The sequence below is a fragment of the Anolis carolinensis genome, unplaced genomic scaffold (genome assembly GCF_035594765.1).
Source record: "Anolis carolinensis isolate JA03-04 unplaced genomic scaffold, rAnoCar3.1.pri scaffold_14, whole genome shotgun sequence".
NCBI lineage: Eukaryota > Metazoa > Chordata > Lepidosauria > Squamata > Dactyloidae > Anolis > Anolis carolinensis.
This window is the reverse complement of record NW_026943825.1, coordinates 3261802-3333890: the sequence shown is the minus strand read 5'-3', so window position 1 is coordinate 3333890 and position 72089 is coordinate 3261802. Positions and strand designations below refer to the sequence as shown.

At 38.6% G+C, this 72089-nt stretch overlaps 4 protein-coding genes across 4 annotated transcripts in view; 3 read left to right on the top strand and 1 right to left on the bottom strand.

Moving 5' to 3' along the window:
- taf6l (TATA-box binding protein associated factor 6 like) overlaps positions 1–16137 on the bottom strand; it is an 18840-nt gene extending 2703 nt beyond the window's left edge. The window contains exons 1-11 of the mRNA XM_003229706.4: positions 16082–16137; positions 14521–14698; positions 12825–12911; positions 12598–12748; positions 12442–12492; positions 10902–10996; positions 10717–10791; positions 7554–7774; positions 3489–3621; positions 3245–3373; positions 1–1922 (exon numbers count right to left, since the gene is read on the bottom strand). The exon at positions 1–1922 is cut by the window's left edge and continues 2703 nt beyond it. Of these exons, the coding sequence (XP_003229754.2) occupies positions 1161–1922; positions 3245–3373; positions 3489–3621; positions 7554–7774; positions 10717–10791; positions 10902–10996; positions 12442–12492; positions 12598–12748; positions 12825–12911; positions 14521–14667 (1851 nt within the window). The 5' untranslated portion in view covers positions 14668–14698; positions 16082–16137 and the 3' untranslated portion in view covers positions 1–1160. The remainder of the gene's footprint in view (positions 1923–3244; positions 3374–3488; positions 3622–7553; positions 7775–10716; positions 10792–10901; positions 10997–12441; positions 12493–12597; positions 12749–12824; positions 12912–14520; positions 14699–16081) is intronic.
- A 348-nt stretch (positions 16138–16485) lies between these two features.
- Positions 16486–23686, top strand: banf1 (BAF nuclear assembly factor 1). The gene is made up of 3 exons (XM_062964901.1): positions 16486–16644; positions 20690–20828; positions 23198–23686. The coding sequence occupies exons 2-3, from the start codon at positions 20706–20708 to the stop codon at positions 23342–23344; spliced, it is 270 nt and encodes an 89-aa protein (XP_062820971.1). The 5' UTR covers positions 16486–16644; positions 20690–20705; the 3' UTR covers positions 23345–23686.
- Positions 23687–26644: 2958 nt separating this feature from the next.
- Positions 26645–54549, top strand: ctsf (cathepsin F). Its single transcript, XM_062964900.1, has 14 exons — positions 26645–26871; positions 34132–34242; positions 37696–37771; positions 39552–39661; positions 42750–42825; positions 42906–43019; positions 44452–44597; positions 45876–45972; positions 46064–46144; positions 48787–48906; positions 49074–49138; positions 50802–50892; positions 51913–51971; positions 52890–54549. Exons 1-14 carry the CDS (start codon positions 26701–26703, stop codon positions 52962–52964), a joined length of 1392 nt encoding a protein of 463 aa, XP_062820970.1. The 5' UTR covers positions 26645–26700; the 3' UTR covers positions 52965–54549.
- Positions 54550–59257: 4708 nt separating this feature from the next.
- eif1ad (eukaryotic translation initiation factor 1A domain containing) overlaps positions 59258–72089 on the top strand; it is a 13938-nt gene continuing 1106 nt past the window's right edge. Inside the window, exons 1-6 of the mRNA XM_062965104.1 lie at positions 59258–59351; positions 63166–63257; positions 63465–63642; positions 66023–66131; positions 66221–66329; positions 68026–68079. Of these exons, the coding sequence (XP_062821174.1) occupies positions 63556–63642; positions 66023–66131; positions 66221–66329; positions 68026–68079 (359 nt within the window). The 5' untranslated portion in view covers positions 59258–59351; positions 63166–63257; positions 63465–63555. The remainder of the gene's footprint in view (positions 59352–63165; positions 63258–63464; positions 63643–66022; positions 66132–66220; positions 66330–68025; positions 68080–72089) is intronic.

The following is a 72089-nucleotide window of genomic DNA, read 5'->3' as shown; positions in this document are numbered from 1 at the left end:
ATTGGGTCAATGGGACTCTACATTTTGGCGCCTAAACAGGGACTCGAGAAAATTCTCTGTGTTTCCCATTAAAACTTCTTGTTTCTAACTGGGAAATAAAGAGACTAGAGATATTGGGTCACTGGGTCTCGACACTTTTGGCGCCTAAACAGGGACTCGAGAAAATTCTCTGTGTTTCCCATTAAAACCTCTTGTTTCCAACTGGGAAATAAAGAGACTAGAGATATTGGGTCAATGGGACTCTACATTTTGGCGCCTAAACAGGGACTCGAGAAAATTCTCTGTGTTTCCCATTAAAACCTCTTGTTTCCAACTGGGAAATAAAGAGACTAGAGATATTGGGTCAATGGGACTCTACATTTTGGCGCCTAAACAGGGACTCGAGAAAATTCTCTGTGTTTCCCATTAAAACCTCTTGTTTCTAACTGGGAAATAAAGAGACTAGAGATATTGGGTCACTGGGTCTCGACACTTTTGGCGCCTAAACAGGGACTCGAGAAAATTCTCCATGTTTCCCATTAAAACCTCTTGTTTCCGACTGGGAAATAAAGAGACTAGAGAAACTGGGTACCTGGGCCTCAACACTTTTGGTGCCTAAACAGGGACACGAAAAAATTATCTGTGTTTCCCTTTAAGACCTCTTGTTTTCAACTGGGAAATAAAGAGACTAGAGATATTGAGTCACTGGGTGTCGACACTTTTGGTGCCTAAACAGGGACTCGAGAAAATTCTCCGTGTTTCCCATTAAAACCTCTTGTTTCCAACTGGGAAATAAAGAGACTAGAGATATTGAATCACTGGGGCTCTATATTTTGGCGCCTAAACAGGGACTCGAGAAAATTCTATGTGTTTCCCTTTAAAATCTCTTGTTTTCAACTGGGAAATAAAGAGACTAGAGATATTGGGTCACTGGACTCTACACTTTTGGCGCCTAAACAGGGACTCGAGAAAATTCTTTGTGTTTCCCTTTAAGACTTCCTGTTTCCAACTGGGAAATAAAGAGATTAGAGATATTGGGTCAATGGGACTCTACATTTTGGCGCCTAAACAGGGACTCGAGAAAATTCTCGGTGATCCCCATGACAGTTGGCCAAAGATATCCGGGCACTGTGCACCAGACTTCGAAGGGGTTGAGTGATTTTTGGAGCGGTCCGCAGACATCAGAGGGGCAGGTAGAGGGAGTATTCAGAGTGGACCCCCTTCTTGACGGCGGTCTTGGCGGTGCGGCCAATCATGGGCAGCTTCTGTGCGTAGCGGGAGACGGGGCTGGGCCCGTGGTGCTGGACGAAGCGGGTCTGGAAGAGCCGGCCTTGGCACCGGCGCTCCACTTGCCGCCCGGCGATGACGAAGCTGAAACGCGGCGGGGCGGCGCTGGGGCTGAAGCGGCACTTCTGGAAGACCTCCCGCACCCCCGGGTGGCGCGCCGCACTCACGCCGCCACTGCTGCCACTCCGGACGCGGGCCAAGCTGGCTGGCCGGTGCAGCGTTGACCGCCCGCTCGAGACCACCTCCTCCTCCTCGCGGGGGCTGATGTTGGCAGTCAGCTGGGGCATCTTCCGCGCGGCCGTCATGTCAAAGGCTGGGAGTTCTTTCTTAGTATCCAACGGCTTTGGACCACCGCCGGTTGGCCGGTCCGGAGGGCACGGCCCGGAGCCCGTCCCGAAGCGGGTGGCCAAGCTGTCCCCGAAGAAGCAGTACAGCTCCTTGTAGATCTCATCCAACGGGACGTCTGGCGGGTTGGCCGGGATGGTGCCGGCACCGGATTGGAGGAGGTGGCTGGCGATGCCGAAGCCAAGCTCGACCTGGGGGTCCTGGAGGGGGCTGAGCCACGGGCAGCCTTCCTGGGCACGGACACCCGTCTCCGCCTGGGCCGCGGCCGGAAGCGACTGGGCCTTCATCTTGAGCAGGCGCTCCACCGCCACCTGCAGGGAAGAGCAGGGACCACACCGCGGGAAAGGTTAAAAGGTAAAGGTTTCCCCTGACGTTAAGTCCAGTCATGTCTGACTCTGGGGGTTGGTGCTCATCTCCATTTCTAAGCCGAAGAGCCGGCGTTGTCCGTAGACACCTCCAAGGTCATGTGGCCACTGGCATGACTGCATGGAGGGCAGTTACCTGAAGTGGTACCTATTGATCTACTCACATTTGCATGTTTTCGAACTGCTAGGTTGGCAGGAGCTGGGGCTAACAGCGGGCGCTCATTCCGCTCCCCGGATTTGAACCTGGCAACTTTTGGTCCGTAAGTTCAGCAGCTCAGCACTTTAACACACTGTGCCACCAGAGGCACCACAGGAAAGGTTAGTCTTGCTCAATTGTCTTTGTATATATTGACAGTCCCTAAGTTACAGACATCTGTAACTTGTTGGGTGAGAAGGCGGGATATAAATATTGTAATAAATAAATAATAATAAATCTGATTTACACATAACTCCTCGCTAAGAATGTAGGGGCAGAGACAATAGGAAGTGAGAAGAATCTTGTATATTATTATTATATATACTGTATATACTCGACTATAAGCCTAGTTTTTCAGCCCTTTTTTTAGGACTGAAAAAAAAAACTTCCTCAGCTTATACTCGGTGAGGGTCCTGGTTGGCTTATATTTGGGTCAGCTTATACTCGAGAATATATGGTACATTTATTATTGTTCTCTATTATTATTGGTATTATTACATTTATTCTTTTTCTCTATTATTGTTGCTACTACAGTAGAGTCTCACTTAGCCTCACTTATCCAAGTTTCTGGATTATCCAACGCATTTTTGTAGTCAATGTTTTCAATATATCATGATATTTTGGTGCTAAATTCATAAATACAGTAATTACAACATAACATTACTACGTATTGAACTTCTTTTTCTGTCAAATTTGTTGTCTAACATGATGTTTTGGTGCTTAATTTGTAAAATCATAACCTAATTTGATGTTTAATAGGCTTTTCCTTAATCCCTCCTTATTATCCAAGATATTCGCTTATCCAAGCTTCTGCCGGCCCGTTTAGCTTGGATAAGTGAGACTCTACTGTATATTTTTTCTTTAAAAATTTTTGTTCTCCACTATTATGTCTTTTTTTTCTCTTCCTCTCATTTTTCCTACTTTTCTATAATAAAAATATTGTTCTCCCACTTTCGGTGTATACTAAATTTTTCTTATTTTCTCTTATGGTATATGAAATTTCAATAAATACATATTTTAAAGAAAAAGAAGAAAAGTCCCAAACCCGCTAAGGTAGTCACGGAGGACTCACCAGAATGGCCCCGTAGACCTTGTGTCCGTCAGCCTTGACCTGAGCATTGGAGACGGAGTAGTCGTCCAGCACGGCCTGGAGGTTCGACCAGTAGGTGGACAAATGCGGATAGAGGACCCGTTCCACAGCCTGAGTGGAAGAGACATGGAAAAGCCAGTGGTCAACCAATGGGACAACTGGTCAGTCTTCTGGGTCTGTCTGACCAAGGGACAGCCCTGCCCGGCTGGGAGGGAAGAGGCCTCACCTTCCACCCCAAGGCGTGGAGACCCACCACGGCCCCGTAATGAGAGCAGAGCGGCCGGACCGGGTCGGACAGAACCTTCTGCAGCGAGAGCAGGATCTGCGGGAAGAGGCCGCCCACCAGGTCGCCGTGGGTCCTGCCGACCAGAAAGAAAGTTAACCAGAACTCTCAAGGAATTGTATTGGTGTCAGATTCATTTCATGACTGGTACAGATATAATAATAATAATAATAATAATAATAATAATAATAATAATAATAATTATTATTATTAACAACACACCAGACATCACAGTTGTGGAAAAGAAAAAGGTTTGGATCATTGATGTCGCCATCCCAGGTTCTTGGGATGTTCGAGAGTTCTTGGAGAACGGGAGAAGTCCCAGCAGATTGGAGGAGGGCGAATGTGGTCCCTATCTTCAAGAAGGGAAAAAAGAACGACCCAAACAATTACCGTCCGGTCAGCCTCACATCGATACCAGGCAAGATTCTGGAAAAGATCATCAAGGAAGTGGTCTGCGAACACTTAGAAACAAATGCGGTCATTGCTAATAGTCAACACGGATTTACCAAAAACAAGTCATGCCAGACTCATCTGATCTCTTTTTTCGATAGAGTTACGAGTTGGGTCGATACAGGGAGTGCTGTGGATGTAGCCTACCTGGATTTCAGTAAGGCCTTCGACAAAGTCCCCCACGACCTTCTGGCAAGGAAACTAGTAAAATGTGGGCTAGACAAAACTACGGTTAGGTGGATCTGTAATTGGCTAAGCGAACGAACCCAAAGGGTGATTCTCACCAATGCGTCGTCTTCATCATGGAAAGAAGTGACAAGTGGAGTGCCACAAGCAGGGCTCCGTCCTGGGCCCGGTTCTGTTCAGGATCTTTATTAACAACTTAGACGAAGGGTTAGAAGGCACGATCATCAAGTTTGCAGACGACACAAAACTGGGAGGGATAGCTAACACTCCAGAACACAGGAGCAGAATTCAAAACGATCTTGACAGACTAGAGAGATGGGCCGAAACTCACAAAATGAAGTTCAACAGGGACAAATGCAAGAGACTTCACTTCGGCAGAAAAAATGGAAATCAAAGATACAGAATGGGGGACGATGCCTGGCTTGACAGCAGTGTGTGCGAAAAAGACCTTGGAGTCCTCGTGGGGAGGAAGGTGAACATGAGCCAACAATGTGATGCGGCTGCTAAAAAAGCCAACGGGATTCTGGCCTCATCAATAGGGGAATAGCGTCTAGATCCAGGGAAGTCCTGCTCCCCCTTATTCTCTTCTGCCTTGGTCAGACCACACCTGGAATCACACTGTGTCCAATTCTGGGCACCACAGTTGAAGGGAGATGTTGACAAGCTGGAAAGCGTCCAGAGGAGGGCGACTAAAATGATGAAGGGTCTGGAGAACAAACCCTATGAGGAGCGGCTTAAAGAGCTGGGCATGTTTAGCCTGCAGAAGAGAAGGCTGAGAGGAGACATGATAGCCATGTACAAATACGTGAAGGGAAGTCCTAGGGAGGAGGGAGGGAGCTTGTTTTCTGCTGCCCTGCAGACTAGGACACAAGGGAACAATGGCTTCAAACTACAGGAAAGGAGATTCCACCTGAACATCAGGAAGAACTTCCTCACTGTGAGAAGGGCTGTTCGACAGTGGAACTCTCTCCCCCGGACTGTGGTGGAGGCTCCTTCCTTGGAGGCTTTTAAGCAGAGGCTGGATGGCCATCTGTCGGAGGTGCTCTGAATGCGATTTCCTGCTTCTTGGCAGGGGGTTGGACTGGATGGCCCATGAGGTCTCTTCCAACTCTATGATTCTATGATTCTATGATTCTAGGTGACAGTCGCATTGACGAAAAACAACAGGAAAAACTCAGCCGCTCTCAGGACCTCAAGATTGAACTTCAAAGACTCTGGCAGAAACCAGTGCAGGTGGTCCCGGTGGTGATGGGCACATTGGGTGCCGTGCCAAAAGATCTCAGCCGGCATTTGGAAACAATAGGCATTGACAAAATTACGATCTGCCAACTGCAAAAGGCCACCCAATTGGGATCTGCGTGCATCATCCGAAAATACATCACACAGTCGAAGTGTTTGACTTGGGATTTTGTGATATGAAATCCAGCATATCTATCATGTTTGCAGTGTCATACAATAAAATAATAGTAATAATAATAATAATAATAATAATAATAATAATAATACATCACACAGTCCTAGACACTTCGGAAGTGTTTGACTTGGGATTTTGTGATATGAAATCCAGCATATCTATCTTGTTTGCTGTGTCATAATATAATAATAATAATAATAATACCAGAGTTCTACCAGAGTCTGAACCAAACAACAGACACAGTAACCACAAAGCCAGAGAAAACTGCAACAACGAAGTTCTGGAAAGAGCTTTGGGATAATAATAAGAACTACAACAAAAACGCTGGGTGGATAAAGGAGTTTGAAGGAAAAATCTCACAGAACAAAATGGAACAGATGGAAATAACAACTGAAATGATCAGCAAACGAGTGCAAAAAGTCAAGAACTGGACATCGCCTGGTAGTGATCAACTTCATGGATTTTGGCTCAAACATCTGATTAGTTTACATGGAAAAATGGCCCAACAATTCAATGAGATGCTGCAGAAAGGAAGTATCAGTGAATGGCTAACAACTGGAAGAACATACCTGATACAAAAGGATCCAGCAAAAGGAGCAGCACCAGGAAACTACAGGCCAATAACGTGTCTGCCCACTATGTTTAAACTACTGACTGGCATCATAGCTGACAGAATTCAAGATGAACAGAAAGGCAACAAACAGAAAAGCAGGGGCACAAAAGACCAGTTATTGATTGACAAAATGATTCTGGAGAACTGTAAGAGCCGAAAAGCTAATCTTCACATGATGTGGATTGACTACCAAAAGGCTTTTGACTCACTCCCACACAGCTGGATCATCAAGTGCCTGGACGCCATCGGGATTAGTAAAAACGTTGGCACCTTCATTGGAAACATGATGGAGCACTGGAAAACTGAACTGTTTGTTTGAAATGAAAGCTATGGACTTGTCAACATCAGGAGAGGAATTTTCCAGGGAGAGTCATTGTCCCCTCTGCTTTTCATTATTGCCATGATCCCTCTGTCAACAATCTTACAAAAAACAAATCTCGGCTATCAAACATCTAAGAATTCTCACAAAATTTTGCATCTGATGTACATGGATGACCTGAAGCTGTATGGAAAAACAGAAACAGAAATCCAGTCTCTGACCAACACTGTCTGAATCTTTAGCACTGATATCAGCATGGAGTTTGGTTTGGACAAATGTTCGACAGTGGCATTGAAGAAGGGAAAAACCATTGAAAGTGAGGGCATAAATATGCCTAATGGCCAAACAATAAAGAGTCACCAGCCAGAGGCCTATAAATATCTGGGCATACTACAGCTGGACAACATCAAGCATGAACATGTGAAGACTGTGGTCAGTAAAGAATACACACAAAGGGTCAGAAAAATTCTCAAAAGCTAGCTCAATGGAGGCAACACCATCAAGGCCATAAACACCTGGGCCATACCTGTCATAAGATATACTGCTGGCATCATAAACTGGACACAGGTAGAACTGGACAATTTGGACAGAAAAACAAGAAAACTCATGACCATTCATCACTCACTGCACCCTCGCAATGATGTTGACCGGCTGTATCTGCCTAGGAGATCAGGGGGCAGAGGACTCTTACAAGTCAAACAAGCAGTCAAAGAAGAAGAACATGCCCTGGCAGAATATGGAAAGCAAAGTGAAGAACCTGCTTTGATTAAAGTCAAAAATCAGAAACTCCTCAAAGCACATCAGACAAAAAACCAGTACAAGAAAACCGCACTACAAACTAGAGCTGACAGCTGGCACAACAAAACATTGCATGGAAAGTTCCTTGACAAAATTGAAGGAAAGGCTGATAAAGAGAAGACCTGGCTCTGGCTCACGAATGGGACCCTGAAGAAGGAGACAGAAGGCCTGATCCTTGCAGCCCAGGAGCAAGACATCAGGACAAAGGCCATTCAGGCCACTGACCGGAAGATGTGTCCGAGGAGCATGGCGGCGTAGTCCCTGAGGGTCCAGTGGTCGTTGAGGGGGTTGATGGAGGCGGCCAGGGGCTCCAGGACGCAGTACATGACACTGGCGATGAGGCTCTTGACGTAGGAGCCCAGGTACAGGTAGGGGTTCTGGATCAGGCTCCGGGCCACGTGCAGAAGGCGGCTCAGCTGCTCCAGGTCATGGCTCACAGACTTCACCTGCCGGGAAGCAGGGAGAAAGGTATTACAGGCCACCCCTAGTTAAGAACGGGGTTGAGACAACAGGAAGTGCGGGAGATTTTATATTACAGTAGAATCTCGCTTATCCAACATTCGCTTATCCAACGTTCTGGATTATCCAACGCATTTTTGTAGTCAATGTTTTCAATACATCGTGACATTTTGGTGCCAAATTTGTAAATACAGTAATTACAACATAGCATTACTGCATATTGAACTACTTTTTCTGTCAAATTTGTTGTCTAACATGATGTTTTGGCGCTTAATTTGTAAAATCATAACATAATTTGATGTTTAATAGGCTTTTCCTTAATCTCTCCTTATTATCCAACATATTCGCTTATCCAACATTCTGCCGGCCCGTTTATGTTGGATAAGTGAGACTCTACTGTATTATTATTATTATTATTATTATTACAGTACCGTATATACTCGAGTATAAGCCAACCCGAAAATAAGTCGAGGCACTTAATTTTACCACAAAAACAACTGGGAAAACATTGACTCAAGTATAAGCTGAGAGTGGTAAATTTCAGAAATAAAAATAGATACCAATAAAATTACATTACCATATATACTCGAGTATAAGCCGACCCGAATATAAGCCGAGGCACCTAATTTTACTACAAAAAAACTGGGAAAACATTGACTCAAGTATAAGCCGAGAGTGGTACATTTCAGAAATAAAAATAGATACCAATAAAATTACATTAATTGAGGCATCAGTAGGTTAATTTTTTAAAAATATTTACACAAAACTGTAATTCAAGATAAGACAGTCCAACTCTGATTAAATCATTATTCTCATCTTCTTCAATGTAAATGTGCTTATGTATGCTTTTAATAATAATAATAGAGTAAAATAATACATGTAATAATAATAATAATAAATACAGGAAAATAATACATGTAATAATAAACAGCGTAGAATAATAAATGTAATAATAATAAGATCAGAGTGAAATAATAAATGTATTAATAATAATAATAATAATAATAAAAGTAGAGTCAAATAAATGTAATACGGTAGTAGCAACAATAATAGAGAAAAATAATAAATGTAATAATAATACAGTAAAATAATAAATGTAATAATACCAATAATAATAGAGAAAAATAATAAAGATACCATATATACTCGAGTATAAGCTGACCCAAATATAAGCCAACCAGAATCCTCACCCGAGTATAAGTCAAGGGGGGCTTTTTTAGTCCTAAAAAAAGGGCTGAAAAACTAGGCTTATACTCGAGTATATACAGTATTATTATTATTATTATTATTATTATTATTATTATTATTATTATTATTATTTACTAGCTTGGGTACCCAGCGATGCCCAGGTTATTCAAACAGGGCCTTGTTTGTTTTTGGATGTTAGGTAATATCAGTTTGGTCATAGGTTATGCTATTTCCTAGGGGGAAAAAAACTCAGTCTTTGCTTTTGTTTTTATGAATGCTCCCATTAGAAAATGCATAAGGATGTGGGTGAACTACCATTCCCAAAAATCTTAGGTCAATCCTCCCTAAACTCTGCCAGTATTCACATTTGGCCATGTTGGGTTTGTGTGCCAAATTTGGTCCAGATCCGTCACTTGCTGGGTTCAGTGTTAGTCAGTCAGCAATTTATTACGGTCTATGACCAGAATATATAGAAATGGGCACAGGTGCCCGAAAAGGGGAATCGCAGTTCCCATAAAAGTCAGATAAAAGAACAATTTAAAAACATGCTATAATAAAAACAAATTAAAAGCAGACTATTAGCAGGGTCAGCTAATAGTAAATATCGATCCACTAAGTGGCTTTGTAGGGTCAGCTAATTGTAAATCTCGATCCACTAAGTGGCTTTGCTGCTCTCGGACTCCTGTTCTGCAATAACCTATAGCGTCGCCAGGTTCTGTGCTGGGTTCAGTGTTCTCTGGATAAGGGTGAACTATTTTAAAGCTAATTGTATTGCTTTAATCTATTTCTGTAAACCACTCCGAGCCAAACTGGGAGTAGCGATATACAAGTCTAATTGTGCCGTCGCGCCTGGGGCTGTAAACTCTTAGTGAAAGAGGCATGGACGTGACATCTTTCCCCAGGGGATTGCTTCTTGCCCTCCTTTAGGGAAACTGGAACTCCCAAGGACGAAAACACTGTAGTTAACTCAAAAACTGGGTTTATTCTTCACAAAGGGGGTAAAAGAAAATATACATTACAGTCTTTGATTGTTTAAGTCCATGAAGCTTGTCCAGATCCCTCTTTCTCTGGCTGTGAATGCCGGAGCAAACTCAGCCTCAGTCCAATGACCTATATCTGAAGGCAAGAGTCTTCCTCTGTTGCCAAAGGACTGATGTGAAGGCGCTTGAGACTCCTCAACGTTGTTCAGGTTGGCCCTGAACATGAAGTGTGAGTCTCAAGGGTAAGAACCTCAGAATTGGTGCTGAGAGGTAACCTTTGAAGGGCTTTTTGAGCCAAGCCTCTCTTTCACGTCCATCCGATAGAGAACTTGCTGATGGAATGAAAAGGAGGAAACACAGTCCTACTCCAGGAAGAGGTGGAGCCAAACAGTTTTGCTGAGTGAGCAATGTAACAGGTACAAACAACATTGATTGACAGATATAAATAACCAATCCAACTACATTTACAGGGTAAGGGCAAAATCAGGCATGATACAACAATTCAAATCTTGAAACTTATAGTTTGACATATAGATGGCGCCACTCGCGCCGTCACACTAATAAATAAATGAATAAATAAATAAATAAAACTACAACTCCCAGATTCCCAGGGCAATCACCCCAAAACTGTCCACCAAAAGTTGGTCAAATAATGCCTTTTCTACTGGAGACACTTAACCGTCTGGGCCAGGCTGTTTACTGGGTTTGATAGTGGGAATAGTAGGTACATAATGGGGTGTGGACACAGACCCCAGACTCACCCCGCTCACGACGTACACAAAGTAAGGCAGGAGGGCCGCGATTTTCGGGTTGGTCTGCAAGTCCTGAAGGGCGACCTGAGAACGGGAGGAAGCAAAGGCCAATATTAATCCTAAATCCTCATGGTGACTTTGACTGGAGTCCCAAAAGGTCATCAAGGGCCCCTTCTTTTGGCCCTCGGACCCACCTTCATCAGCTGTGGGTCATCTCCCAGGACGGCCCGGGTGACGTGCTGGTAATATTTCAACAGGTCATCCGTCAAGGCGGAAACAGCGCTCGGAACTGGGGAGAAACAACGCCTTGATTGAGATTCTACTTTTCTCCCAAGAATAAGACTCAAGAATTAATCCTCTAAATCCGGCGGGCCTGAGTTCTGTACACTCATTGTAAAACAACGCTTAACTTTTTAAACTATAATAATAAAAAATTAAAAAGTAATAATAATATATAATTGAGTATAAGCCGACCCGAATATAAGCCGAGGCACCTAATTTTACCACAAAACAACTGGGAAAACATTGACTCCAGTATAAGCCGAGATACCAATAAAATTACATTAATTGAGGCCTCAGTAGTTTAAATATTGTTAAATACCTCAAACTGTAATTTAAGATATGACTGTCCAACTCTGATTAAATCATTATTTTCATCTTCTTCAATGTCAATGTGCTTATGTATCCTTTTAATAATAATAGAGTGAAATGATAAATGTAATAATAATAAATGCAGTAAAATAATAAATTTAATAATAAATAGAGTAAAATAATAAATGTATTAATAATAAGAATAGAGTAAAATAAATGTAAAAGTAACATCAATAATAGAGTAAAATAATAATAATAATAATAATAATAATAATAATAATTATTATTATTATTATTATTATTTGACTTGTGGTTTTGTGAAACGAAATCCAGCATGACTATCTTGTTTGCTGTGTCATACAACGTCGTTGTGCCAATAATAATAATAATAATAATAATAATAATAATTTTATTCTTATACCCCGCCCCATCTCCCTGAAGGGACTCGGGGCGGCTTACATGGGGCTGTGCCCGGACACAACAGCACAAAATCAAAACAAAAACAATAAACAAATCAGCCAACAATAAAACATCAACATGGATAAAAACAGTCATAAAAGGTCAATATACAAAATAATGTTAAAATCATGAGTTGGATCAAAAGATCTGGACCAAGGTGCAGAAAAAATGTTAAGTCATCAGGGAGGGGTATATAAATAATATATGTAATAATAATAATTAATAGAGTAAAAGAATAAATGTAACAATGCCAATAATAATAGAGCAAAATAATAAATATACCATATATATTTGAGTATAAGCCGACCTGAATATAAGCCCACCAGGACCCTCACCCAAGTATAAGCTGAGGAAGTTTTTTTTTCAATCCTAAGAAAGGGCTGAAAAACTAGGCTTATACTTGAGTATATACAGTAATTTATTTATTTTATTTATTTATTTGCGACATTTATATACCGCCCTTCTCACCCCGAAGGGGACTCAGGGCGGTTTACAAGTATATATACATACAATATATTATATTATACAACTATATTGCAATATTATTAGTAATATTGCATGTAATATAAATATACAATTATAACAGTGAATTATAAGTATTATTACATTGTATTACAACATAATATTATTATTAATATTAATATTATAATAAAAATATGTAATAAAAATATGAAGTGACCTTACCAGACCCTTGTGGCTCCAGGTTACCTTTTCCATCGAGGTAGGAGACATGAACTGGGAAAAAAGGAGATAGGATTATTATTATTATTATTATTACTATTACCACTACTACTACTACTACTACATCCTTCCCCCAAACTTCACCGCCATGATCCTCACCTCTCACGGCCGTCTCGGCACACCCCTTGGGGATGTTGGTGGCCAGGGCCAGCTCCACCAAGTTGATCTCGCGGTCCTCCTGGAAGTAGAGCTCCCCTTCCTTGAGGGTCCGGAAGGGGAGTGGGTCCTGGGAGCCGTAGCCGCAGACGGCCTGCGCAGGAGACACAAAAGTTGGACCCGGAAGCCCTTAACATTTTTTCAATTCCCCACAAACCCCCAAAACTCACCTCCACGTTGCTCCAGCGCAGAGCCCGGTTGAAGTCCTCCACCGTCAGCTTGCGCCGCTTGGTGTGCTTCATGAACTGGGAGCTGTTCTGGAAGCCAGAGGGAGACAAGGAGAAAACTATAAGTCATGCACGTACTCCGCCGCGGTTTTTCCAATAATAATAATAACATAATAACTTTATTTTTATACCCCGCCTCTATCTCCCCAAAGGGGACTCAGGGCGGCTTACATGGGGCCTGAATAAAAACAATAGCAATATAAAACACAACAATAGACAAGAGACATGCACAATTATAACAATGTAAACATTACCCAATAAAAAATGACAAAAACTAATAAAAACATGGATTAAAACGGCGAAGTTGTAAAAATAGACTGGGTAAAGTGCACCATATACTGTATATACTCGAATATAAGCCTAGTTTTTCAGCCCTTTTTTTAGGACTAAAAAAGCCCCCCTCAGCTTATACTCAGGTGAGGGTCCTGGTTGGCTTATATTTGGGTCAGTTTATACTGGAGAAAATATGGTACATTTATTATTTTTCTCTATTATTATTGGTATTATTACATTTATTATTGTACTCTATTATTGTACTCTATTCCCATCCCAATTTGCACTTCCAAGAATTTGCAGCACTTTATCAGTCACCTCGTGTTTACAATATTTATATGGTGCACCTTACTCAGTCTACTTTTACAACCTCTCCATTTTAATCCATGTTTTTATTAGCTCTTATCATTTGTTTTTACTGGATAATGTTTAAATTTTTATAATTGTGCATGTTTTTTGTCTATTGTTGTGTTTTATGTTGCTATTGTTTTTATTCAGGCTTGGCCCCATGTAAGCCTTTGGGGAGATAGAGGCGGGGTATAAAAATAAAGTTATTATTATTATTATTGTCAGTATTACATTTATTTTACTCTATTTTTATTATTATTATTAATACATTTAATATTTCACTCTGATATTATTATTACATTTATTATTCTACGCTATTTATTATTACATGTATTATTTTCCTGTATTTATTATTTTTATTACATGTATTCTTTTACTCTATTATTATTAAGCACATTTACATTGAAGAAGATGAGAATAATGATTTAATCAGAGTTGGACAGTCTTATCTTAAATTTGAGCTTGATGTAAATATTCAAAAACATTTCACCTACTGATGCCTCAATTAATGTAATTTTATTGGTATCTATTTTTATTTCTGAAATTTCCCACCCTCGGCTTATACTTGAGTCAATGATTTCCCAGTTTTTTGGTGGTAAAATTAGGTGCCTCGGCTTATATTCGGGTCGGCTTATACTCAAGTATATATGGTAAATATTGTAAACATGAGGTGACTGATAAAGTGCTGCAAATTCTTGGAAGTGCAAATTGGGATGGGAGTATAACCTGTGTCTATATCAAGTTGACAAAGGTAAAAAGTGCAAACAAAACTGGTCACGGATACAGGATTGTTATGGGGATGAGCAATCTTTATCCAAAGGCCTGAGTGAAGAGCCAGCTTTCCAACAGCTTGAAGAAGAAAAGAGGCCACAACAGGAGGTGTTGACAGAAGTCAGATCCGGATAAATGACACAGAAAAGAGGCTACAAAGGAGATCTCAGGGAACAGAACGTGGCCCATGTGGTCTCTAAGATTCTATGATTAGTATGGAGTACGAGGCCGGACTTGCCCGTCTCACCTGTGTGGCCTCGCGTAGGCGGTAGCAGACGTCCTCGGCCAGGAGGGCGGCCACTTCGTCGCTGAGCTCAACGCCGGCACTCTCCGCCATCAGCCGCACCGACTCCCGGGGAATCTCCGCAAAGCGGCGCTCCTCCCGCTCCGACATGGTGGACGATTGGAAAGGGAGAAACCCCTGCCTGCAAGAACACGGAGCAAGCAAAAGGTGAATGTGAGCACCATACAGGCATAATAATAATAATAATAATAATAATAATAATAATCAGCTGATGACCCAAAATGCAAAATGATCCTTGCAGCCCAGGAGCAAGACATCAGAACAAAGGCAATTCAGGCCAAGATCGAAAAATCAGCTGATGACCCAAAATGCAGACTGTGAAAGGAAACTGACGAAACCATGGATCATATCCTCAGCTGCTGTAAGAAAATCGCACAGACAGACTACAAACAGAGGCACAACTATGTGGCCCAAATGATCCATTGGAACGTATGCCTCAAGTCCCACCTCCCAGCAGCAAAGAACTGGTGGGATCACAAACCTGCAAAAGTATTGGAAAATGAGCATGCAAAGATACTATGGGACTTTCGAATCCAGACTGACAAAGTTCTGGAACACAACACACCAGACATCACAGTTGTGGAAAAGAAAAAGGTTTGGATCATTGATGTTCCCATCCCAGGTGACAGTCGCATTGACGAAAAACAACAAGAAAAACTCAGCTGCTATCAGGACCTCAAGATTGAACTGCAAAGACTCTGGCAGAAACCAGGGCAGGTGGTCCCGGTGGTGATGGGCACACTGGGTGCCGTGCCAAAAGAGCTCAGCCGGCATTTGGAAACAATAGACATTGACAAAATTACGATCTGTCAACTGCAAAAGGCCACGCAACTGGGATCTGCAGCATCATCCGAAAATACATCACACAGTCCTAGACACTTGGGAAGTGTCCGACTTGTGGTTTTGTGATACAAAATCCAGCATATCTATCTTGTTTGCTGTGTCATCATATAATAATAATAATAATAATAATACTTTATTTATACCCCGCCACCATCTCCCCACGGGGACTCGGGGCGGCTCACATTGTTACAAAAGTAACACCACAAATACATTAGCACAATATACACAGTTTAAGACACAATAAGGTATATTATTATTATTATTACAGTAGAGTCTCACTTATCCAACATAAACGGGCCAGCAAAACGTTGGATAAGCGAATATGTTGGATAATAAGGAGGGATTAAGGAAAAGCCTATTAAACATCAAATTAGGTCATGATTTTACAAATTAAGCACCAAAATATAATGTTTTACAAGAAATTGACAGAAAAAGCAGTTTAATACATGGTAACGTTATGTAATAATTACAGTAGAGTCTCACTTATCCAAGACTCACTTATCCAAGGTTCTGGACTATCCAAGGCATTTTTGTAGTCAATGTTTTCAATACATCGTGATATTTTGGTGCTAAATTCGTAAATACAGTAATTACAACATAACATTACTGCGAATTGAACTACTTTTTCTGTCAAATTTGTTTGTCAATAAATGACTCTTACCTGGCCCACTCTTCCTCAGGCTGTAACTCCTCCCTTTTCAGTCGGAGGCGGGGCCAGTGCCTATTGGGTGCCGGGAGCATACGTCATCAAGGGCGGACCCATCCCTCCTGTCAGTTGGCGGTTCTTGTTCTTAAAGGGCCCGGTTCCATTTACAAATCGCTACCTTTTAGATTTGGGATAATTCGCATGCGCACAACGACACCTCTTAGAGATGTGACCCAAGGCTAAAGAGGAAGTTAATTCTGTGAATTTTAAATAATAACCCTTCAGGGGAATAAAGGACTTTACTTCCCAGAACCCCTACTCATTGTCCAACGCGGGAGAGGCTTCTGGGAGTTGAAGTCGACAAAAACAAAATGGCCGATGACCGTTCGGTCTTCTTTGGCTGCCAACCATAGAAATCGCTGTGCCATCCTAGAGCGTCTCGACCTGTTTCGGCTTCTCAACCACAGAAAGCGGCCTGCTTTCCTAGAGCGTCGACGGAAAAGCATTGTTAAGTCCTCTTCTTGAGACGGAAGTGGAAGCCGGGCAGCGCGGGAGCGACGGTTGAGGCGAGAAAGGAGGTAAGACACGAGTTGGGGAGTCTTTTTCGGATTTGTTTTCAACGTGAGCCGCGTTTGGGGAAAGTGAGCCCTCCCTTTTCCGAGACTACATATCCCATAATCCGCTATTCCTTCAAGCTGACTATCAGGCCTCTGAGGGATTCTGGGAAGTGTAGTCCAGACAGGCCTTGGCCTACAATTCGAACTCAAGCCTGCCTTGGCGTGGCCAAAGGGAACTCTGAATCTTATTGTTGCGTTATTGTTGTAATATTGATTATTATATTATAGTATTACTCTTGTAATATTGATTATTATATTATAGTATTACTCTTGTAATATTGATTATTATATTATAGTACTACTTTTGTAATATATTTGTTGTCGTATTATTGTTTGTTATTATTTGTTGTATTATTATTCTTATATTTATTACTATATGTATTGCTGTATTATTAAAATAATTAATAGAATACATTACTTATGCTATATTTAGTATAGTTATTTATGATATTTTCTTATTTCACTTAAAATATATTTGTTATTATTATAGGTATGTATTATTAATATAATGCATCAATTATAATATGCTTGGTATTACTGCTATTTTAATTAAAATGTTATTTATAATATATTTTGTATTATCGGGTTTACCTACTTACATATACAAAATACCGTACATGAAACCAAGATTACATATATAGCAGTCATAGAATGTAAATAATAATACAGTAATAGAATACATTACTTATACTATATTTGGTATAGTTTTTATGATAATTTCTTATTTCACTTAAAATATATTTGTTGTTATTATAGCCATGTATTATTAATATAATGTATTAATTATAATATGCTTGGTATTACTGTTATTTTAATTAAAATATTAGGAGCCCCCAGATGGCGTAGTGGACTAAGTGACTTGAAGGTTGGGTTGCTGACCTGAAAGCTGCCAGGTTCGAATCCCACCTAGGGAGAGTGCGGATGAGCTCCCTCTATCAGCTCCAGCTCCATGCAGGGACATGAGAGAAGCCTCCTACAAGGATGGTAAAACATCAAAACATCCGGGCGTCCCCTGGGCATCGTCCTTGCAGACGGCCAATTCTCTCACTCCAGAAGCAACTCAAGTTGCTCCTGACACGAAAAAAAAATTAAAATATTATTTATAATATATTTTGTATTATCAAGTTGCTGGAGCCTCTGGTCTTTACATTTACCTACATACATATACATATTAAAATACCGTACATGAAACCAAGATTACATATATAGCAGTCATAGAATGTAAATATAATAATAACAACTTCTTATACCTCGCCACCATCTCCCAAACAGGACTCGGGGTGGCTCACATATGGGACAAAATGCCCATAGACACAAATACAAACAATCCATCAAAGCAAAAAACAAAGTTAAAATAAAAACATCGTTAAAAAGTAACAAAACAGTTAAAAACACAAATTCAATAAAACATAAGAAGTTAAACATTGACTGGATCTATACCTATATAGTTTTAAATTACTAAAAAATCAAACATAATATACTACACATTTAAAATATTACGCAGGTTGGGTGTGGAGGGTGCGTCCCTTTGGGATTAATGCCAGGACAGAATAAGAATTTATGTTGTAAGCTCAGTCACGGGAAGAAAGGCAAAGGGAAATCTCCTGTCTGAACATGTCAAAGCCTTCAGTTTCTATCTGTCATCAAATCGACTTCACTATGAGATAATCTCAGAGACGGGGCTCACGTCTAAACACACCTATAAACAAATATGAAATGTCAGGAGATTCTGAACGTTAGGAAGGACTTCCTGGCTGTTCAACAGGGGAACTCTCTTCTTCAGGGTCTCTTCTTTGGAGGCTTTTCAACAGAGGCTTTGATTGTGTCTTCTTCAGTGGCAGGGGGTGTGGACTGGATGGGTGCCTCTTCTGACTCTAGGATTCTATTATTGCTGCTGCTATTACCGTGTTTCCCCGAAAATAAGACAGTGTCTTATATTATTTTTTACTCCCAAAGATGCACTAGGTCTTACTTTCAGGGGATGTCTTATTTTTCCATGAAGAAGAATTCATATTCATTGTTGAACAAAAAAAAAATGAACATTTATTCTATACTGTACAGTAGTTGTCATCACAAACCAACATAACTAAACCAGACAAACTGTGACTTCTGTCAAGAATTTCTTGTTACTACCAATATTTACATATACAACTGGTATGTAAGCCGCCCCAAGTCCCTCTGGGGAGATGGAGGCGGGGTATAAAAATAAAATAATAATAATAATTATTATTATTATTATGTACATTTACCAATCCTGCATGCTCTGGTGTTCTGTTCATTGGGCATGCTTCCAAACAAAAACTTTGCTAGGTCTTACTTTCAGGGGAGGCCTTATATTGAGCAATTCAGCAAAACCTCTACTAGGTCTTATTTTCTGGGGATGTCTTACTTTCAGAGAAACAGGGTATGATTATGCAGGGGCTGGATGGTCATCTGGCGGGAGTGCTTTGGTTGTGTCTTTCCTGCCAGGCAAAAGGGGGTCGGGCTGGATGGCCCTTGGGGTCCCTTCCAATTTTAGGATTCTATTATTATTATTATTATTATTATTATTTGGAGGCTGGATTGCCTTTGGGACATCTTCCAACGCTACAATTCTATTATTGTTATTATGCAGGGGCTGGATGGCCATCTGTCGGGAGGGATTAAGTAGTGTCTACCTCAATGGCAGAAAGGGGTTGGATTGGAGGGCTTTTGGGATCTCTTCCAATTCCAGGATTATATGGTTCTATGATGATGACGATTATTATTATTACTATTATTATTACAATGTGGAGGCAGGGTGGCCATCTGTCGGGAGGGATCAAGTAGTGTCTACCTCAATGGCAGAAAGGGGTTGGATTGGAGGGCTTTTGGGATCTCTTCCAATTCCAGGATTATATGGTTCTATGATGATGATGATGATTACAATGTGGAGGCTGGATGGCCATCTGTCGGGAGGGTTGGACGGGAAAGCCCTTGGGTGCCCTTTCCAACTCTAGAATTCTATTATTGCTATTATTATTATTATTATTATTATTATTATGGCTGGATGGCCATCTATTAGAAATGGTTGGACTGGATGGCCTTTGGGTGCCTCTTCCAGCTGTAGGATTATATTATTGCTATTATTATTATTAATAATAATAATACTATTATGTGGAAGCTGAATGGCCATCTGTCAGGAGGGCTTGGATGGTGTCTTCCTTTATGGCAGAAAGGGTTGGACTGAAGGGCCTTTGGAATACCTTCAGACTCTAGGATTCTATGGTTCTGTTATTATTATTACTCTGTAAAGGCTGGATGGCTATCTGTCAGGAGGGCTTTGATTGTGCCTTTCCTGCTTGGTATAAAGGGATTGGGCTGGATGACCCCTTGGAGTCCCAATTCAAGGATAATATAATAAATATATGAATTATAATGTAACTAGCTGTGCCCGGCCACGCGTTGCTGTGGCGAAGTATGGTGGTATGGGAAATAAAGTATTGAGGAATTGGTGGTAGTTAAGGTAAAGGGTAAGGGTGTGGAGTCCAGATAATCCAGTTAAAGCAGATAATATAAGATGATATGGGTTATATAGCTTTGTGGAAGCCTTGAGTCTACACTTCCATCTAATCCTGTTAAAATCTGATAATCTGTATTTTATAGGCAGTGTGGAAGAGGCCTAAGTGAGGCCTAACTGCCTGTCCCCCTGGGTGAGTGGGTTGCTAGGAGACCAAGTTGGCAGAGCTTAGTCTTCTAACTGGCAGCAATTGGATAAAAACAATTATTCCTCTCCCTCTAATTAGGACTTCATTTTTCTTTTCTTTTTGTTGTATCAACCTAGAGGCGTGGATGATGGGTTGTGTTGTCAATTTTTGAGGTTGTGGGGTGTTTAGTTTTGTTGTTTTGGCGGTCGCCAGGATTCCATCACTCTTTTATATATATAGATATAATAATAAATAATATAATATGATAAATATAATAATAATAATAACAATAGCTGGGGTTGGTGACTCTTTCTGACTCGTCTCTCCCTTTCTTCCTGAAGCCTGTCCGCAGCCACAATGACCACCAGCCAGAAGCACCGGGACTTTGTGGCTGAACCCATGGGGGAGAAGCCCGTCGGGACGCTGGCCGGCATCGGAGAGGTCCTGGGCAAGAAGTTAGAGGACAAAGGCTTCGACAAGGTACTGTATTGAAACCTATTCCTATAAAATACATATTAAAATGCACAGGGAAGCGATGAAAACAGAGGGCACAGGTTGAAAATACATGCTTAAAATGGTTTGGGGAAGTTCCAGTTCTCTGGTTTGGAAATGGTTGGGGTTTTAGCGGCTGCCCACCAGGCTTCCTCTTTTGCAAAGTGCGGTTTGACAGAGAGATAATAAGAGATTAGCTGCCTTGATTTATATGTATTTCTGTCTCGCTCCTACATAAGCTTTCAGCAGTGTCCTGGGTTAGTTTTCCCTCCTAGAAGGGAGGCTAGTTATAACAACAACAACAACAACAGTATAATACTTATTACTAAAATTATGTTATACTAATAATATAATATATTTTATATACTATAATATTGATAATAATATTATAATGTAATACAATATAATAATCATACACTATTATTACTTTATATATTACATGTAATATTATTAATGTTGCAATATCGTTATATAGTGCAATATAATAATACGGTATATAATGCTTATATAGTGCTTATATTGTGCTATACTAATAATATACTACCGTATATACTCGAGTATAAGCTGGCCCGAATATAAGCCGAGGCACCTAATTTTAGCACAGAAACACTGGGAAAACACTGACTCCAGTATAAGCCGAGATACCAATAAAATTACATTAATTGAGGCCTCAGTAGTTTAAATGTTTTTGAATCTTTACATCAAACTGTAATTTGAGATATGGCTGTTCAATTCTGATTAAATCATTATTTTCATCGTCTTCAATGTAAATGTGCTTATGTATCCTTTTAATAATAATAGACTGAAATAATAAATTATTAATAATAAATGTAATAATAAATAGAGTAACATAATAAATGTATTAATAATAATAAAAATAGAGTAAAATAAATGTAAAAGCAACAACAATAATAGAATAAAATAATAAATGTAAAAATAATAATTAATAGAGTAAAATAATAAATGTAACAATACCAATAATAATAGAGAAAAATAATAAATATACCATATATACTTGAGTGTGGAGCCCCGGTGGCGAAGTGCGTTAAAGCACTGAGCTGGAGGCTGAAAGGTCCCAGGTTCAAACCCCGGGAGCTGCGTGAGCGGCCGCTGTTAGCTCCAGCTCCTGCCAACCTAGCAGTTCGAAAACATGCCAATGTGAGTAGATCAATAGGTACCGCTCTGGCGGGAAGGTAACTGCACTCCATGCAGTCATGCCGGCCACATGACCTTGGAGGTGTCTATGGACAATGCCAGCTCTTGGGCTTAGAAATGGAGATGAGCACCAACCCCCAGAGTATGAGTAGATCAATAGGTACTGCTCCGGCAGGAAGGTGACGGCTCTCCATGCAGTCATACCAGTGGCCACTTGACCTTGGAGGTGTCTGTGGACAATGCTGGCTCTTTGGCTTAGAAATGGAGATGAGCACCAACCCCCAGAGTCAGATACGGCTGGACTTAACGTCAGGGGAAACAATTACCTTTACTACCATAATAATCTATATATATAAAAGGGTAATGAAATTTCGGCCTAGGACAAAACAACAAATCTACACATCCCAGAAACACTAAACTTGGCAGCACAACCCTTCATCCATGTCTCTACGTTCATACAACAAAAAGAAAAAAATAAAGTCCTAATTAGAGGGAGAGGAATAATTGTTTTTATGTAATTGCTGCCAGTTAGAAGGGTACGCTCCGCCCACTTGGTCTCCTAGCAACCCACTCAGCCCAGGGGACAGGCAGAGTTAGGCCTCACTTAGGCCTCTTTCCCACTGTCTATGAAATACAGATTATCTGATTTTAACTGGATTATATGGCAGTGAAGACTCAAGGCCCTTCCACACAGCTATATAACCCATTTATAATCTTATATTATCTGCTTTGAACTGAATTATCTTGACTCCACACTGCCATATAATCCACTTCAGTGTGCAGTGGGACACAACTGGACTTAATGTCAGGAGAAAACCTTTACCCTTGACCTTAACTACCACCAATTCCTCAATAGTTTATTTCCCAGACCACCAGACTTCGCCACAGCAACGCGTGGCCGGGCACAGCTAGTGTAAAATAATATATTATCAAAGGCTGACATTATCTCTCTATATCTATCTGTCTTTTGATTGATTTATTTTTCTTTCTATCATTCTTACTATCTTTCTATCTTTTATCTTTCTCTATATGTCTATCTGTATGTCTATATCTCCTTCTATTTATCTATTTATCTATTTTTATTGTATCGGGGGCATCATCCCCAGACTTCCCCTGGATGTTTTGTGGGTCTGTAATGGCCAGGCTTTCTTTTGCCAGGCTTTGAGCCCGACATCTCACCCTTTTTGCCCCCTTTTCTCCAGGCGTATGTGGTGCTGGGCCAGTTCTTGGTGCTGAAGAAGGACGAGGACCTCTTCCGCGAGTGGCTGAAGGACACCTGCGGGGCCAACGCCAAGCAATCCCGGGACTGTTACGGCTGCCTGCGGGAATGGTGCGACGCCTTCTTGTGAGCCCTTCCCTCGTCAGGCAAATACCACCAGCTTCCTTTTTTGGGTAGTCACTAGAGATAGGAAATCCTCCTTTGCCCTCTTTCCCATCCACATGAAAGAAGCCCGCTCGCATCGCTGCCTTTTTAAGCCTCTCTTTCCCCTCTTTTTGGAGCTCCGTTCGCTTCCGGTTTTGAGAAATGTCTTTGTAACGTTTCTGGATTGTTTCCCCCCCCCCCCCCCCGTTCTCCCCACACCGACTTTTATAAACCCCCCTGCTTTAAAAAAAAAATGTCAGGGGCCACCAGAAATCATTGTCGTGTTTTTAAAACAATAAAAATCAGCTGTGTGTTGTTTTTTGCTCAGCGTGGTGGCTCTGAGAGTGAATATTGACGCCGTTCCGGGGGGGGGGGGGGGGGGGGAGTGGGTTATTTATTATCATTATTTATTTATTTATTTATTTGCTACATTTATATCCCGCCCTTCTCACCCCGAAGGGGACTCAGAGCGGCTTACAAATTAAATTTACATGCAAATTATATTAGCATAGTACAATACTGGTAATAAATTACTATATTGTACTGTATCATTATATTTTATTCCTAGCTGTGCCCGGCCACGCTTTGCTGTGGTGTTGTCTGGTGGTGTTGGTGAGAAATTGTTGAGGTAGTGGTGGTATTGAATGTCTGTTGTATGGTTGTCTTTATGTTTAGTATGCACACTGAAGTGGATTACAGTAGAGTCTCACTTATCCAAGCTAAACGGGCTGGCAGAACGTTGGATAAGCGAAAATGTTGGATAATAAGGAGAGATTAAGGGAAAGCCTATTAAACATTAAATTAGGTTATGATTTTACAAATTAAGCACCAAAACATCATGTTATACAACAAATTTGACAGAAAACTTAGTTCAATACACAATAATGCTATGTAGTACTTACTGTATTTACGAATTTAGCACCAAAATATCATGATATATTGAAAACATTGACTACAAAAATGCGTTGGATAATCCAGAACGTTGGATAAGCGAGTGTTGGATAAGTGAGACTCTACTGTATTTATTTATTTGCTACATTTATATCCCGCCCTTCTCACCCCGAAGGGGACTCAGAGCGGCTTACAAATTAAATTTACATGCAAATTATATTAGCATAGTATAATACTGGTAATAAATAATTATATTGTACTGTATCATTATATTTTAATATTATTAGTAATATTACCTGTAAAAATAATATATAATTAATCTATATATATAAAAGAGTGATGGCATCACGGCGATCCACAAAACAACAAAACTACAACCTCGAAATTTGACAACACAACCCATCATCCATGCCTCTAGGTTGATACAACAAGAAGAAAAGAAAAATAAAGTCCTAATTAGAGAGAGAGGAATAATTGCTTTTATCCAATTGCTGCCAGTTAGAAGGCTAAGCTCCTCCAACTTGGTCTCCTAGCAACCCAATAAAAAACAATCAAAAACACTAAAAATTAATACAATAAAATACTATAATAACAGAAAATAACTAAAAATAATACAAGAAAATAATAAAATATTATAAATAAAAATATAACTTACAATAAAATTAATAAAAAATTGCAAATAACGTCAAATAAAAATTACACAACAATATTTAACCAATACCACCACCACTTTGCCACAGCAACGCGTGGCCGGGCACAGCTAGTATTATTATATTGTATTATTAGTATTATATCGTATTACAATATAATATTATTATCATGTTTATTTATACCCCACTTTCTCTCCACCAGGAGATGCAAAGCAGCTATGTATTTATAACCTAATTTGATGTTTAATAGGCTTTTCCTTAACCCCTCCTTATTATCCGAGATATTCGCTTATCCAAGCTTTTGCCGGCCCGTTTGTTATTAATAACAATAATAACCCTAACTGCAAAAGGCCACCCTACTGGGATCTGCACGCATCACTGAAAATACATCACATAGTCCTAGACTCTTGGGAAGTGTTTGACTTGTGATTTTGTGATACGAAATCCAGCATGTCTATCTTGTTTGCTGTGTCATAATAATAATAATACAAAATATATCACACAGGCCTAGACACTTGGGAAGTGTTCGACTTGTGATTTTGTGATATGAAATCCAGCATATCTATCTTGTTTTCTGTGTCATAATAATAATAATAATACATCACACAGTCCTAGACACTTGGGAAGTGTTCGACTTGTGGTTTTGTGATACGAAATCCAGCATATCTATCTTGTTTGCTGTGTCATAATAATAATAATAATAATAATAATACATCACACAGGCCTAGACACTTGGGAAGTGTTCGACTTGTGATTTTGTGATACGAAATCCAGCATATCTATCTTGTTTGCTGTGTCATAATAATAATAATAATAATACATCACACAGTCCTAGACACTTGGGAAGAGTCCGACTTGTGGTTTTGTGATACGAAATCCAGCATATCTATCTTGTTTGCTGTGTCATAATAATAATAATAATAATAATAATAATACATCACACAGTCCTAGACACTTGGGAAGAGTCCGACTTGTGGTTTTGTGATACGAAATCCAGCATATCTATCTTGTTTGCTGTGTCATAATAATAATAATAATAATAATAATACATCACACAGTCCTAGACACTTGGGAAGTGTTCGACTTGTGGTTTTGTGATACGAAATCCAGCATATCTATCTTGTTTGCTGTGTCATAATAATAATAATAATAATAATAATACATCACACAGTCCTAGACACTTGGGAAGTGTTTGACTTGTGGTTTTGTGATACGAAATCCAGCATATCTATCTTGTTTGCTGTGTCATAATAATAATAATAATAATAATAATACATCACACAGTCCTAGACACTTGGGAAGTGTTCGACTTGTGGTTTTGTGATACGAAATCCAGCATATCTATCTTGTTTGCTGTGTCATAATAAAGTAAAGTAATAATAATATAATAGTAATACTAATAGTGGGATTTGGACTTCCATGGATTTTGGTAACCCCATGGGTATGATAATATTATTCTATTAATAATAATAGAGAAATAAATATAATTAGAAACTAATAATAGAATAGAAGCAAATGTAATACATTGGTGGGGAGTGTGGTCCAAAATAAATCCAAAATAAATGGGAGATAGAAGATGCTTGTTTTGGTTTGAGCGCGATGACGTCAGCTGCTTCAAGCCCCGCCCCTGTCCCCACGACCTAAAGTGGCTCCGCCCTCAATCCCGACCTCCCGCCCTTTTGACTCAGATGGGCCAATCTCTCCAGCGGATACCCCGTGAAGGCCCCGCCCCCTGATAGCGCCCCGCCCCTTTCTGGGTGGGGCCAGCTGCCAGAGCGGATTCTCCTCATTCGAGGTGAGGATGGCGAAGGCGACGCATCTTCTCTGCGGGATTTTGCTCTTGTCAGCCGCTGAGGCGCTGAAGGAAAGCCCGAGCGGCCAGGCGAAGGACGCTGCTCGCTTCGCCTTGGCCCAGGCCGGTCTCCAAGGGAAGGACGGAAGCTTTTGGGCGCTGCGGTCCGCCAAGAGCCAGGTCTGTTATTATTATTATTATCATCACTATTCTTACTCTTTTCTCCTATGGATTAATTCCATTCAGGCTTCTAACAACAACCCTGCGAGGTAGGCCAGGTTCAGAGCCAAGTTGGATTTATTTTCTAATGATACTTATCATCATAAAGTACAATAGCTATTTTCTAATACAGTAAAGTCTCACTTATCCAACATAAACGGGGCGGCAGAATGTTGGATAAGCGAATATGTTGGATAATAAGGAGGGATTAAGGAAAAGCCTATTAAACATCAAATTAGCCAACCTGAATATAAACCGAGGCACCTAATTTTACCACAAAAAATCTGGGAAAACATTGACACCAGTATAAGCCAAGGGTGGTAAATTTCAGAAATAAAAATAGATACCAATAAAATTACATTAATTGAGGCATCTGTAGGTTAAATGTTTTTGAATATTTACATAAAGCTCAAATTTAAGATTGTCCAACTCTGATCAAATCATCATTCTCATCTTCTTCAATGTCAATGTGCTTATGTATCCTTTTAATAATAATAGAGTAAAATAATACATGTAATAATAATAATAAATACAATACATGTACAGTAGAGTCTCACTTATCCAACGTTCTGGATTATCCAACGCATTTTTGTAGTCAATGTTTTCAAAACATCGTGATATTTTGGTGCTAAATTCGTAAATACAGTAATTACTACATAGCATTACTGTGTATTGAACTATTTTTTCTGTCAAATTTATTGTTAAGCATGATGTTTTGGTTCTTAATTTGTAAAATCATAAACTAATTTGATGTTTAATAGGCTTTTCCTTAATCCCTCCTTATTATCCAACATATTCGCTTATCCAACATTCTGCCAGCCTGTTTATGTTGGATAAGTGAGACTCTACTGTACCAATAAAATTACATTAATTGAGGCATCAGTAGGTTCAATGTTTTTGAATATTTACATAAAACTCTAATTTAAGATAAGATTGTCCAACTCTGATCAAATCATTATTCTCATCTTCTTCAATGTCAATGTCCTTATGTATCCTTTTAATAATAATAGAGTAAAATAATACAGTAGAGTCTCATCCAAGCTAAACGGGCCGGCAGAAGCTTGGATAAGCGAATATCTTGGATAATAAGGAGGGATTAAGGAAAAGCCTATTAAACATCAAATTAGGTTATGATTTTACAAATTAAGCACCAAAACATTATATTATACAACAAATTAGACAGAAAAAGTAGTTTAATACGTAGTAATGTTATGTTGTAATTACTGTATTTACGAATTTAGCACCAAAATATCACGATACAGTAGAGTCTCACTTATCCAAGCTAAACGGGCCGGCAGAAGCTTGGATAAGCGAATATCTTGGATAATAAGGAGGGATTAAGGAAAAGACTATTAAACATCAAATTAGGTTATGATTTTACATATTAAGCATCCAAACATCATGTTATACAACAAATTTGACAGAAAAAGTAGTTCAATACGTAGTAATGTTATGTTGTAATTACTGTATTTACGAATTTAGCACCAAAATATCACGATATATTGGAAACATTGACTACAAAAATGGCTTGGATTATCCAGAAGCTTGGATAAGCGAGGCTTGGATTAGTGAGACTCTACTGTACATGTAATAATAATAATAATAATAATAATAATAATAATAATAATAATAATAATAGATACAATACATGTAATAATAGAGTAAAATAATAAATGCAATAATAATAATAAAAATAGAGTAAAATAAATGTAATAGTAGCAACAATAATAGAGAAAAATAATCAATGTAATAATACCAATAATAATAGAGAAAAATAATAAATGTACCATATATTCTTGAGTATGAGCTGACCCAAATATAAGCCAAACAGGACCCTCACCCGAGTATAAGCCGAGGGGGGCTTTTTCAGTCTTAAAAAAGGGCTGAAAAACTAGGCTTATGTTCGAGTATATACAGTATGTTGAATTTCTGTGCCAAGTTTGGTCCAGATCCGTCACCAGATGGGTCCAGTGTTCTCTAAATACAGGTGAACTATAACTCCTGGAGGTCAAGGTCAGTCACACCCAAACCCCACCAGTATGCAAAGTTGGCAGTTTTGGGTCTGTGTGCCAAGTTAGTTCCAGGTCTATTGTTGGTGGTGTTCAGAGTGCTCTTAGATTGCAGGTGAACTATACATCCCAGTCCCTACAACTCCTATAAATCATAGCGAATTCTCCCCAAACTTCTCTCTCTAGTACAGGGGTCCTCAAACTTTTTAAGCCGAGGGCCGGTCCACAATCCTTCTGACTGTTGAGGGGCCGGATTATCATTTGAAAAAAAAAATACAATCAAATTCCGATGCACACTGGATATGTCTTATTTGTAGTGCAAAAACAACAACAACAACAACAACGAAAGAACAATACAATATTTAAAAATAAAAACAATTTTATCAACATACATTTATCAGGATTTCAATGGGAAGTGTGGTCCTGCTTCTGGCCAATGAGATAGTCAAGTTAATTAGGGTTGTTGTTGTTGTTGTTGTTGTTGTTGTTGTGTGCCTTCAAGTCATTTCAGACTTTGGGCGAGCCTAAGTCTAAAATCTATTTATTTATTTATTTAATATTTACTGCATTTATTTACTACATTTGTATCACACCCTTCTCACCCCAAAGGGGACTCAGAGTGGCTTACAAATTATGTGTACATACAATATATTATATTATTAGCATAGCACAGTATTAGCATTATATATTACTATATTGAACTATACCACTATACTGTAATATTATTAATAATATTATATGTAATATAGAATATATAATTAATATTATTATATGGTATTATTATTAGTGTTATATTGTATTACATTATAATATTATTATCAATATTATATGTACATACAATATATTATATTACAGTAGAGTCTCTCTTATCCAACACTCGCTTATCCAACGTTCTGGATTATCCAACGCATTTTTATAGTCTATGTTTTCAATACATCGTGATATTTTGGTGCTAAATTAGTAAATACAGTAATTACTACATAGCATTACTGTGTATTGAACTACTTTTTCTGTCAAATTTGTTGTGTAACATGATGTTTTGGTGCCTAATTTGTAAAATCATAACCTAATTTGATCTTTAATAGGCTTCTCCTTAAGCTCTCCTTATTATCCAACATATCCGCTTATCCAACGTTGTGCCGGCCCGTTTATGTTGGATAAGTGAGACTCTACTGTATTAGCATAGCACAGTATTAGCATTATATATTACTATATTGAACTATACCACTATACTGTAATATTATTAATAATATTATATGTAATATAGAATATATAATTAATATTATTATATGGTATTATTATTAGTGTTATATTGTATTACATTATAATTATCAATATTATATGTACATACAATATATTATTAGCATAGCACAGTATTAGTATTATATATTACTATATTGAACTATACCACTATACTGTAATATTATTAATAATATTATATGTAATATAGAATATATAATTAATATTATTATATGGTATTATTAGTGTTATATTGTATTACATTATAATATTATTATCAATATTATATGTACATACAATATATTATTAGCATAGCACAGTATTAGCATTATATATTACTATATTGAACTATACCACTATACTGTAATATTATCAATAATATTATATGTAATATAGAATATATAATTAATATTATTATATGGTATTATTATTAGTGTTATATTGTATTACATTATAATATTATTATCAATATTATATGTATATACAATATATTATATTATAAAACTGAGGGCGGGGGCCAGGTAAATGACCTTGGAGGGCCGCATCCGGCCCCCGGGCCTTAGTTTGGGGACCCCTGTTCTAGTAGGTTCAGTTGCTTTGTGCCGTAGAAAAGAATAGGAAGGGTTACTTACATACTTACTTACTTAGGAAAGGATTAAGAGAGAGGCAGTGGGCGGGGTCATGCAAATTCCACACCAATGGAGAAAGGAACCCTGGGATGTGGCACTCACTGTGACCTACAATGTCAGTGTAGGGAGGGGGTTAAACCTCGAAGACTTTCATGGCCGGAATCACAGGGTGGTGCTGAGTTTTCTGGGCTGTCTGGCCATGTTTCAGAAGCATTCTCTCCTGACGTTTCGCCCACATCACCCTCATCTATTATTACTGTTATTATTGTTGTATTAACTCTTGTTTTATTGCCTTATTGTGTTTTATCTTTTGCATATTGTGTAATGTATTTTACGCTGTTGTTTTTGTAAACTTTGCTGATTGTGCTTTGCCCCATGTGAGCCGCCCCGAGTCCCTGCGGGGAGATGGTGGCGGGATATAAATAAAGATTAATTATTATTATTATTATTATTATTATTATTATTATTATTATTATTATTATTATGTGGAGGCTGGATTACCCTTGGGACATGTATAAATAAAGTTTTATTATTATTATTATTATTATTATTATTATTATTATGTTTTATTTTATTATGAGACAGCAAACAAGATAGATATGCTGGATTTCGTATCACAAAATCACAAGTCGAACACTTCCAAATGTCTAGGACTGTGATGTATTTTCGGATGATGCGTGCAGATTCCAGTAGGGTGGCCTTTTGCAGTTGGCAGATCATAATTTTGTCAATGTCTATTGTTTCCAAATGCCGGCTGAGATCTTTTGGCACGGCACCCAGTGTTGTTGTTGTTGTTGTTGTTGTTGTTGTTGTTGTTATTATTATTATTATGATTATGTGGAGGCTGGATTACCCTTGGGACATCTATAAATAAAGTATTATTATTATTATTATTATTATTATTATTATTATTATTATTATTATGTGGAGGCTGGATTACCCTTGGGACATCTATAAATAAAGTTTTATTATTATTATTATTATTATTATTATTATTAATATTATGTGGAGGCTGGATTACCTTGGGACATCTATAAATAAAGTATTGTTATTATTGTTATGTGGAGGCTGGATTACCCTTGGGACATCTATAAATAAAGTATTGTTATTATTATTATTATTATTGTTGTTATGTGGAGGCTGGATTACCTTGGGACATCTATAAATAAAGTATTATTGTTATTATTGTTATATGGAGGCTGGATTACCCTTGTGACATCTATAAATAAAGTATTATTATTATTATTATTATTGTTATGTGGAGGCTGGATTACCTTGGGACATCTATAAATAAAGTATTATTGTTATTATTGTTATGTGGAGGCTGGATTACCTTGGGACATCTATAAATAAAGTATTATTGTTATTATTGTTATGTGGAGGCTGGATTACCTTGGGACATCTATAAATAAAGTATTATTGTTATTATTGTTATGTGGAGGCTGGATTACCCTTGGAACATCTATAAATAAAGTTGTTATTATTATTATTATTATTATTATTATTATTTATGGGCTGTCTGTGTAAGTGGACACCTGTGCCACATACGCATTTGCACTTTTATTATGTGTATAGATAAAAGATAGATAGATAGACGACCCTCTTCCTACGGATTTGCTATTATTGATATTTATTTTCCTGCCTGTTGGGTTGTCACAACGTCCCTGCCGGGTAGGCGGTGTCGAGAGGCTGTTTCTGCTGATCTGGGCTCCGGGGTTTCATGCCTCTGCGGCTCATGATCCTCTCCTTATTGGATTGGCAATCCGCTTGCCTTGAAGTAATTACTGTGGACGGATTTCTCCTCGGTGAGCGGCTTCTGGGGCGCCTACGTGTGGGAATCTGCCGCTCTCTAATTAACGGGCTCGTTAGCCACCCCGCGCTGCCATTGACCTTCATCTGTATTGATCCTGATTGGGCCCGACGAGCGGCAAAGAGATTGGCACAGGTGTTTATGCGCTCCGGGGGATCCACAAGTAGGTCAGGGCCTGGCCGTGGGCGGACAGGAGACACGTGCCCCACAGTTTCCAATAATAATAATAATAATAATAATAATAATAATAATAATAATAACTTTATTTTTGTACCCCGCCTCCATCTCCCTAATAATAATAATAATAATAATAATAATAATAATAATAACTTTATTTTTTACCCCGCTTCCATCTCTCTAATAATATTATTATTATTATTATAGTGATATTATATATATTATATATATAATTATATTATAATAATATTATATGGTGATGGGCACACTGGGTGCCGTGCCAAAAGATCTCAGCCGGCATTTGGAAACAATAGACATTGACAAAATCACGATCTGCCAACTGCAAAAGGCCACCCGACTGGGATCTGTGCGCATCATCCGAAAATACATCACACAGTCCTAGACACTTGGGAAGTGTTCGACTTGTGATTTTGTGATACGAAATCCAGCATATCTATCTTGTTTGCTGTGTCATACAATAACAACAACAACAACAACAATAATACATCACACAGTCCTAGACATTTGGGAAGTGTTCGACTTGGTGATTTTGTGAAACAAAATCCAGCATATCTATCTTGTTTGCTGTGTCATAATAAAATAATAATAATAACTTTATTTTTGTATCCCACCTCCATCTCCCTAATAATAATAACTTTATTTTTGTACCCTGCCTCCATCTCCCTAATAATAATAATAATAACTTTATTTTTGTATCCCGCCTCCATCTCCCTAATAATAATAACTTTATTTTTGTACCCCGCCTCCATCTCCCTAATAATAATAATAATAACTTTATTTTTATACCCCGCTTCCATCTCCCTAATAATAATAATAATAATAATAACTTTATTTTTGTACCCTGCCTCCATCTCCCTAATAATAATAATAATAATAATAATAATAATAATAACTTTATTTTCGTATCCCGCCTCCATCTCCCCGAAGGAACTCGGGACGGCTCACATGGCGACAAGCCCTATCCACGTGGATTAAAACACAATCAGCAAAATTTAAACATTATAGCTATATAAAACAACATCAATTTGGAACCTGAATAGTAATAATTACTGGACATTTGTGCATAGAACTCTAGAACAAATAGTGCGCACAACACTACCGTTCACTAGGGAAGCAGGGTCAGAAGCAGAGATGAGCTCAGAGGAGGAGACTCCAGGTGTACAGTCTAATGAGCAGTTAGATAGGAGATTTATGTTTACTCAACACAGGGCTGCTCAACAGTTTGCGAAGGTCAGGACACTTGTTAGCAATACATTTCTCTGCCTCCTGCCTGGACACAATTTCTCCACCGTTCCTGTTCAAAATCCTTCTTTAAAATGTGCTTTTTTGCTTCCAGGTGGTCAACGGGATCAAGTATTACCTGGACGTTGCCTTATTGAAGACTGAATGCGGACTGAGCGAGTCTGAGGCCGGTGGTTGCCTCTCTGTCACAGAGCCAGAGCACATGGTAGGAACTGGTTTCCTTCTTCGAAACCATTGCCATTAAAAAGACCTTTCTAAAATCTGTATATTTATTTTTCCCCAGCAATAGAAGTGTCATAATAATAATAATAATAATAATAATAATAGTAGTAGTAGTAGTAAAACACACATTACATTTTTAATATATAGATTAATATTAGTGAACAAAACTGTGCCCATTTTCCTTTGGTTCTTTATAAAGGGTTTCCGTCCTTGACATTTCTGTGCATTTCTTTGTTGTATGACTATGTCTTTTTGTGGCCAAATTTGGTGTGATTGGGTCCAGTGGTTTTGTTGTTTACTCCTTAGTAAAACACACATTACATTTTTTTATATATAGATTAATATTAGTGAACAAAACTGTGCCCATCTTCCTTTGGTTCTTTATAAAGGGTTTCTGTCCTTGACATTTCTGTGCATTTGTTTGTTGTATGACTATGTCTTTTGTGGCCAAATTTGGTGTGATTGGGTCCAGTGGTTTTGTTGTTTACTCCTTAGTAAAACACACATTACATTTTTAATATATAGATGAATATTACTGAACAAAACTGTGCCCGTCTTCCTTTGGTTCTTTATAAAGGGTTTCTGTCCTTGACATTTCTGCGCATTTGTTTGTTGTATGACTATGTCTTTTGTGGCCAACTTTGGTGTGGTTGTTGTGTGTCTTTCGGGCTGTGTGGCCATGTTCCAGAAGCATTCTCTCCTGACGTTTCGCCCACATCTATGGCAGGCATCCTCAGAGGTTGTGAGGTATGGAGAAAACTAAGCAACTTAGTTTTCTCCATACCTCACAACCTCTGAGGATGCCTGCCATAGATGTGGGCGAAACGTCAGGAGAGAATGCTTCTGGAACATGGCCACACAGCCCGAAAGACACACAACAACCCTGTGATCCTGGCCATGAAAGCCTTCGACAACACAACTTTGGTGTGATTTGGTTCAGTGGTTTTGTTGTTTACTCCATAGTAAAACGTCACATTACACACACACACACACACACACACACACACACATATATTATATATACACACTAGCTGTGCCCGGCCATGCGTTGCTGTGGCAAAGTGGTGGTGGTATTGGTTAAAAATTGTTGTGTAATTTTTATTTGACGTTATTTGTATTTTTTAATTAATTTTATTGTACGTTATCTTTTTATGTATTATATTTCATTATTTTCTTGTATTATTTTTAGTTATTTTCTGTTATTATAGTATTTTAGTGTATTAATTTTTAGTGTTTTTAATTATTTTTTAGTGTTTTTTATTATTTTTTATTGGGTTGCTATGAGACCAAGTTGGAGGAGCTTAGCCTTCTAACTGGCAGCAATTGGATAAAAGGAATTATTCCTCTCTCTCTCTAATTAGGACTTTATTTTTCTTTTCTTTTTGTTGTATCAACCTAGAGGCGTGGATGATGGGTTGTGTTGTCAAATTTCAAGGTTGGGGGGCCTGTAGTTTTGTTGTTTTGTGAGTCGCCGTGATGCCATCACTCATTTATATATATAGATATGAAATCCTAGAGTTGGAGGAGACCCCCATATTCATTCTGGGCGGGATGGCAGCACTCTGTGCATGCTCAGAGAGGCCCTGCGGCCTGGAGGCCTCTCCTTCTGCTTTGTGAAAGGGAGGGAATGGGGTGCCCGCTCGCTCTTTCCGCTCACATGCCACCTTGTGACCCGGGCTCAGCTGAATCCCTTTTGGCCGCACTTCCTCTCCAAACAAGGGCAGCTCAGTGGGACGGTCAGCTGACCGAGGATAATCCCAATAGAAGGAAAGGAGGTAAAAGAAACCCCCAATCCCGGCCATTGCCAAATCACCGTCCCCAACTTCCCTAAGTTTAACCTTGGGTCTCCAATTCACACAAAACAGCTTTTTTGTCTTTTGCGACCCTCTATTCTGATTCTAAAGTGTTGTGAAAAAAAATCTGTACGGGGTTCGTGTTGGATCTATTATGGAATTACAAAATTTTTGTGACTTTATTTGCCCCCCAAGTTTCAGAACGTTTCGCTCCTCCGCTGATGGTCAGAAAAGTTTTGAAGTTTTTACAAACAACATTTTTCTAAAAACTACACAAGCTATCCCCTCGAATTTCATCCAGCCTTTGTTATAATAATATTATTAATAATAGTAGTAATAATATTACTGGTGCACCTTACCCAACCTCCCTGTTTTAATCCATGTTTTTATTAGTTCTTGTCATTTGTTTTTATTGGCTAATGTTTAAATTTTTATAATTGTGCATGTCTTTCATCTATTGTTGTGTTTTATATTGCGATTGTTTTTATTCGGGCTTGGCCCCATGTAAGCCGCCCTGAGTCCCCTTTGGGGAGATAGAGGCGGGGTATAAAAATAAAGGTGGTCCCGGTGGTGATGGGCACAGTGGGTGCCGTGCCAAAAGATCTCAGCCGGCATTTGGAAACAATAGACATTGACAAAATTACGATCTGCCAACTGCAAAAGGCCACCCTGCTGGGATCTGCAGCATCATCCGAAAATACATCACACAGTCCCAGACACTTGGGAAGTGTTCGACTTGTGATTTTGTGATATGAAATCCAGCATGTCTATCTTGTTTGCTGTGTCATAATAATAATAATAATAATAATAATAATAATAATAATAATAATAATAATAATAATAATAATAATACAAAATACATCACACAGTCCTAGACACTTGGGAAGTGTTCGACTTGTGATTTTGTGATATGAAATCCAGCATGTCTATCTTGTTTGCTGTGTCATAATAATAATAATAATAATAATAATAATAATACAAAATACATCACACAGTCCTAGACACTTGGGAAGTGTTCGACTTGTGATTTTGTGATATGAAATCCAGCATATCTATCTTGTTTGCTGTGTCATAATAATAATAATAATAATAATAGCAAAAATTCCAGGGGTCACTCAATCCAACCCCTTTTATTCTGCCATACAGCAAAAGCACAATCAAAGCACCCCCAACAGATGACCACCCAGCCTTTGTAATAATAATAATAATAATAATAATAATAATAATAATAATAATAATAATAATAGAATATCCTAAAACACGCTATAAAACACTACGGGTTTCCCTTTCGACCGGGCTTTGTGGGCTGCTTTCCACAATGCTTCTATTAATCTGCCCCAGAGAGTTTTTAATAATCTATCCTGTGTTTATTACGATTTTACCATTTATGTGTTTTAAATGCAATTTTTTATCCTGTATTTTTGTTTTAATTGATATATTGTATTACTGTTTTATCTTTTTATAGTGTGATTTGTATTATGTTGCCTATATTTTGTCCTATGTTGTTTGGGCGTCTTCCCCATGTAAGCCGCCCCGAGTCCCCGCGGGGAGATGGTGGCGGGGTATAAATAAAGTTTTATTATTATTATTATTATTATTATTATTATTATTATTATTATTATTTCTCTTTCCTCTCCTCCCAGTCGTGCCGGTTTGAAGTCTGGACCCAGCCCTGGGCCGACCTGAAAGAACTGGTGAAGCAAGAGTGTCGCCCGGCCGGTAAGTCGAGTCTGACTCAGGCCTCTCGGCCCGTAAATAAAACGATTGAGGCTTCATCTCACGAAGCCATCCAATTTGCACAATTTTCACTTGGGGGAAACCGGGTCTCTGCCTCCTTTAGAGACATCATTGTGAAGTTGCTGCAAGCACTCGGATCAGCTAGGATATGGTGAGACTTCTACAAACAAACAATAAATCAGTAAGCTATAGGACTATAAAAACTAAAATTATAAAACAATAAAATGCTGCAGTAAGAAGCAATTACTAGTTAACAACAAAGCAGACAAACTACAAAGGCTCTGACGGTGCTGCTGGCACCTGCAAATAGCTCTGCTTGCTATGAGCTGAATGCTCAATCATAACTATCCCGCTGTTTGTATTTTATGGCTGTAAAGAGTGTCAAGCTTAGGAGGCAAACATGCAGAGTTCTATGTGTTGTCGAAGGCTTTCATGGCCAGGATCACAGGGTTGTATGTTTTCCGGGCTGTATGGCCATGTTCTAGAAGTATTCTCTCCTGATGCGCTCTGCTTGCTGTGAGCTGAATGCTCAACCATAAGTATCCCGCTGTTTGTATTTTATGGCTGTAAAGAGTGTCAAGGTTAGGAGGCAAACATGCAGAGTTCTATGTGTTGTCGAAGGCTTTCATGGCCGGGATCACAGGGTTGTATGTTTTCCGGGCTGTATGGCCATGTTCTAGAAGTATTCTCTCCTGATGCCCTCTGCTTGCTGTGAGCTGAATGCACAACCATAAGTATCCTGCTGTTTATATTTTTGGATGCTTTGCCATATGGCTGTAAAGAGTGTCAAGCTTAGGAGGCAAACATACAGAGTTCTGTCTTTAAAATCGAGGGAAAATCCCCAAAAACACAGCAGAGCATCCAAAAATATAAACAGCAGGATACTTATGGTTGAGCATTCAGCTCACAGCAAGCAGAACGTGATGCGCTCTGCTTGCTGTGAGCTGAATGCTCAACCATAAGTATCCCGCTGTTTGTATTTTATGGCTGTAAAGAGTGTCACACAGCAGAGCATCCAAAAATATAAACAGCGGGATACTTATGGTTGAGCATTCAGCTCATAGCAAGCAGAACGTGATGTGCTCTGCTTGCTGTGAGCTGAATGCTCAACCATGAGTATCCCGCTGTTTGTATTTTATGGCTGTAAAGAGTGTCACACAGCAGAGCATCCAAAAATATAAACAGCGGGATACTTATGGTTGAGCATTCAGCTCATAGCAAGCAGAACGTGATGTGCTCTGCTTGCTGTGAGCTGAATGCTCAACCATGAGTATCCCGCTGTTTGTATTTTATGGCTGTAAAGAGTGTCACACAGCAGAGCATCCAAAAATATAAACAGCGGGATACTTATGGTTGAGCATTCAGCTCACAGCAAGCAGAACGTGATGCGCTCTGCTTGCTGTGAGCTGAATGCTCAACCATAAGTATCCCGCTGTTTGTATTTTATGGCTGTAAAGAGTGTCACACAGCAGAGCATCCAAAAATATAAACAGCGGGATACTTATGGTTGAGCATTCAGCTCACATAAAGCAGAACGTGATGCGCTCTGCTTGCTGTGAGCTGAATGCTCAACCATAAGTATCCCGCTGTTTGTATTTCATGGCTGTAAAGAGTGTCTAGCTTAGGAGGCAAACATGCAGAGTATGTATGTATATATGCGTGTGTGTGTGTGTGTATATACACACACACACACACACACACACACACACACACACACACATATATATATATATATAATTTTTCTCTTATCTTCTTCCTCCAGAGCCCTCTGAGATCGCCCAGGTGTCGGAATGGGGAGCCTGGGAGGTCCTTCACCCCAAGGCTCCGGATACGGAGGGCGAGGAGTCGTCCCAGGAGGAGAAGAACTTGCAGGTAGGACCTTTATAGACTCTATTGCGGGGGTGGAGGAGAAGAAGAGCAAAACACACACAACACCCCTGCTACCGTGTTTCCCCGAAAATAAGACAGTGTCTTATATTAATTTTTGCTCCCAAAGATGTTCTAGGTCTTATTTTCAGGGGATGTCCTATTTTTCCATGAAGAAAAATTCACATTTATTGTTGAACAAAAAAATGAACATTTATTATATACTGTACAGTAGTTGACATCACAAACCAGCATAACCAGACAAACTGTGAATCCTGTCAAGAATTTGTTACTACCAATATTTCCATGTACAACACTCTATGGTACGTACATTTACCAATCCTGCATGCTTTGGTGTTCTGTTCAGCGGGCATGCTTCCAAACAAAAACTTTGCTAGGTCTTACTTTCAGGGGAGGCCTTATATTTAGCAATTCATCAAAACCTCTGCTAGGTCTTATTTTCTGGAGATGTCTTATTTTAGGGGAAACAGGGTAGGTAGGCATGTGAATCCATCCTTTCATGGCCGCCTCCTCCAACTGCATAGTGGGATGGACTGTCTCCAAAACAAGCAGTTAGGTCCGATCCAAAAATCGAAACACTGCAGAGTCTTGGTCACAGTGAAGCAGAGAGTTTACAGCACAGCCTCTGGCATTTGGTAGCTCACCACTTAAATAAGTATACTTATTATATTATAATAATATTATCTATATATATAAAAGAGTGATGGCATCACGGCGACCCACAAAACAACAAAACTACAGGCCCCCCAACCTCGAAATTTGACAACGCAACCCATCATCCACAGCTCTAGGTTGATACAACAAAAAGAAAAGAAAAATAAAGTCCTAATTAGAGGGAGAGGAATAATTGCTTTTATCCAATTGCTGCCAGTTAGAAGGCTAAGCTCCTCCAACTTGGTCTCCTAGCAACCCAATAAAAAATAAGTAAAAACACTAAAAAATACAATAAAAAACTATAATAACAGAAAATAACTAAAAATAATACAAGAAAATAATAAAATATAATAAATAAAAAGATAACTTACAATAAAATTAATTAAAAAAATACAAATAATGTCAAATTAAAATTACACAACAATTTTTAACCAATACCACCACCACTTTGCCACAGCAACGTGTGGCCGGGCACAGCTAGTAATGTAATAAAATATAATAATAACACACTATTATAATTGTATATTATATATTACAATATATTATATATTATTATTATTATTATTATTATTATTATTATTATTATATATTATTATATATTATAGCACTTTTAACTTCCTCCATGTTTACAAGTCTCACTTAGCGCACTGTTGCCCAGTTCATTTTATGATTTCATTCCTGTGTTTTAACTTGTGTTCTATTAAAGATTGTGATTTTATTTTATGTTTTTAAATTTTCATTTCATTTGGGCCTTTTTTGGTACTTGATGTTACTGTATGTTCGTTTTGTATCTGTAAGCCGCCCCGAGTCCGACCGGGGAGATGGAGGCGGGGTATAAAAATAAAATTATTATTATTATTATTACATGTAATATTACTAATAATATTGTACTATAGTGGTATAGTACAATATAATATATAATGCTTATATTGTGCTATACTGATAATATAATGTACTAGCTGTGCCCGGCCACGCGTTGCTGTGGCGAAGTATGGTGGTATGGGAAATAAAGTATTGAGGAATTGTATATTGTATATTGATAATCTTATATTATCTGCTTAGAACTGGATTATATGAGGCCCCTTCTTCACAGCTGTATAAAATGCACACTGAAGTGGATTATATGGCAGTGTGGAGTCAAGATAATCCAGTGCAAAGCAGATAATATAAGATTATAAATGGGTTATATAGCTGAGTGGTAGGGCCTTGAGTCTACACTGCCATATAATCCAGTGCAAATTAGATAATCTGTGGAAGAAGCCTAAGTGAGGCCTAAATCTGCCTGTCCCCTAACTGAACCCTGGCTGTCCCTTGGCTGAGTTGGTTGCTAGGAGACCAAGTGGGCAGAGATTAGCCCTCTAAACTGGCAGCAATTGGATAAAAACAATTATTGCTCTCCCTCTAATTAGGACTTTATTTTTCTTTTCTTTTTGTTGTATCAACCTAGAGGCATGGATGATGGGTTGTGTTGTCAAATTTCGAGGTTGGAGGGCGTATAGTTTTGTTGTTTTGTGGGTCGCCGTGATGCCATCACTCTTTTATATATATAGACTAGTTGTGCCCGGCCACGCGTTGCTGTGGCAAAGTGGTGGTGGTATTGGTTAAAAATTGTTGTGTAATTTTTATTTTACGTTATTTGTATTTTTTATTAATTTTATTGTAAGTTATCTTTTTATTTATTATATTTTATTATTTTCTTGTATTATTTTTAGTTCTTTTCTGTTATTATAGTATTTTATTGTATTAATTTTTTAGTGTTTTTAATTATTTTTTTTAGTGTTTTTTATTATTTTTTATTGAGGTGCTAGGAGACCAAGTTGGAGGAGCTTAGCCTTAACTGGCTACATTAATTGGATAACAGCAATTATTCCTCTCTCTCTAATTAGGACTCTATTTTTCTTTTCTTTTTGTTGTATCAACCTAGAGGCATGGATGATGGGTTGTGTTGTCAAATTTCGAGGTTGGGGGGCCTATTGTTTTGTGGGTCGCCGTGATGCCATCACTCATTTATATATATATAGATGTATATATAATTTGTGAGTCCCCTTCGGGGTGAGAAGCGTGGGATATAAATGTTGCTATTAAATAATAAATAAATACTTGAGCTCTGGCTTTCATCCGTGGACTCTCTCCAAGGCAAGCAGTTAGTTGTAATTAAAAAAAAAAACCACTGCAGAGTCTTGGTCACAGTTTGCAGAGAGTTTATAGCACAGCCTCTGGCATTTATTACCTCACCGCTTAAATGAGCATAATTGAGCTCTGGCTTTCATCCATGGAGTGTCTCCAAGGCAATGGTTAATTTGGATCCAAAAAAACACTGCAGAGTCTTGGTCACAGTGAGCAGAGAGTTTATAATTTTAGAAATATATTCTTGTGGGTGAGGGTTTATTTATTGTGGCTCGTCCCTTTTCTTCCGCAGGGCGACTCCTTGCACCAGCTTTCCCTTTTCAAGGACTTTGTGGCCACCTATCAGAAGAGCTACAAGGACCAAAGGGGTGAGCCAAGGGGCGGTTCAATCGTCACGCTTCTCCTCTAATTAATTAAGTTAATTAATTAATTGCCTTCTTCCCCGCAGAGGCCAAGAAGCGCTTCCAGATCTTCGTCGAGAACTTGGAAAAGGCCCGGGTCGTCCAGCAGCTGGACCGGGGCAGCGCCGAGTATGGAGTCACCAAATTCAGCGACTTAACAGGTAGTTAAGGAGGATGAAGGGACCCCAAAGGCCATCCAGTCCACCCCAAAGCAGAAGAGCCTACAATCACATAGACCTTTTTTGCTGCAGCGTCACAGCTTGTAGTCCATTTATTATTATTATTATTATTATTATTATTATTATTATTATTATTATAATTATTATTATTACTATTATTTAATTTTATTTCTTACCCACCTCTTGGCTTATGTCCAACTTGTAACCTAATAATAATAATAATTATTATTATTATTTACCTGTCCAGCTTGTAGTCCAATAATAATAATAATAATAATAATAATAATAATAATAATAATAATAACTATTATTATCACTATTATTTTGTTTCTTACCAACCTCTTGGATTATGTCCAGATTGTAGCCTAATAATAATAATAATAATAATAATAATAATAATAATTTTATTTCTTACCCACCTCTTGGCTTATATCCAGCTTGTTCCCCATTTATTATTATTATTATTATTATTATTATTATTATTATCACCACTACTATTTTATTTCTTACCTGTATCTTGGCTTGTGTCCAGATTGTAGCCTATTATTATTATTATAATACAGCCCGAAAGACATACAACAACCCTATTATTATTATTATTATTATTATTATTATTATTATTTTATTTCTTAACTGCCTCTTGGCTTATGTCCAGCTTGTAGTCCACTGATGATGATGATGATGATGATGATGATAATAATATGTCTTACCCACCCAGGTTGTAGTCCAATAATAATAATAATAATAATCCAGCATATCTATCTTGTTTGCTGTGTCATAATAAAATAATAATTACTTTTATTTTATTTTATTTCTTAACTGCCTTTTGGCTTATGTCCATCTTGTAGTCTACTAATAGTAATAATAATAATAATATAATAATAATACCCACCCAGCTTGTAGTGCATTGATTATTATTATTATTATTATTATTATTATTATTATTATTATTTTATTTCTTACCCACCTCTTGGCTTATGTCCAGCATGTACTCTAAATATTATTATTATTATTATTATTATTGTATGACACAGCAAACAAGATAGATATGCTGGATTTCATTTATTATTATTATTATTATTATTATTATTATTATTATTATTATTAATATATTTCTTACCCACCTCTTGGCTTATGTCCAGCTTGTAGTCTAATTATTATTATTATTATTATTATTTTATTTCTTACCCACCTCTTGGTTTATGTCCAGCTTGTAGCCTAATAATAATAATAATAATAATAATAATAATAATAATAATAATATAATTTTATTTCTTACCCCTCTCTCCTTGTGGCTCGAGGCCAGTTACAGCATAATTAAAACACGTAAACATTTTAAGAATTCTGTCAATATACATATTAAAATGTTTTTCTATAGAAGATACATATTATAGCCTTTTTTTCTCCTTTCCAGAGGAGGAGTTCCGCACCATGTACTTGAACCCAATGCTGGCCAAACAGCCCGTCCGGCCCATGAAAGTGGCTCCGACCTCTCATGACCCGGCTCCGGAGGAATGGGATTGGAGGGACTACGGGGCTGTTACGGTGGTCAAGGACCAGGTGCGTCATCATCGTGATGATTATTATCCATAATAAGAATATATTTATTATTTTAGTAATAATAATAATAATAATAATAATAATAATATTTATTATTATTATTATTATTATTATTATTATTATTATTATTATTATTATTGAATCTAGAGTTGAAAGAGACCCCAAAGGCTATCCAGTCCAACCCCATTCTGCTATGAAGACACAATCCAATCCCTCCTGACAGATGGCCGTCCAGCCACTATTTAAAAGCCTCCGGAGAAGGAGAATCCATCATCATCATTATTATTTTCCATTATTATTTTTATTATTATAGAATCATAGTTATTATATAACAACAACAACAACTGAACCTAGAGTTGAAAGAGACCCCAAAGGCCATCTAGTCCAACCCCATTGGCAGGAAGGCACAATCAAAGCCCTCCCGACAGATGGCCATCCCGCCTCCTCTTAAAAGCCTCCTGAAAAGGACACTCCATCATCATCATCATTGTCCAAAATTATTATTATTATTACTAATATTATTATTATTATAAAGATGAGTTTCAAATAATAATAAGGCTTTTACAATAATAATAGTAATAATAATAATAAGCCTAATTTTATTATTATTATTATTTTATTATGACACAGCAAACAAGATAGATATGCTGGATTTCATATCACAAAATCACAAGTCGAACACTTCCCAAGTGTCTAGGACTGTGTGATGTATTTCCATTATTATTATTATTATTCTTATTATTATTCAATAATAATGATAACTGCATCCTAGAGTTGGAAGAGACCTCAAGGGCTATCCGGTCCATTGACAGGAAGACATCAACAAAGCCCTCCTGACAGATGGTCATCCATCCTCTGCTTAAAAGCCTCCAGGAAAGGAGATTCCTTAATCATCATCAAAAATTATTATTATTATCTTATTATAGCACATAATAATATATTATTATTATTGTAATTATTATTATTATTATTATTATTATTATTATTATTATTATTTATATCCAATCCCAACCCATTATCCAATCCCAACTCCATTTTGCCATGAAGACACAATCAAAGCATTCCCAACAGATGGTTGTCCAGCCTTTTGTTTCAAAACTCTCCAGAGAAGGAGACTCTGTCATCATTATTATCCAAGATTATTATTATTATTATAGAATCTGAGAGAGGGGAAGGGACCCCAAAGGCCATCCAGTCCATCCCTGCTTCTGCCATAAAGGAAGGCACCACCAAAGCCTTCCCGACAGATGACCATCTCTCTGTGTTCTCTCTGCGCAGGGGGCCTGCGGATCCTGCTGGGCGTTCTCGGTCACGGGGAACGTGGAAGGGCAGTGGTTCCTGCAGAAGGGCTCCCTGGTGTCGCTCTCGGAGCAAGGTAGGCAGCAGGCCGGCCCTGCGAGGGAGGACGGGGATCCCGTCCCATTCCTGTCCTTTAATTCATTCATTTCTTCTCCCGTCCTTTGCAGAACTTCTGGACTGCGACGCCTTGGACCAGGCCTGCGGAGGGGGGCTGCCCTCCAACGCCTACGAGGCCATCGAAGGGCTGGGTGAGTCTGGGCAGGGCGGGACACAAAAGCCCCTCCACCAGGATTTAGCTTTTGCAATAATCATTTAGTAATACAGTAATTATAATAATACTATTTTGTAATAATTAAATATAATAATCGTAAGAAGAAAAATTACGGTAGGTCATTATCATTCATCCCTCCTTTTTATTGCACAGCCTTATTATTATTATTATTATTATTATTATTATTATTATATTGTGTTACAGTAGAGTCTCACTTATCCAACGTTCTGGATTATCCAACACATTTTTGTAGTCAATGTTTTCAATATATCATGATATTTTGGTGCTAAATTCATAAATACAGTAATTACTACATAGCATTACTGTGTATTGAACTACTTTTTCTGCCAAATTTGTTGTCTAACATGATGTTTTGGTGCTTCATTTGTAAAATCATAACCTATTTTGATGTTTAGTAGGCTTATCCTTAATCCCTCCTTATTATCCAACATATTCGCTTATCCAACATTCTGCTGGCCCGTTTATGTTGGATAAGTGAGACTCTACTGTATTATTGTATGACACAACAAACGAGACGTCTATGCTGGTTTTCGTATCACAAAATCACAAGTCGAACACTTCCCAAGTGTTTAGGACTGTGTGATGTGTATTATTATTATTATTATTATTATTATTATTTACTTGCAGGAAAAGCACAATCAAAGCATCCCAAACAAATGGCCACCCAGGCTTTGTAATAATATTATAATATAATAGGAGCAACCCCAGTCAAGCCACATTCTGCCAAACAGGAAAAGCACAATGAAAGCACACCCAAAAGATGGCCACACAGACTTTGTAATAATAAAAATAATAATTATTATAGGAGCACCCCAGGGCCATCCAGTCCAACTCCCTTCTGCCAAGCAGCCTTTGTAATAATAATAATAATAATAATAATAATAATAATAATAATAATAATAATAATACTATTTTGTAATAATAATTTAATATAATAATCGTAAGAAGAAAAATTATGATGTGTCATTATCATTCATCCCTCCTTTTTATTGCACAGCCTTATTATTATTATTATATTGTGTTATTATTGTATGACACAGCAAACGAGACGTCTATGCTGGTTTTCGTATCACAAAATCACAAGTCGAACACTTCCCAAGTGTTTAAGACTGTGTGATGTGTATTATTATTATTATTATTATTATTATTATTATTATTATTTTATAATAATAATAATAATAATAATAACTCCTTGCAGGAAAAGCACAATCAAAGTACCCCCAACAGATGGCCATCCAACTTTTGTAATAATAATAATAATAATAATAATAATAATAATAATAATAATTAATAATAGGAGCAACCCCAGTCCAACCGCCTTCTGCCAAGCAGGAAAACCACAATCAAGCACCCCCCAATAGACAGCCATCCAGTCTTTGTAATAATAATAATAATAATAATAATAGGAGCAATCCCAGTCCAACCGCCTTCTGCCAAGCAGGAAAAGCACAATCAAAGCACCCCCCAATAGATGGCCAGCCAGCCTTTGTAATAATAACAATAATAATAATAATAACATTAACAATAACAGTAACAATAATAATAATAATAATAATAATAATAATAATAATAATAATAGGAGCAACCCCAGTCCAACCGCCTTCTGTCAAGCAGGAAAAGCACAATCAAAGCACCCCCAATAGATGGCCAGCCAGCCTTTGTAATAATAACAACAATAATAATAATAATAATAATAACATTAACAATAACAGTAACAATAATAATAATAATAATAATAATAGGAGCAACCCCAGTCCAACCGCCTTCTGCCAAGCAGGAAAAGCACAATCAAATCACCCCCAACAAATGGCCATGCAGCCTTTGTAATAATAATAATAATAATAATAAAAATAATAAGTAATAATAGGAGCAACCCCAGTCCAACCGCCTTCTGCCAAGCAGGAAAAGCACAATCAAATCACCCCCAACAAATGGCCATCCAGCCTTTGTAATAATAATAATAATAATAATAATAATAATAATAGGAGCAACCCCAGTCCAACCGCCTTCTGCCAAGCAGGAAAAGCACAATCAAATCACCCCCAACAAATGGCCATCCAGCCTTTGTAATAATAATAATAATAATAATAATAATAATAATAATAATAATAGGAGCAACCCCAGTCCAACCGCCTTCTGCCAAGCAGGAAAAGCACAATCAAATCACCCCCAACAGATGGCCATCCAGCCTTTGTAATAATAATAATAATAATAACAATAATAATAATAATAACATTAACAATAACAGTAACAACAACAATAATAATAATAATAATAATAGGAGCAACCCCAGTCCAACCGCCTTCTGTCAAGCAGGAAAAGCACAATTAAAGCACACCCAACAGATGGCCACCCAGGCTTTGTAATAATAATAACAACAACAACAACAATAATAATAAATAGTAGTAGTAGTAATAATAGGAGCAACCCCAGGGGTCATCCAGTCCAACCCTCTTCTGCCAAGTAGGAAAAGCACAAGCAAAGCACCCCTAATAGATGGCCAGCCAGTCTTAATAACAATAATAATAATGATACGATTTATCTGGAATATTAGTTCTTCTTCCTCGAGTATATTACGACTTGCTTTCCTTTTTCCAGGCGGCCTGGAGACGGAGGGCGACTACAGCTACGAGGGGTTTGAGCAGAAATGTAACTTCTCCAAGGAGAAGGTGGCCGTGTACATCAACAGCTCCGTGGCCATCTCTCGGGACGAGAAAGGTGCGTCTCTTGGGACCTTACGGAGCGCAAAGGCAGGGCTTTGTAGTGCATTCTTCCCCTATTTTTTAACCCCTTTCTTCCTTTCTTTCTTTCTTTCTTTCTTTCTTTCTTTCTTTCTTTCTTTCTTTCTTTCTTTCTTTCTTTCTTTCTTTCTTTCTTTCTTTCAGAGATTGCAGCCTGGCTGGCCAAGAACGGGCCCATCTCCATCGCCCTCAATGCCTTCGCCATGCAGGTAGGGGACTCTCTAACATTTATTAATAAAGTCAATTTGTAATTGTACAAAATGCATAAGGTTGTGGGTGAACTACAACTCACATCATGCCAAACTTCATCAGTACTTTCTCGGAGTTCGCCTGGCATGATGTGAGTTGTAGTTCACCCACAACCTTATGTGTGTAGTCAATTAGCCACCTTGATTAGCATTTAATGGCCTTGTAGCTTGAAAGACTGGCTGACACCTCCCTGGAGGAATCCTTTGTTGGGACGTGTTAGCTGGCCCTGATTGTTTCCTGTCTAGAATTCCCCACTTTTCAGAGTGTTATTTACTGTCGTGATTTTAGAGGTTATATTGTTCTGTTTTATTATACCACGGTAATTTGTATACAGTAGAGTCTCATCCAAGCTAAACAGACCGGCAGAAGCTTGGATAAGCAAATATCTTGGATAATAAGGAGGGATTAAGGAAAAGCCTATTAAACATCAAATTAGGTTATGATTTTACAAATTAAGCATCAAAACATCATGTTATACAACCAATTGGACAGAAAAAGTAGTTCAGTATGCAGTAATGCTACGTAGTACAGTAGAGTCTCACTTATCCAACACTCGCTTATCCAACGTTCTGGATTATCCAACACATTTTTGTAGTCAATGTTTTCAATATATCATGATATTTTGGTGCTAAATTTGTAAATAAAGTACACTAGAGTCTCACTTATCCAACATTCGCTTATCCGACGTTCTGGATTATCCAACATATTTTTGTAGTCAATGTTTTCAATATATCATGATATTTTGGTGCTAAATTCGTAAATAAAGTACAGTAGAGTCTCACTTATCCAACACTTGCTTATCCAACGTTCTGGATTTTCCAACACATTTTTGTAGTCAATGTTTTCAATACATCGTGATATTTTGGTGCAAAATTCGTAAATACAGTAATTACTCCATAGCATTTCTCTGTTTTGAACTACCTTTTCTGTCAAATTTGTTGTATAACATGATGTTTTGGTGCTTTTGTAAAATATGAATTTGTAAAATCATAACCTAATTTGATGTTTAATAGGCTTTTCCTTAATGCCTCCTTATTATCCAACATATTCGCTTATCCAACATTCTGCTGGCCCGTTTACGTTGGATAAGTGAGACTCTACTGTAATTATTGTATTTACAGATTTAGCACCAAAATATCACGATGTATTGAAAACATTGACTACAAAAATGCGTTGGATAATCCAGAACCTTGGATAAGCGAGTCTTGGATAAGTGAGACTCTACTGTACTGTATTTACGAATTTAGCACCAAAATATCACGATATATTGAAAACATTGACTACAGAAATGCCTTGGATAATGCAGATTGTTGGATAAGCAAGTCTTGGATAAGTGAGACTCTACTGTAAATATAATAATAATAATAATAATAATAATAATAATAATAATAATAATAATAATAATAATATGTCACTGAAGGTAACATATTATTATTATTATTATTATTATTATATTTACAGTAGAATCTCACTTATCCAAGACTATACTTATGTGTTGTCAAAGGCTTTCATGGCCGGAACCACACGGTTGTTGTGTGTGTTTCCCAGAAAACACAACAACCCAACTATGCTCAGGCTTTAAATTATTTCCAATCACCGTTTTCTTCTCCTTCCTTCCGGCAGTTCTATAGAAAAGGCGTCTCCCATCCATTCTTCCTCCTTTGCAACCCGTGGATGATCGACCACGCAGTCCTCTTGGTGGGCTATGGCACACGTAAGTAAAACAGGCTTAGCTCATACTATACCATACTGTAGAATAATAATAATAATAATAATAATAATAATAATAATAATAATAATAATAATAATAATAATACCGTATATACTCGAGTATAAGCTGGGATTTTTCTGCCCTTTTTTTTGGCTGAAAAAGCCCCCCTCGGCTTATACTCGGCTGAGGGTCCTGGTCGGCTTATATTCAGGTCGGCTTATACTCAAGTATATATGGTATATTTATTTTTTTCTCTATTATTATTGGTACTGTTACATTTATTATTTTACTCTATTAATTATTATTACATTTATTATTTCACTCTATTATTGTTGTTATTTTTACATTTATTTTACTCTAATTTTATTATTAATAATACATTTATTATTTTACTCTATTATTACATTTATTATTTTACTGCATTTATTATTATTATTATTATTACATGTATTATTTCACTCTATTATTCTTAAAAGGATACATAAGCACATTTACACTGCAGAGGAGGAGAATAATGATTTGATCAGAGTTGGACAGTCTTATCTTAAATTTGAGCTTGATGTAAATATTCAAAAACATTTAACCTACTGATGCCTCAATTAATATAATTTTATTGGTATTTATTATTTATTAATTTATAAATATATAATATATTGTATATAATTATAATATTGATAATAATATTAAAATGTTATACAATATACTAATAATATAATATAATAATATTAATTATATATTATATATTAAATGTAATATTACTAATAATATTACCATATAATGATATAGTACAATATAGTAATTTAATGCTTATATTGTGCTATGCTAATAATATATTGTATGTTCATTTGATTTGTAAGCCACTCTGAGTCCCCTCCGGGGTGAGAAGAGCGGGATGTAAATGTAGTAAATAAATAGTAAATAAATAAAACACGCGGAGGACCCAAGTTTGCCCATGCTTGAATTAGACACATCCAAATCCGGCTTATACTCAGGTATATACGGTAATTCCCTTTTTTTTTCCAGGTGGGGCGCTCCCATTCTGGGCCATTAAGAACAGCTGGGGCGAAGACTGGGGAGAAAAGGTAAGCGAAAAGCACCGAGAATGTTAGCCATACGATTATTATTAGGATCATTATTCATTTATATCCTGTTTATCAACCACAAAAAGTGGATCGACAACAAATCAGATCAAGGAAGATAAAGGAAAGGAATATATCCTGTATTTTCTCTCCACAAGGAGACTCAAATCAGTTATGTATCTATTATTATTGTTGTTGTTGTTGTTGTTATTATGTTTATATGTTTATTTTTATCCTCAAAGCGGCTATGCATCTATTATTAGTATTATAATATATAATGTTTATTATTATTATTGTTGTTATTATTATCATCATCATCATCTCTTCACAAGGAGACCTAAAGTGGCTATGTATCTATTTACTAGTATTAGTATATATTATTATTATTATTGTTATTATTTATATCCCGCTATTTCTCTCCACAAACAAGACTCAAAGCAGCTATGCATTTATTATTATTATTAGTAGTAGTAGTAGTAGTAGTAGTAGTAGTAGTAGTATCTCTTCACAAGGAGACTCTAAAGTGGCTGTGTATTACTAGTATTAGTATTAGAATGTGTTGTTGTTGTTATTATATTATTATTATATTCCACTATTTCTCTCCACAAATCAGACTCAAAGTGGCTATGTATCTATTATTGCTATTATAATGTATTATAATGTATTATTATTGTTATTAGTAGTAGTATCTCTTCACAAGGAGACTCAAAGCAGCTATTATTATTACTACTACTTTTATTATATTTATTTATACAGTATCTTGCTTTTTCTCTTCACAAAGAAACTCAAAGTGATTGCTTCTTCTTCTTCTTCTTATTTATAAATCACTCAAAACAGCTATTATTGTTATGAAGATGATGATAATGATGATGATGATAATGATTATTATTATTATTATGTCCCCACTTGCCTTTTTTTCAGGGCTACTACTATTTGTACCGAGGAAGCCGAGCCTGTGGCATGAACACCATGTGTAGCTCCGCGGTTGTGGATTAATTATGAATCGGGGATTAATTAATTAATGTCTTCAAAATGACCAAGACAACTTTCTCAAATCTGAGCATTTATTTGGAAGAAAGAAGACACGGAGCAGAACTTCGGGGCCTGACAAGCAAACATAGGACTCAGTTTGGAAATGCATTATTTATGCAGTATTTATTCTGAGAAAAAAATATTATTTTCTCTGAAATTAGGTCAAAACTAAACCCTCTCAGAGCGGGTCTTCTAGAGCTTTTTATTTGGAAGACAAATAATAGTAATAATAATAATAATAATAATAATAATAATAATAATAATAATAATAATAAAAACAAAGAACAGGATTCGAGACCCAGCAAACAATGGGTTAGGAAGATTATTATTGTTGTTGTTGTTATTTTGAATATTTTCAGATTTTTTCACACAATAATTATAATTATTATTATAATTTTAAATACAATAAAGTCTCACTTATACAAGCTAAACGGGCCGGCAGAAGCTTGGATAAGCGAATATCTTGGATAATAAGGAGGGATAAAGCCTGTTAAACATCATATTAGGTGATGATTTTACAAATTAAGCACCAAAACATCATGTTATACAACCAATTTGACAGAAAAAGTAGTTCAATACACAGTAATGTTATGTTGTAATTACTGTATTTACGAATTTAGCACCAAAATATCATCATGTATTGAAAACATCCACTACAAAAATGCCTTGGATAATCCAGAACATTGGATAAGCAAATGTTGGATAAGTGAGACTCTACTGTATATTTTAATTGAATCTTTCCAGATTTTTTTCACATAATAATAATAATAATTTTAAATATATTGTTACTGAATATTTCCAGATTTTTTCACATAATAATAATAATATTATTAATATTATTATTATTATTATTATTATTGTGCAAAAAAATCTGGAAATATTCGATTAAAATATATTTTAAATAATAATAATAATAATAATAATAATAATTTAAATATATATTTTAATCAAATATTTCCAGATTTTTTTTGCACAATAATTATAATAATAAAGCCAAAAAACAGGATTCGGGGCCCAGTAAGCAATGGGTTAGGAAGTTGCAGTATTTCTTGCTTTTGTTTTAAATATCCATTGACCTGTTTTTCTGATAATTCCCATATTAGATCACAGATCAATGTAGTTTTTTATTGCTTGGGACTCTGCTATTTAAAAATAAGCCTAACTAATACTATGCTATATCCCTGATGTGATGTTAATATTGAAATGCACACATAAAAAAGCTAATTAAGAAAGCTAACTTAATGTAACACAGTTTTCCTGTACTATACATGTATTTTTAATTTTTATTTAAAGTATTATTTCTTCTGTTTTATTTTTATTTTTTGCTAGTTAGTTGCCGTTAATGGAGATTCGATTGTACTTGAAAAATATTGGAACACTTCTTCCCGGATGAAGAATGCCGAACCATGTTTTATAGAAGGGTTATTTTTCTAGAAATTGAAAGGATTTTTTCCCCAAAAGACTGATGGCTCCGGTTGCTTAAGGTTTCGGTTAATTCTCTTACTTCCGTATTTTTCTGCACTAAATAAAATTGACTGTTGTGACCCGACTTTGTGAATGTTTACACTGTGTCTGGTTGTGATCCCCAGGTTGTGCCAGTCTGCTTTCATATGATATTTCTAGCACCTACTAGATGCGTTTCTGTTATGAAGGTGAAAAGCACACGTCTGTGTTTTAGATGGATTAGGAATCAGATATTTTCCCTGAAATAGGCAGTAAATACCCCCTAAAGCAGGGGTCCCCAAACTAAGGCCCGGGGGCCGGATGCGGCCCTCCAAGGTCATTGACCTGGCCCCCGCCCTCAGTTTTATAATATAATATTTTATATCATTTTTAATAATATAATATATTGTATATACATATAATATTGATAATAATATTATAATGTTATACGATATAATACTAATAATAATACCATATAATAATATTAATTATATGTTATATATTACATATAATATTACAGTATAGTGGTATAGTTCAATGTAGTAATATATAACTACATTGCTAATATTGTGCTATGCTAATAATATAATATATTGTATGTACATAAAGCTGCTCTGAGTCCCCTTCGGGGTGAAAAGGGCAGGATATAAATGTAATAAATAAATGTAGTAAATGAATAAATAAATAATTTTAGACTTAGGCTCGCCCAAAGTCTGACATGACTTGAAGACACACAACAACAACAACAATCCTACTTAACTTGACTATCCCATTGGCCAGAAGCAAGACCACACTTCCCATTGAAATCCTGATAGGTTTATGTTGGTTACAATTGTTTTCATTTTTAAATATTGTATTGTTTTTTCATTGTTGATGTTGGTTTGCACTACAAATAAGACATGCAGTGTGCACAGGAATTTGTTCATTTTTTTTCAAATGATAATTCGGCCCCTCCACAGTCTGAAAGATTGTAGACCGGCCCTCTGCTTTAAAAGTTTGAGGACCCCTAACCTAAAGCTTCAGAGAGCTTCATTTCAACCATTTCAAAGCTCCTTGCTTGAGCGGTGATGGCACGATCGTCACCATAGAGGAAACTATCTGAAATACAACTCGGCTCCCCCTGGAAGGGGGCGTGGCTTAGAGGGGTGGGTGTGGCTTCTGCTCAAGAGGGCGGGGCTGAGCTTCTCCCCTAGTCCAAGATACAGGGCTGGGAGGGGGAAGGGGCGGGGCCAGAACTGGGTGGGCGGAGTTACGAGCTCTGAGGCAGGGCTGAGCATCTATCCCTATCCTGCAGCACCTGCCAGGACACAGGGGGCGGGGCTAGAGGAGGGGGCGGGGCCTCTTCCTGAGTGCCTGATAGGGCTGAACCTCTATACCTGTCTTGCGTTCTTGGGAAGAGGCCCCGCCTCCACCCCTAGCCCCGCCCTTTAGTCCTAAAAGGCCTCTCAGGAGAGGTATAGAGGCTCAGCCCTGTCTCAGGCTCTTGGAAGAGGCCCCGCCCCCTCTTCTAGCCCCGCCCTTTAGTCCTAAAAGGCCTCTCAGGAGAGGTATAGAGGCTCAGCCCTGTCTCAGGCTCTTGGAAGAGGCCCCGCCCCCTCTTCTAGCCCCGCCCTTTAGTCCTAAAAGGCCTCTCAGGAGAGGTATAGAGGCTCAGCCCTGTCTCAGGCTCTTGGAAGAGGCCCCGCCCCCTCTTCTAGCCCCGCCCTTTAGTCCTAAAAGGCCTCTCAGGAGAGGTATAGAGGCTCAGCCCTGTCTCAGGCTCTTGGAAGAGGCCCCGCCCCCTCTTCTAGCCCCGCCCTTTAGTCCTAAAAGGCCTCTCAGGAGAGGTATAGAGGCTCAGCCCTGTCTCAGGCTCTTGGAAGAGGCCCCGCCCCCTCTTCTAGCCCCGCCCTTTAGTCCTAAAAGGCCTCTCAGGAGAGGTATAGAGGCTCAGCCCTGTCTCAGGCTCTTGGAAGAGGCCCCGCCCCCTCTTCTAGCCCCGCCCTTTAGTCCTAAAAGGCCTCTCAGGAGAGGTATAGAGGCTCAGCCCTGTCTCAGGCTCTTGGAAGAGGCCCCGCCCCCTCTTCTAGCCCCGCCCTTTAGTCCTAAAAGGCCTCTCAGGAGAGGTATAGAGGCTCAGCCCTGTCTCAAGCTCTTGGAAGAGGCCCCGCCCCCTCTTCTAGCCCCGCCCTTTAGTCCTAAAAGGCCTCTCAGGAGAGATATAGAGGTTCAGCCCTGTCTCAGGCTCTTGGAAGAGGCCCCGCCCCCTCTTCTAGCCCCGCCCTTTAGTCCTAAAAGGCCTCTCAGGAGAGGTATAGAGGCTCAGCCCTGTCTCAGGCTCTTGGAAGAGGCCCCGCCCCCTCTTCTAGCCCCGCCCTTTAGTCCTAAAAGGCCTCTCAGGAGAGGTATAGAGGCTCAGCCCTGTCTCAGGCTCTTGGAAGAGGCCCCGCCCCCTCTTCTAGCCCCGCCCTTTAGTCCTAAAAGGCCTCTCAGGAGAGATATAGAGGCTCAGCCCTGTCTCAGGCTCTTGGAAGAGGCCCCGCCCCCTCTTCTAGCCCCGCCCTTTAGTCCTAAAAGGCCTCTCAGGAGAGGTATAGAGGCTCAGCCCTGTCTCAGGCTCTTGGAAGAGGCCCCGCCCCCTCTTCTAGCCCCGCCCTTTAGTCCTAAAAGGCCTCTCAGGAGAGGTATAGAGGCTCAGCCCTGTCTCAGGCTCTTGGAAGAGGCCCCGCCCCCTCTTCTAGCCCCGCCCTTTAGTCCTAAAAGGCCTCTCAGGAGAGGTATAGAGGCTCAGCCCTGTCTCAGGCTCTTGGAAGAGGCCCCGCCCCCTCTTCTAGCCCCGCCCTTTAGTCCTAAAAGGCCTCTCAGGAGAGGTATAGAGGCTCAGCCCTGTCTCAAGCTCTTGGAAGAGGCCCCGCCCCCTCTTCTAGCCCCGCCCTTTAGTCCTAAAAGGCCTCTCAGGAGAGATATAGAGGTTCAGCCCTGTCTCAGGCTCTTGGAAGAGGCCCCGCCCCCTCTTCTAGCCCCGCCCTTTAGTCCTAAAAGGCCTCTCAGGAGAGGTATAGAGGCTCAGCCCTGTCTCAGGCTCTTGGAAGAGGCCCCGCCCCCTCTTCTAGCCCCGCCCTTTAGTCCTAAAAGGCCTCTCAGGAGAGGTATAGAGGCTCAGCCCTGTCTCAGGCTCTTGGAAGAGGCCCCGCCCCCTCTTCTAGCCCCGCCCTTTAGTCCTAAAAGGCCTCTCAGGAGAGATATAGAGGTTCAGCCCTGTCTCAGGCTCTTGGAAGAGGCCCCGCCCCCTCTTCTAGCCCCGCCCTTTAGTCCTAAAAGGCCTCTCAGGAGAGGTATAGAGGCTCAGCCCTGTCTCAGGCTCTTGGAAGAGGCCCCGCCCCCTCTTCTAGCCCCGCCCTTTAGTCCTAAAAGGCCTCTCAGGAGAGGTATAGAGGCTCAGCCCTGTCTCAGGCTCTTGGAAGAGGCCCCGCCCCCTCTTCTAGCCCCGCCCTTTAGTCCTAAAAGGCCTCTCAGGAGAGGTATAGAGGCTCAGCCCTGTCTCAAGCTCTTGGAAGAGGCCCCGCCCCCTCTTCTAGCCCCGCCCTTTAGTCCTAAAAGGCCTCTCAGGAGAGATATAGAGGTTCAGCCCTGTCTCAGGCTCTTGGAAGAGGCCCCGCCCCCTCTTCTAGCCCCGCCCTTTAGTCCTAAAAGGCCTCTCAGGAGAGATATAGAGGTTCAGCCCTGTCTCAGGCTCTTGGAAGAGGCCCCGCCCCCTCTTCTAGCCCCGCCCTTTAGTCCTAAAAGGCCTCTCAGGAGAGATATAGAGGTTCAGCCCTGTCTCAGGCTCTTGGAAGAGGCCCCGCCCCCTCTTCTAGCCCCGCCCTTTAGTCCTAAAAGGCCTCTCAGGAGAGATATAGAGGCTCAGCCCTGTCTCAGGCTCTTGGAAGAGGCCCCGCCCCCTCTTCTAGCCCCGCCCTTTAGTCCTAAAAGGCCTCTCAGGAGAGATATAGAGGCTCAGCCCTGTCTCAGGCTCTTGGAAGAGGCCCCGCCCCCTCTTCTAGCCCCGCCCTTTAGTCCTAAAAGGCCTCTCAGGAGAGATATAGAGGCTCAGCCCTGTCTCAGGCTCTTGGAAGAGGCCCCGCCCCCTCTTCTAGCCCCGCCCTTTAGTCCTAAAAGGCCTCTCAGGAGAGGTATAGAGGCTCAGCCCTGTCTCGGGCTCTTGGAAGGAGGCCCCGCCCCCTTCCCTAGCTCCGCCCTTTAGTCCTGAAAGACCTCTCAGGAGAAATATAGAGGCTCAGCCCTGTCTCGGGCTCTTGGGAAGAGGCCCCGCCCCCTTCCCTAGCTCCGCCCTCTGTGTCCCAACAAGCATCTCAGGAGAGGTATAGGTGCTCAGCCCTGTCTCAGGCTCTTGGGAAGTAGCCACGCCCACATTGTGTTGGGCTTTCATCTAATCCTGTCTATGTATAAGTGTTAAACCACTGAGCTGCTGAACTTGCTGACCGAAAGTTCAGTGGTTCGAATCCGTGGAACGTGGTGAGCTTCCACTGTCAGCCCCAGCTTCTCCCAACCTAGCAGTTCAAAAACATGGAAAGGTGAGTAGGTCAATAGGTACTGCTCCGGCGGGAAGGTAATGGCGCTCCAGGCAGTCATGACCTTGGAGGTGTCTACGGACAACGCCGGCTCTTGGGTTTAGAAACGGAGATGAACCCCAACCCCCAGGGTTGGACACGACTGGACTTAATGTTAAGGGGAAACCTTTACCTATAATATATATTGAAACAAAGGCGGAACCTTTTGAGCGCGGAACCTTCCGAGGGCGGCGCGAGGAGCAGGTAGGAATCTTTAGCGGGACGGGACGGGAAGTGGGGTTCCCTCGCCGCCGGAAGTAGGAAGTGCCCGCTTCTCGTGCTTCGCGGAGGGGAGAAGAAGGAGCCAGTTCCCAATCAGGTCGGCTCAAGAAAGGGCGGGAAGCGGGTCCTGACAGGGAAAGGGGTCGGGTAGAGAAATCTAGAGCAGGCCTCGCCTCTCCTGAAGGCCTCTGAGGTGAATTCGACGCCGTGCTCCGAGGCAAGCACTTTGCACATGCTCAAGAACCCCTTTTGGGCCTCAGGAGACGGAGGCCCCGGCTGTTCGCTTGTAAAACTCAAGGAATTATTATTATTATTATTTTGAGGAGGGATTATTATTATTATAAGGAGGCCCCGGCTGTTTGCTTGTAAAACTCAAGGAATTATTATTATTATTATGAGGGATTATTATTATTATTATTATGAGGAGGAGGGATTATTATTATTATAAGGAGGCCCCGGCTGTTTGCTTGTAAAACTCAAGGAATTATTATTATTATTATTATTATTATTATATTATTATGAGGAGGGATTATTATTATTATTATTGTAAGGAAGCCCCGGCTGTTCGCTTGTAAAACTCAAGGAATTATTATTATTATTATGAGGAGGGATTATTATTATTATAAGGAGGCCCCGGCTGTTCACTTGTAAAACTCAAGGAATTATTATTATTATTATTTTGAGGAGGGATTATTATTATTATAAGGAGGCCCCGGCTGTTTGCTTGTAAAACTCAAGGAATTATTATTATTATTATTATATTATTATGAGGAGGGATTATTATTATTATTATTATTATAAGGAAGCCCCGGCTGTTCGCTTGTAAAACTCAAGGAATTATTATTATTATTATGAGGAGGGATTATTATTATTATAAGGAGGCCCCGGCTGTTCACTTGTAAAACTCAAGGAATTATTATTATTATTATTATTATTATGAGGAGGGATTATTATTATTATTATTATTATGAGGCCCCGGCTGTTTGCTTGTAAAACTCAAAGAATTATTATTATTATTATTATTATGAGGAGGGATTATTATTATTATTATTATTATTATTATAAGGAGGCCCTGGATGTTTGCTTGTAAAACTCAAGGAATTATTATTATTATTATGAGGAGGGATTATTATTATTATTATTATGAGGAGGAGGGATTATTATTATTATAAGGAGGCCCCGGCTGTTTGCTTGTAAAACTCAAGGAATTATTATTATTATTATTATATTATTATGAGGAGGGATTATTATTATTATAAGGAAGCCCCGGCTGTTCGCTTGTAAAACTCAAGGAATTATTATTATTATTATGAGGAGGGATTATTATTATTATAAGGAGGCCCCGGCTGTTCACTTGTAAAACTCAAGGAATTATTATTATTATTATTATTATTATGAGGAGGGATTATTATTACTATTATTATAAGGAGGCCCCGGCTGTTCGCTTGTAAAACTCAAGGAATTATTATTATTATTATGAGGAGGGATTATTATTATTATTATAAGGAGGCCCCGGCTGTTTGTTTGTAAAACTCAAGGAATTATTATTATTATTAAGAGGAGGGATTATTATTATTATTATTATAAGGAGGCCCCGGCTGTTTGCTTGTAAAACTCAAGGAATTATTATTATTATTAAGAGGAGGGATTATTATCATTATTATAAGGAGGCCCCGGCTGTTTGCTTGTAAAACTCAAGGAATTATTATTATTATTATTATTATTATTATGAGGAGGGATTATTATTATTATTATTATAAGGAAGCCCCGGCTGTTCGCTTGTAAAACTCAAGGAATTATTATTATTATTATTATGAGGGATTATTATTATTATAAGGAGGCCCCGGCTGTTCACTTGTACAACTCAAGTTATTATTATTATTATTATTATTATTATTATTATTATTATTATGAGGAGGCCCCGGCTGTTTGCTTGTAAAACTCAAGGAATTATTATTATTATTATTATGAGGAGGGATTATTATTATTATTATTATAAGGAAGCCCCGGCTGTTCGCTTGTAAAACTCAAGGAATTATTATTATTATTATTATTATGAGGGATTATTATTATTATAAGGAGGCCCCGGCTGTTCACTTGTACAACTCAAGGAATTATTATTATTATTATTATTATTATTATTATTATTATTATGAGGAGGGATTATTATTACTATTATTATAAGGAGGCCCCGGCTGTTTGCTTGTAAAACTCAACGAATTATTATTATTATTATGAGGAGGGATTATTATTACTATTATTATAAGGAGGCCCCGGCTGTTTGCTTGTAAAACTCAAGGAATTATTATTATTATTATGATGAGGAGGGATTATTATTATTATTATTATAAGGAGGCCCCGGCTGTTTGCTTGTAAAACTCAAGGAATTATTATTATTATTATGAGGAGGGATTATTATTATTATTATTATGAGGAGGAGGGATTATTATTATTATAAGGAGGCCCCGGCTGTTTGCTTGTAAAACTCAAGGAATTATTATTATTATTATTATTATATTATTATTATGAGGAGGGATTATTATTATTATTATTATAAGGAAGCCCCGGCTGTTCGCTTGTAAAACTCAAGGAATTATTATTATTATTATTATGAGGGATTATTATTATTATAAGGAGGCCCCGGCTGTTCACTTGTACAACTCAAGTTATTATTATTATTATTATTATTATTATTATTATTATTATTATTATTATGAGGAGGGATTATTATTACTATTATTATAAGGAGGCCCCGGCTGTTCGCTTGTAAAACTCAACGAATTATTATTATTATTATTATTATTGAATATATTTTCACACATTATTTAAAATATATATCTCTATTGAATATTTCCAGATCTTTTAACTCATAATAGTAATAATAATTTTAAATATATTTTAATTCAGTATCTCCAGATTCTTTTACACAATATATATGCGTCTGTGTGTGTGTGTGTGTGTGTGTGTGTGTATATATATATATATGTGTGTGTGTGTGTGTGTGTATATAATTTCCAAATTTGTTTCACACTATTATTACAGTAGAGTCTCACTTATCCAACAAACGGGCCGGCAGAATGTTGGATAAGCGAATATGTTGGATAATAAGGAGAAATTAAGGAGAAGCCTATTAAACATCAAATTAGGTTATGATTTTACAAATTAAGCACCAAAACTTCATATTATACAACAGATTTGACAGAAAAAGTAGTTCAATATGCAGTAATGTTATGTTGTAATTACTGTATTTACAAATTTAGCACCAAAATATCACGATGTTTTGAAAACATTGACTACAAAAATGCATTGGATAATCCAGAACGTTGGATAAGTGAGACTCTACTGTATTACTATATATATAATATTTGCATTTCTCAGACATTATTTTAAATATTTATTTCTATTGAATATTTCCATATGTTTTTCACACAACAATAATAATTTTAAATATGTTATAATTGAATATTTCCAGATTTTATTATTAATATTATTGGGGTGTTGTGTGGTTGTGTTCTAGTAGCATTTTCTCCTGACATTTTGCCTGCATTTGTGGCCGGCATCTATCCTTATTATTATTATTATTATTATTATTATTATTATTATTATTATATTTGGTATTTGCCACTTGGGCTCTTAATCATGGTATTATTATTATTTGCAAATATTTCAAAATACAAAACACTTACGCTCTCAAGCATTTGGGATTCAAACCTGTTGTTTGCCTGTTTGAATCTTAAAGATATATATATATATAATATCTTAAAGATAAACATACATATATATATATATATATATATATATATATATATATATATATATATATATGTTTGTGTGTATATTCCGGTAATAATAAATGATCTGTTTTGCCTTGAAGCCAATGTGTGACGTCTGCCTCCAATCTTTCTTTTCAGCTTTTCCCGAACTGTGAATGTACCAAGGAGTGAAATCAGCACTGGATCCACAATCCTTGAACTCAGATGACATTGACTGTCCCTGGAAACAGGTCTGTTGTTCCCTTTAAATGGAGCATCAGAATATATCTGAAATTTTGAAGGGGTTTTCTGTAGAGCTAGAAGGAACCTAAGAGGTCATCTAGTCTATCCTTTGGCCCAGGATGTCCTTCCTAACGCTTAGGTGGAAACCTCCTATTTTTTGATATCAGGATACTTAAAAAATAGGTACGATATTGACCGCTTTCTCTTTCTTGCAGCTTCTGAGATCGCGGTCGCACTCGGCAAACAATTCCTTGGATCGGACGCAACCTCTGCAGGCGGATTGTTACCCTGAGTTAAGAGAAAAACATGTCGCAGGCCACCAAGCGCAAGCACGTGGTGAAGGAGGTCCTGGAGGAATACGTGGTGCCTTCCGAGAGGCAGCAGGTCGTCCGGGTGAGAAAGCCAAGAGCTGGAAGGGACCCCCAAAGGCCATCTAGTCCAACCCTCTAAGAGATAGATAGTTAGATAAATAGATTATAGGAAAATAATAAAACGTAATAATACCAATAATAATAGAGACAAATAATAAATGTAATAATACCATTGGAGAAAAATAATAAATGTAATAATACCAATAATAATAGGGAAAAATAATAAATGTACCGTATATTCTTGAGTATAAGTCAACCCAAATACAGTAGAGTCTCACTTATCCAACATAAACGGGCCGGCAGAAAGTTGGATAAGCGAATATGTTGGATAATAAGGAGAGATTAAGGGAAAGCCTATTAAACATTAAATGAGGTTATGATTTTACAGATTAAGCACCAAAACATCATGTTAGACAACAAATTTGACAGAAAAAGTAGCTCAATATGCAGTAATGCTATGTAGTAATTACTGTATTTACGAATTTAGCACCAAAATATCACAATGTATTGAAAACATTGACTACAAAAATGCGTTGGATAATCCAGAACGTTGGATAAGCGAATGTTGGATAAGTGAGACTCTACTGTATAAGCCACGCAGGACCCATACCCGAGTATAAATTTTATTTATTTATTTATTTATTTGCAACATTTATATACCACCTGTCAGGACCCAGGCTGCAGAGCACCAATAACCTTACACAGAGGCCAGAATCTATCTAATATCTTTATTATAGAAATATATAAAGTCAATAAAAACAAGTGAAGAATATAGTTCAGAAGCAGACCTTTCAGATGAGGTCAATTATAGTCCAGTAATGTATTGTCCAATATAAGATATAAGAGTTCAAAGTTTTAATCCACTTGACCGAAACACACACTTTGCCAAGCAAAGTGTGGGGAAATGACAGAGTCTTTAAAGTCCAAAGTAGCTTGACAACAAGGCAGGAAAATAAACTCGATTCTTGGCTAGATCAAAGACTTGAACGAGGCAAACATGAAGCATGAACAAGGTCCAAGGAAGTCCGTGAAACAAGGCAAGGCTGGAAACTTAATCCGGGAAACAAGGAACTGGGGTAACGAAGTCCACACACGATCTCTCTCCTCAAGCTGAACAATTGACTCCGCAAGGTTCCCCTTGCGGCAAAACCCCTATATAGGGTCTTGTTTTCCCGCCAACAGAACGCTTTCTCTGGAGAACAAGAAGCGAAACCCAACTCTGTCCAGATGCATGACTCCTTAGAATTTCCCAAGGGAAGCAGACCTAATCAGCTAATTGTTTGGCTGCGATTCTGAGACTCCGGCGATTTGCCTCCCTGGCTCCTCTATCTCTATTATAATTGTCCTTTCGGGAAAACGGGGGAGAATTCTGCCCAAGGCTTGTTTGGTTAACTTCCTGAGGACAAACATCCTCCAGGTGGAGAGGCTCCGATTCAAGCAGAACCGGTGGGAATCCCATGTTTTCCTCCTCGTCTGCCACAATAGCACTAGGAACGGGACTACAAGGCCCATGAGACATCACACCACCCTCTCACCCCAAAGGGGACTCAGGGCTACATACAATCTATATATATAAAAGAGTAATGGTGTCCGTTCCTTCCACTAAACAACAAAAGTACAAGCCCCAGAACCTAGAAATTTGGCAACACAACCCACCATCCTTGCCCCTAGGTTCTGACAACAAAAAGAAAAGAAAAATAAAGTCCTAATTAGAGGGAGAGAAATAATTGTTTTTATCTAATTGCTGCCAGTTAGAAGGCTAAGCTCCGCTCACTTGGTTTCCTAGCAACCCACTCAGCCCAGTGTTAATAAAAGAATAAAAAATAAAATAAATATAAATAATAAAAATAATAAAAACCACTAAAAAATTAATACAATAAAATACTATAATAACAAAATAACTAAAAATAATACAACAAAATAATAAAATAAAATAAATAAAAAAGAGAAGTTACATAAAATTAATTAAAATGATTTTGTGATACGAAATCCAGCATATCTATTTTGTTTGCTGTGTCATAATAATAATAATAATAATAATAATAATAATAATAATAATAATAATAATAATAATAATACATCACACAGTCCTAGACACTTGGGAAGTGTTTGACTTGTGATTTTGTGATACGAAATCCAGCATATCTATTTTGTTTGCTGTGTCATAATAAATAATAATAATAAAAAAGATGGCTAGATAGACTCCTAGAGTTAGGAGAGACACCCAAAGGTCATACAGTCCAACCCGAGAAGATAGATACATTCACCGATCAATAGAGTTGGGAGGGACCCCCAAAGGCCATCTAGTCCAACCTTCTGAGAGATAGATGGAATAATAGAACCCCAGAGGCGAGAGGGACCCCTAAAGGCCATCTAGTCCAACCCATTCCTTTCCCTTTCAGGTCTTGGGCACCCCCGGCAACAACCTCCATGAGGTGGAGACCCCCGAAGGGACCCGTTTCCTTGCCAGCATGCCCACCAAGTTCCGGAAGAACATTTGGATCAAGAGAGGTGAGCTTCCGTTTCCTCTCTGCGAAACACCCCCAGCTCTGCAACGCCCGTTGTCTTGACCCCCTTGACTGTCCCTTTTTCCTTCCCAGGCGACTTCCTGCTGGTGGATCCCATCGAGGAAGGGGAGAAAGTGAAGGCGGAGATCAGTTTCGTCCTCTACAAGGACCACGTGCGATACCTGAAGAAGGAGGGCTATTGGTGAGAGAGACCGATGGGTAGATAGTTGTTATTCGGTGGAGTCTGCGCTCCTGGGTAAGAGGAGGCAGCTCTGTTCCTTAAACCACTGAGCTGCTGAACTTGCTGAACGAAAGGCAGTTTGAATCCGGGGAGCGGGGTGAGCTCCCGCTGTTAGTTTCTCTGAGTCCCTTGAAGAGATAGGGTGGTATATAAATAAAGTATCATTATTAGTATTAGCCACAGCTCCTGCCAACCTAGCAGTTTGAAAACATGCAAATGTGAGTAGATCAATAGGTACTGCTCTGGCAGGAAGGTAATGGCACGAAATCCAGCATAAATATCTTGTTTGCTGTGTTATACTCTGTCTTTGTGTCAATAATAATAATAATAATAATAATAATATCTGCCTAGAAAATCAGGGGGCAGAGGACTCTTACAAGTAAAACAAGCAGTCAAAGAAGAAGAACATGCCCTGGCAGAAGATGGAAAGCACAGTGAAGAACCTGCTTTGATTGAAGTCAAAAATCAGAAACTCCTCAAAGCACAGCAGACAAAAAAAAACAGTACAAGAAAACCACACTACAAACTAGAGCTGACAGCTGGCACAACAAAACATTGCATGGAAAGTTCCTTGACAAAATTGAAGGAAAAGCTGATAAGGAGAAGACCTGGCTCTGGCTCACGAATGGGACCCTGAAGAAGGAGACAGAAGGCCTGATCCTTGCAGCCCAGGAGCAAGACATCAGGACAAAGGCCATTCAGGCCAAGATCGAAAAATCAGCTGATGACCCAAAATGCAGACTGTGCAAGGAAACCGACGAAACCATGGATCATATCCTCATCTGCTGTAAGAAAATTGCACAGACAGACTACAAACAGAGGCATAACTATGTGGCCCAAATGATTCATTGGAACTTATGCCTTGAGTACCACCTCCCAGCAGGAAAGAACTGGTGGGATCACAAACCTGCAAAAGTCTTGGAAAATGAGCACGCAAAGAGACTGTGGGACTTCCGAATCCAGACTGACAAAGTTCTGGAACACAACACACCAGACATCACAGTTGTGGAAAAGAACAAGGTTTGGATCATTGATGTTGCCATCCCAGATGACAGTCGCATTGAGGAAAAACAACAGGAAAAACTCAGCCGCTATCAGGACCTCAAGATTGAACTTCAAAGACTCTGGCAGAAACCAGTGCAGGTGGTCCCGGTGGTGATGGGCACACTGGGTGCCGTGCCAAAAGATCTCAGCCGGCATTTGGAAACAATAGACATTGCCAAAATCACGATCTGCCAACAGCAAAAGGCCACCCTACTGGGATCTGCACGCATCATCTGAAAATACATCACACAGTCCTAGACACTTGGGAATGTTCGACTTGTGATTTTGTGATATGAAATCCAGCATGTCTATCTTGTTTGCTGTGTCATAATAATAATAATAATATATTGCTTTAGATTTCCAATTGCTCATACTTCCTTTATTGTCATGATCTTCTGCTCTTAAGATGTCAGTGTTGTTTTAATGGTCTGGATCAAAATGAGGGTAATAGTGATTTTATTAGAAAAGGAAGGCACTTTTCTTCTGACTTCAAAATTGCTAAAAAGGTTAAACTCCGCCCACTTCTTCCACCTTTCTTTAATGAATTTACTATATTATTTTGAGCCCACTTGATACAGGATTCGAGGTTTAACCCTTCTGTGTTCTCCTTCAGGCCCGAAGCCTTTTTGGACGATGCCGGCGGAACTCCCCGGGACGTGAAAGAGAGGCAAGTGCAAATGCTTGGGTCAAAGCGATAAAAATAACCATAATTTATGCATTGGCTGATTGGTTGTTATTCATTTTAGTTACTAGCTGTGCCCGGTCACGGGTTGCTGTGTGGTAGTCAATTGGCCATCTTGATTAGCATTTAATGGCCTTGTATTTATTTATTTATTTATTTATTTATTTTATTTACAGCATTTATATTCCGCCCTTCTTTCTCACCCCGAAGGGGACTCGGGGCGGATCACATGACACATATAGGCAAACATTCAATGCCTTTTAACATAGAACAAAGACAAGACAAACATAGGCTCCGAGCGGGCCTCGAACTCATGACCTCCTGGTCAGAGTGATTCATTGCAGCTGGTTGCAGCTGGCTTGCTCTCCAGCCTGCGCCACAGCCCGGGCCTTGAAAGCTTGGCTGACTCCTCCCTGGAGGAATCCTTTGTTGGGAGGTGTTAGCTGGCCCTGATTGTTTTCTGTCTGGAATTCCCCAGTTTTCAGAGTGTTATTTACTGTCCTGATTTTAGAGGTTATATTGTTCTGTTTTATTATACCACAGTGATTTGTATACATTATTTTAATAATTTTATATTATTTGCTTTGAACTGGATTATATGAGGCCCCTTCTATACACGTGTATAAAATCCACACTGAACTGGATTATATGGCAGTGTGGACTCAAGATAATCCAGTTCAAAGCAGATACTGTGGATTATCTGCCTTGGCATTCTGGGCTATATAGCTGTATGGAAGGGCCTTGAATCTACACTGCCATATAGTCCAGTTGAAATCTGATAATCTGCATTTTATGGGCAGTGTGGAAGGGGCCTAAGTGAACCCTGCCTGTGTCCGTTCCCCCCCCCCCCCCCCGTGCCATTGTTGCTGAGAGTTTTGCTGTGACATGAGGGGGGCGGGGCCTAAAGCGCGGGGGGGTGGGGCTACCCTTCTGACTGGCAACGAAAGAACAATGCAATATTTAAAAATGAAAACAATTTTAACCAATATAAACCTATCAGGATTTCAATGGAAAGTGTGGGCCTGCTACTGGCCAATGAGATACTCAAGTTAATTAGGACTGTTGTTGTTGTTGTGTGACTTCAAGTCATGTCAGACTTTGAGCGAGCCTAAGTCTAAAATTATTTATTTATTTACTGCATTTATTTACTACATTTATATCCCATCCTTCTCACCCTGAAGAGGACTCAGAGCAGCTGTATGTACATACAATATATTATATTATTAGCATAGCACAATATTAGCATTATATATATACTAGCTGTGCCCGGCCACGCGTTGCTGTGTCTGAGTCTGGTGGTGTTGGTCAGTCTACATTAGGTTGTATTTATGCTGTGACCTCCACCCTTCTTTATACTCACATTAGTAGTAGTATTTGAAGTCTGTTACTTTTTTCAATTTTTGTGTTGATTGATAATTGCTTGAGATCCCTGTTGTCTTTGGTTTGTTGTTAGTTGTAATGTCTGATTCTGCTGAGTGCGGTTTATATTTTTATTGCGGTACAATAGTCTTTTTTTTGTTTTGCCTGTGTAGGTGTTTATTATTATTGTTGTAGTGATTATGAAGGCTGGATAAGTTAGATGCTACTGTATTGTTTTTTGGAGGCCCAGTGTAGCACTGACTGGCCTCTCAGCCTCAGTGCCTGGCTGTTTCTTGTCTGTGATGGTGTTGATTCTTATTGTTGTCGTTGTTGTCATTGTTATTATTGTAATTGTTTTTTTGGAGGCCAAGTGTGAATGTAGGGATTGGGGAGGTGGATGAGTTGTGTTGTCAAATGTTGTATTTGTTATAGTGACAATGCGTTGTTGTGAGTTTTGTGGGTCTGGATTGTGGTTTTGTGGTGTGGTTGTGTTGTTACAACTGAGAGGCAAGGCTTTTGTGTTGTGTTGCGAAGTTTTGTATTTCTGGGTCGTTTAGTTGTGTGCCAAGTTTTGTATTTCTGGGGCGTTTAGTTGTGTTGTTATAGTCACGATGCATTGTTGTGAGTTTTGTGGGTCCGGATTGTGGTTTTGTGGTGTGGTTGTGTTGTTACAATCGGGAGGGAATGCTTTTGTGTTGTGTTGCCAAGTTTCGTATTTCTGGGGCGTTTAGTTGTGTTGTTATAGTCATGATGTGTTGTTGTGAGTTTTGTGGGTCCGGATTGTGGTTTTGTGTTGTGGTTGTGTTGTTACAACCGGGAGGCAAGGCTTTTGCGTTGTGTTGTCAAATTTTGTATTTCTGGGGCGTTTTGTTGTGTTATAGTCACGATGCGTTGTTGTGAGTTTTGAGGGTCCGGATTGTGGTTTTGTGGTGTAGTTGTGTTGTTACAACCGGGAGAAAAGGCTTTTGTGTTGTGTTGTCAAGTTTTGTATTTCTGGGACGTTTAGTTGTGTGCCAAGTTTCATATTTCTGGGGCGTTTAGTTGTGTTGTTATAGTCACGATGCACTGTTGTGAGTTTTGTGGGTCCGGATTATGGTTTTGTGGTGTGGTTGTGTTGTTACAACCGGGAGGCAAGGTTTTTGCGTTGTGTTGTCAAGTTTTATATTTCTGGGGCGTTTAGTTGTGTGCCAAGTTTCGTATTTCTGGGGCGTTTAGTTGTGTTGTTATAGTCACGATGCCTTGTTGTGAGTTTTATGGCTCCGGATTGTGGTTTTGTGGTGTGGTTGTGTTGTTACAACCTGGAGGGAAGGCTTTTGCATTGTGTTGCCAAGTTTCGTATTTGTGGGGCGGTTAGTTGTGTTGTTATAGTCACGATGCGTTGTTGTGAGTTTTGTGGGTCCTGTGTGGTTTTGTGGTGTGGTTGTGTTGTTACAACTGGGAGGCAAGGCTTTTGCATTGTGTTGCCAAGTTTTGTATTTCTGAGGCGTTTAGTTGTGTTGTTATAGTCATGAAGTGTTGTTGTGAGTTTTGTGGGTCCGGATTGTGGCTTTGTGGTGTGGTTGTGTTGTTGTAACCGGGAGGCAAGGATTTTGCATTGTGTTGCCAAGTTTCGTATTTCTGGGATGTTTAGTTTTGTTGTTATAGTCACTGCGCCCGCAACTTTATCCTTTTATATATATAGATACTAACTGTGCCCGGCCACGCTTTGCTGTGGTGTTGTCTGGTGGTGTTGGTGAGAAATTGTTGAGGTAGTGGTGGTATTGAATGTCTGTTGTATGGTTGTCTTTATGTTTAGTATGCACACTGAAGTGGATTATATGGCAGTGTGGAGTCAAGATAATCCAGTTCAAAGCAGATAATATAAGATTCTAAATGGGTTATATAGCTGTGTGGAAGGGCCTTGAGTCTACACTGCTATATAATCCATTTAAAATCTAGAGGCCTAAGTGAGGCCTAACTCTGCCTGTCTCCTGGGCTGAGTGGGTTGCTAGGAGACCAAGTGGGCGGAGCTTAGCCTTCAAACTGGCAGCAATTGGATAAAATCTATTATTCCTCTCCCTGTAATTAGGACTTTTTTTATTTTCTTTTTGTTGTATCAACCTAGAGCCGTGAATGATGGGTTGTGTTGTCAAATTTCGAGGTTGGGGGGCCTGTAGTTTTGTAGTTTTGTCCGCTGCTCTGGTGCCATCACTCTTTTATATATATAGATATTGAACTATACCACTATACTATTATATGTTATGTAATATATAACATATAATTAATATTATTATATGGTATTATTATTAGTATTATATTGTATAACATAATATTATTATCAATATTATATGTATATACAATCTTCTATATATATAAAAGAGTGATGGCATCACGGCAGCGGACAAAACAACAAAAGTAAACACCCCACAACATGGAAAATTGACAGCACAACCCCTCATCCATGCCTCTAGGTTGATACAACAAAAAGAAAAGAAAAAGTCCTAATTAGAGGGAGAGGAATAATTGTTTTTATCCAATTGCTGCCCGTTAGAAGGCTAAGCTCCGCTCACTTGGTCTCCTAGCAACCCACTCGGCCCAGGGGACCCTTTACCTTAACTACCACCAATTCCTCAATACTTTATTTTCCATACCACCAT

Coding starts and splice junctions, on each gene's coding strand:
- banf1 (XM_062964901.1), top strand. CDS start 20,706: ATGACCACCAGCCAGAAGCACCGGGACTTTGTGGCTGAACCCATGGGG. Junction 20,829..23,197: donor AGGACAAAGGCTTCGACAAG/GTACTGTATTGA, acceptor CCTTTTCTCCAG/GCGTATGTGGTGCTGGGCCA.
- ctsf (XM_062964900.1), top strand. CDS start 26,701: ATGGCGAAGGCGACGCATCTTCTCTGCGGGATTTTGCTCTTGTCAGCC. Junction 45,973..46,063: donor GGTGTCGCTCTCGGAGCAAG/GTAGGCAGCAGG, acceptor CGTCCTTTGCAG/AACTTCTGGACTGCGACGCC. Junction 49,139..50,801: donor TCAATGCCTTCGCCATGCAG/GTAGGGGACTCT, acceptor TCCTTCCGGCAG/TTCTATAGAAAAGGCGTCTC.